The sequence below is a fragment of the Plectropomus leopardus genome, chromosome 18 (assembly GCF_026936395.1).
Source record: "Plectropomus leopardus strain MGB_pleo_1.0 chromosome 18, ASM2693639v1, whole genome shotgun sequence".
NCBI lineage: Eukaryota > Metazoa > Chordata > Actinopteri > Perciformes > Serranidae > Plectropomus > Plectropomus leopardus.
In genome coordinates, this window is record NC_142193.1 from 4,897,997 (window position 1) to 4,970,085 (window position 72,089).

At 36.8% G+C, this 72,089-nt stretch overlaps 2 protein-coding genes across 4 annotated transcripts; one reads left to right on the forward strand and one right to left on the reverse strand.

Moving 5' to 3' along the window:
• Nucleotides 1-2,315: 2,315 nt before the first annotated feature.
• Nucleotides 2,316-17,411, reverse strand: LOC121956335 (uncharacterized). Its single transcript, XM_042504482.2, has 9 exons — nucleotides 17,009-17,411; nucleotides 15,189-15,317; nucleotides 12,219-12,301; nucleotides 11,985-12,144; nucleotides 11,769-11,915; nucleotides 11,540-11,671; nucleotides 10,735-10,958; nucleotides 4,571-10,014; nucleotides 2,316-3,751 (listed from the first exon to the last, which is right to left on the reverse strand). Exons 1-9 carry the CDS (start codon nucleotides 17,213-17,215, stop codon nucleotides 3,660-3,662), a joined length of 6,618 nt encoding a protein of 2,205 aa, XP_042360416.2. The 5' UTR covers nucleotides 17,216-17,411; the 3' UTR covers nucleotides 2,316-3,659.
• Nucleotides 17,412-19,149: 1,738 nt separating this feature from the next.
• LOC121956347 (MBT domain-containing protein 1-like) lies at nucleotides 19,150-47,744 on the forward strand. 3 transcript variants are annotated; one of them, XM_042504509.2, is made up of 18 exons: nucleotides 19,150-19,298; nucleotides 21,873-22,131; nucleotides 23,026-23,159; nucleotides 24,459-24,570; nucleotides 24,953-25,032; nucleotides 26,501-26,618; nucleotides 27,808-27,942; nucleotides 28,753-28,841; nucleotides 30,100-30,198; nucleotides 30,277-30,412; nucleotides 31,298-31,353; nucleotides 33,074-33,178; nucleotides 33,263-33,410; nucleotides 34,489-34,571; nucleotides 35,440-35,677; nucleotides 37,531-37,602; nucleotides 37,716-37,892; nucleotides 38,954-47,744. In XM_042504509.2, the coding sequence occupies exons 1-18, from the start codon at nucleotides 19,278-19,280 to the stop codon at nucleotides 39,058-39,060; spliced, it is 2,169 nt and encodes a 722-aa protein (XP_042360443.1). In that variant the 5' UTR covers nucleotides 19,150-19,277; the 3' UTR covers nucleotides 39,061-47,744. The 3 variants fall into 3 exon arrangements, with proteins under 3 accessions (XP_042360443.1, XP_042360444.1, XP_087947484.1); XM_042504510.2 differs by lacking the exon at nucleotides 27,808-27,942; XM_088091358.1 differs by lacking the exons at nucleotides 37,531-37,602; nucleotides 37,716-37,892; nucleotides 38,954-47,744 and adding an exon at nucleotides 35,950-36,519.
• The last annotated feature ends 24,345 nt before the right edge of the window (nucleotides 47,745-72,089 follow it).

A 72,089-nucleotide genomic window follows, 5' to 3' on the forward strand; every position in this document is an offset into this window, starting at 1 on the left:
GCGCTGGTTTCTGGTGTAAAAGTGAGATTTTTAATGAATTCAGTAACAGCTACTTTATCCATTTTTATAGTCTTGTGAAGATTTTTTTCAAAAGCTACTGAAAAAAATGAACTATACATAAGTATCCTATTTATATATTTACTTTACAAAAGTATTATTATATATATATTAAGCATTCTTTGTTGTGTTTGTCTATGTAATTTCCTTTTTTTTAAACTTTGCCTTTTTTTCTTTTCTTTTTTTTTTTGCTTGTTTTTTGTGTTTCCCATTTGTCAGGCAATTTACTTGCAGTTTTTACAGATTTCTTGCTAATTTCTGTGATTTCTTCTTTCTTTCTTTCTTTTTTTGTTTATTTATTTCTTTCTTTATTTATTTATTTATTTTAAATACCAAAGCAGCAGAATAAGAAAATTAAAGCAGATTGTGCAGGTGAGATACAGAAAACCCCTAGAGGCTTTTAAAAGAATCTCACCTCAAAATTGATTACAAAAACAAATACAGAATCCTGCAATATCAAGAAATAAGAACAAGTAGCCACAGGATCAATAAAGTACAATTAGAATGCCTGAATGGAATAGCAAAATATCATAAAATAAATGAAAAAAATAGCACTGAGGGTGCATGGACCTGTGTGCTATTGCATATGTGTGTGAGTGTGTATGTTTATGCATGAGCATGAATGAGCATGTGTGCAGGCAAAATGCAAAAGCACATTTATGATAAATCATCACTCAACAAAAGCTGCTCATTGCCTTCTTTCCATTTAAAAAAAATAAAAGAAACTTTCATGCAGAATGTTACCTGTCTGTGGTCTCTTCAGGTGTTTCTGTCAGCAGAACTGTGTGATTCTGCTGCCCCCCAGTGGTCAGTGTTAAGTGTTAAAAGTGACCCTGACTGTCACTGTGATGTGTACTGCCCCCTACAGACCATCTATAGACGTTACACATGTCAGGGAAGGCATGTTATTTACTGTATAGCTTTTATTCACAACAGAAGTTATCTAATGACAGTTTTCATGCAGAGAAGGTAAGGACCACGCTCTTGATATACGTATATACATATTTATTTTTTTGTTTGTTTGTTTGTCTGTTTGCTTTGTTTTGTTTTTAATCAAGATTCAGGAGAAAATATTCTCCGCAATTCTCCTGTAAACCAGTTGTGGAAAGTAACTAATAACATTTATACAAGTGCTATGTTTCTATTTTCTGCAACCCACTACTTCATTTCATAGGAAAATAATGCACCTTTACTCCACTACATTTCTATTCTCTTGCTTTTAATCAATTTTACCTTCTATTTTTTATTGCATATTATGGTTGTTATTTTTTCTAAGCTTCTTTTATGATTTTTATACATGTTTACTTTTTTTAACTTTTGTTGTTTAATATTTCTTTTATATTTATATTTCTTTCATTAGTTTTTCGCCTCTGGTCTGTCTTATTTCCATAGTAATGCTATCCATAAGTTGATTAATGATTTTCCTTTTTTTATTTTTTATTTCATATTAATAATTCTAATTATTATTCTAAATAAATTATTATATATATATATTGGTAGGTTTTAAGTCTTAGCACTAACGTGCACTTTCAGCTGCATGGTATGTATGAAAAGTGCTATACAAATAAAGATTATTATAATTATTAGATTCAGATTATAAAAACAAAACAGAATCAACTAATAATAATGACATATTATTATAGCATGAGCTACCCAGCAGTATATAAAGGAATTATAATGAGCTCTACCTTTACTAGCAGCAACATTTAAGTGATAGACACATTAAGTCATTATTAATTAATTATGTAATCCAATTATATATTTTGTGAAAATGAATTATGAATGTTTTTACTATTGGTTCTTTCTGCATATTTTTTATATATTTATTTTTTGTAAATCTTATTTAATACTGAGAAACCTGAACAATTTGACGTCAATTCTTTAAAAAACATGGGAAGAAGGTAATGAGCAACAACAAAAGAAAAGACTTCAAAGTTTACAAGAAATTTGTAAAAAAAAAAAAAAATAATAATAAATAAAAAAAAAAAGAAAAGAAAAAGAATTTCCAGAAAACTTGTAAAATAAATAAATTTGAATATAATATTAAATAATATGGGGGAAAAAACGTTTTTTTTAAAGGAACCTAATTAAAATAAAATGTATTTTGCTCATTATAAATATATATTTTTTTAATAACTCAGCTGTACTTTTACCTTAATCACAATACTATAATTTTAATTAAATATTTTTTTCTAAGATGAATGTGGGTTTATTTTAAGAATTTCTCAATAAGTGTTGCAAAAAAAACCCAATAAAACTGACATTTTTCTTTTTATTGCTTCATCAGATGAAACACTGATGGATCACAGACGTGTTCAACAGTCGACACAGGTGAACAGAATCATCAGCAATCAAGAAGTGACCTCAGACAGGTGAGCAGAGGATGACATGTTCACTTCTGGAATATGCAGACTGAATAAAAAGCTGCAAAAACATTAACACTTGAATATAATTTTGTTTCTCCTGAAATGTATTGTTTTACACAAGACCCAACACAAAAAGTCATCCCTGGGGCGTTCTATTGAGAGACCCCCCAGAGGCAGAAATTACATATTGTGCACTGAAGTAGCGTTCAAGACGTGAGTGAAACGTTCACTACTGCATTTAACCCTTTCAGACACCTGTCACAAGTATTTAAACCTTTAAACCCTGGGCAAATTGATTCGATTTCTTTTTAAAAAATATGAGGAAAAAAGGGCAATGGGCAACTTGGTGATACATGGTTCACTTATTCCAAGAAATTAGTAGATTTAGAAAATTATTTTTAAAAAATGGTGAGAAAAAAAACAAAATTGTTATCATTATTATTAGTAGTAGTAGTACATCATTTACACATTACATATAACATTTAACAAGAGGCAAAAAGGACATGCGATATTTATTATCTCTATTTTCAGATTCAAGTGTACAAATTAGATCTGCTGTTTAAAACAAGGACCGTAAATAACAGATTTCAAACATTAAAAATCCAACCTCAAATCACAAAAAAACCTGTATGACCAAAAACATAAACTGTGAAGTGGAGCTTCAGGTTTTTAAAATAAAACCTTAATATAACCAACTCCAAGTATGGTAATTTGTCTAAGTATGGTAATTTTTTGTCCAGTTGGGGCCTCTTAGCATGTTATCTCTACATTCACTCACTCACATGGTTCCCTTTCATGACTGATTGAGGCCCAAAAACAATATTTCACCAATAACAATGATAACAATGTATTAAGTAGATGAACTAGCTCAACCTAAAGCAAAGCAAAAATACATTGATGTAATAACAATATAATGATATATAACATGAGTGAGTAAGAGTGAATTTTTCTGCAATTTTTTTTTTTTAATTTTAGCTGATAATTTATGTACTATAACTCAAGAAGGATTCTGAATGTAGAACATATAGTTGTTTGTTTGTATTTTAACATTGTTGTACTGGTAATTTTACTTAAGTAAATGATCTTCAGTACCTTTCACACCTTTTCCTTTTGAGGAAAGTTTGGCATTTAACTACTTTTTTATTGTACTTGTGAATGTGTGCAGGTGTGTTGAGAGAGATGTGAATGTGGCAGCCTTAATGCGTGATGTCACTCCAATTCTTCCCAGTTCTCCAATTAGAGACGCATGATGTCATCAAGGCTGTCAGGTTCGGCACTTGTGACCCCGACACCTGTCGTCAGCCATCGCTGAACGAGAGGAGAGGCAGCTGCAAGAGAGGTATAATACCTAAAATATATGTACTGGAATTCAGCAATATTTATTTGCTAATCGTTTAAAGCAGCTAGGTGTGAAATTCTGCAAACTTTATCTTACTACTTTTTTGTTCTTACGGCCACTAGAGAACACTGTCACATAAACAGTAATGGTAAGGCATTTTTAAAAAAAATAACTGATACTGTCATTTTCCTGGTCTGGACATTTTCTTTGGGCTTAATTTCCTGAAATTTGGCACCAACATCCACTTGGACTAAAATTTGCATTAAGATTTTTTCATCAAAACTACTTTTTTGGTCATTATTTAATGTAGCAGAAAGGAAGGCATTTGGTCAGGTAATGAACTGGTGACACCACTCTTGGGTCCCCACCTTGAATCTGTGCTGATTGTGTAGATTTTCTTTGTTGCCAGGTTGAAGGAGCTAATAATGCATCCATTTTTAGACATTTGTTGCTATACCACAAACACGCTCAGTAGTTCAATGAGAGCAAGAACAACACTTTGTGAATAAAGTAAAACAATATTCTTGCACAAAATTTTGGCATGGCTGAGTTACCATAGTTTCCCGTGGCAGAAAACAAAACAAAACATTAATGCAACATCCATATAATTTGCGCTACCAGAATAGCACAGCTCTGTTCAATGGCATTTATGTGTTATATGTACCAAAGTAACATTATGGTGTAAGTGGTGCTGTTTCCTCAGGTGTTGATTAGTAAGAGGTCATTTTTAGCCAAATTAAAGCCTGAACTCTGAACTCTGAACAAAAGCTGGGTCTGACCAGATAAGTAAAACACCCTTTGTTCTCACCTGCACTCTGTTGTTGTTGTTGTTGTTGTTGTTGTTGTTGTTGTTGTTGTTGTTGGGACCGCTGAGCTTGTCTTTGTCGGTCCTGGCTTCTTTCCCTCCCCGCTGCAGAGATTGACAGTGCCGCCATCTTACAAACACTGATTCTCTCCTTGTTGCCTCCAGCTCCGCTGCCAGTGCTCCTGATTGGCCGGTCGCTGCTGCTGATGAACCTTCCCCCTGTGCTGTTGCTCCTCCCTGATCCAGAGGAGCTGCTGATCCTTCCACTAATTCTGTCACTGCTACCTGCATTGCTAAGTTTAGACCCGTTCCCAGGGCTACTAATGTGACCCCCACCAACTGTTGAACTGGTCAGCCATCCAGCACTTCCCAAACTCATTCTTCCCCCAGGACTCGGGGCTCTATGGTTGCTGGTCGTCCCCCCTCCACCTGATCGCCCTGCATTACCCATAGTGCTCCTACGTCCGCTAGCTGAGCTGTATACGGGCTTCCATTCACCACTTCCAGTGCTGGCCAATCTCCCAGAGCTGCTAGTCCTGTGGCTCCCAGATGAGCTGCTGAACTTGCTGCTACTACTTGAGCTACTTAACCTTCCAACACTACCTACACTGCTACTGCGCCTAACAACACCACCTGAGCTGAGCCTGCCACCACTACCAGCACTACAGAGTCTTGGTCTACTATCGGTGTAGCTACTTGGTGGACTGATGACTTGGCCAAAATCAGTGCTGACACTGTTCTTGCCTGTGTTATTAGCACTACTCAAACGTCCAGTACTACCACCATAAACTCTCCATTCTCCACTATCTCCGCTGCCAAACCTACATGTTCTTAGTACTACTGGTGGGCTTGTTGCTAGTTGCATGGCCACCGATGGGCTTTCTTCTCTGTCCGCATTTGGTAAGATTTTGTTGCCAACCACACTGCTTATACATCCAGTACTCCCACCATAGACTCTCCACTCTCCACTTCTGCTGCTGAATCTCCTTGTTTCTGGAGGGATTGTTGGCAGGTCCATGGCCATTGAATGGTTTTCACTGCTCTCTGTGTTGGGTAAAATATCACTGCCAGACAGACTGCTAGTACGTTTAAAACTGTTGCTGTAAACCATCCAATCTCCACTTCCTTTTCTACCAAAACCCCTTGTGTCTGGTGGGCTTGTTGCGGGAAGCACTGACATGATTTCTTCACTCCCTGTTCTGAGCAAGCTGCTCTTTCGTCCAAGACTGCCTCCATAAACCATCCACCCTTCACTCCCTTTACTGCCAAATCTCCCTGTTTCTTGTGTGCATGTTGCAGGTTTCATGGCCACTGATGGGCCTTCTTCTTTACCTTCAATGGTTGGGCTAGGGCCGCCATCCTGGCCTCTTTTACATCCAAGCCTGCTGCCATATACCATCCACTCCCTAATTCTTCTACTGCTGAATCTCCCTGTTTCTGGTTGGTTTGCTGAAGGTAGCGTAGTTCCTGACAGGCTCCCCTCACTTCCTGTTCTGGATAAGGTCGTACTTGTACGTCCCAGACTGCCGCCATAAACTAGCCAGTCTCCACTGCCATGCCTGAATCTTCCCTGTACCTCTGCTGTAGTGGTAGGTTTTGCATTACCACCAGCTGTACCTGATGAATTGGTAGGCATGCTACCAAAACTAGCTGCCAGATCACTTGCCATACCACTGCCTCCTAAATTGCTAGCCACACCACTAATTGTAGATCCTCCATTGGCAGGGATACTTCCAAAGCTAGATGACTTTACAAACAGTCTTTCACTTTTAGTTGGCTTTTGACTGACAATCAGCCAGTCACTGTTTTTCTGCCCCTCTGCTACACTATCCATACTGGACATCTCTTTCTGGTCTTCTGAGCCAAATCTACTTGTTGGACTGCCACCTGTATTCTGTACATCCTTGTTATCTGCAATGACACTTGTATCTTTGTACCTGTCATTGGGGCTCCTCGCCTGTCTTACACTTTTCCAATACAGGCCGCCAAAACCAGGCTGTTCCTCTTTGTCTGCTATGATACTACAACCAATTAGACCTCCGAAATTCGAGCCTCCAAGATTGCTGTTCATCTGAAGGCTGTTCCCTCGACTAGTTGGTACAGAACTGATGTTCATAGCATTAGTACCTCCACTTCCTTCATTACCTTCAAATGATCCAAAACATAAACTGCCCCAATCTCTAAGTGAAGTGCTGACTGTTCTTTTTCTATCCTCTTTTGGCAAAGCTTGATCTCTGCTAAATGGCAGGGACTGCTCTTCCTCTTTTGTTGTGAGAATATATTTCTCAACTGGTCTCACACGTGCATGTGCCTCCGTTAGATTTAGACCTAGATCCTCATCTTCCTCTTCACCATTTGGACTCAGACATCCTTTAGCCTCAACCAGACTCAAACATGTGTCTGAGTCGTTTGGGCTGAGAAACACTCCTGGGTCATTTGGACTCAGAAGACAATCACTTCTAACATGCTCTTCTGGATGAACTGGGCAAAATACTTGATCTGTCATGGTCATCAACACCTCTGTCTCAACTGGGCTCAGACATGCTCCTGGACTCAAGCATGCAAATGTCTTTGTTGGGCTTGCAAATACATCAGTTTCCCTTGGACTAAGAATCTCTTCATGGTCTGAGGAACTCAAGGCCACACCAGAATCTGTAAGACTTACAGATTTTTCCGACTTTGTGGTACTTAATAATGCTTCTTGACCTGCTATATTAATCATCTCATTGTCTGTTTCAGAAGGGTCCACTTTTACTTTGTTGCTACTATTGAAACTGTTGATAGCCTCCCCTTTGGTAATTTCTACTTCCACTTTCTCAAAAATCTCTGTACTTGCAGTTTTACTCTCACGTTTGTCATTGCTCTCTGGAATCTGGAGTGAAGCAGTTGTAATACCTGACCCTGTATCTGCATCCTCCGTGACTTTGTTTTTTTCTCTATTGGATGCCTTGGACAATGTATATTCTGCTTCCTCTTCTCCCTTATTTTCTTCTCTTTCTGTGTTTTTGTCATTGATTGGGGTCAACTCAGTAGAGACCTTACCCTGAACCTCCTCAGACTTATGAATGTCGGATCCAAAGACAGTAGATACTGTATCAGCAACTTCCTCTACATCCCTGACAGCTTCTGCTGGAGTCTCCAAACGCAAAGACACAGTCTGTGCAGGATCCTGGTCCTTAACTTGCATAGAGCCCTCAGTGCAATTCATTTGATTTGGGATCACGGATTCTATCTCTTTCCTTACCTCTGGTACTGTTTGTTTGCTGGGAACAGTTGTGGTGGTAAGTGTTACAGACTGTGGTCTTTGCTTTACCTCTGGTTCTGTACAAAGAAGGGTTTTCGTGGTCTCAGTTTCATTATTTGTCCCTGTTTTAGTAGCCTGTAAACCATCTTCTGCAGTAGTTTGTTTTGAAGTAAAAGGTTTTGTCTTGTCCTGAACAACAGCACTTGTCGCAAGTTGTGTGTCAGAAACTATTGTAGTGATTCCTTGTGCAATATTACTCTCTGATTTAGAGATATTGACAAGAGCTCCCACACCAGAGACTTTGTCCTGAGCCTCTTCAGACCTAAGAACATGGGCTGTGGGGTTGACAGATGGTGCAACTGCCACCTCCACTGATTCCCAGACAGCTTCTTCTGGAGTTTCCAAACTCAAAGACACAACCTGTGCAGGGTCCTGATCCTTAACCTGGACAGAGCCCTCAGTGCAGTCCATTTCAGCTGAGATCACAGTTTCTGTCACTTTCTTTACTTCTGCAGCAGCAGTTTCTTTGGTGGGATCAGTTGTGGTCAAAGGTGTCACACATTGTGGTCCTTGCTTAAGTTCTGGTCCTGAACAAAAACTTGTTTTGGTGTACTCTCTTTGAATGTGGGCTTGTTCTGAACTAAAAATTTCTGTTTTTTCCTGAAGATCAGCACTCCTAGCAGGTTGTGTATCGGAGACTATTGTAGTGATTTCTTGTGCAGTATCAAAATCCACTTTTGAAGATTTGACAACAGCGCCTTCACCAGTGACCTTATCCTTAACCTTCTCAGACCCAGGACTGTGTGATTCAGAGACAACAGATGGTGTAATAGCAACTTCCTCTGCATCCTTGACAGCTTCTGCTGGAGTCTCCATACTCCAAGACACAACCTGTGCAGGATCCTGGTTCTTAGCATGGATGGGGCCTTTGGTGTAGTCCATTTGAGCTGAGATTACAGTTTCTGTCTCTTTATTTATCTCTGCAGCAGTTTCCTTGCTGGGATCAGTTGTGGTCAATTGTTTTGCAAAATGTGGTCCTTGCTTTAGTTCTGGTTCTGCATTAAGAATGGTTTCGGTGGTGTCTCTTTGAATGTGGGTCCCTGTTTTATTAGCCTGCAAACCAGCATCTGCAGTGGTTTGTTCTGAAGTAAAAAAATCTTTTTTTTCCTGAAGAGCAGCACTCCTAGCAGGTTGTGTGTCAGAGACTATTGTGGTGATTTCTTTTGAAGTATCAAAATCCACTTTTGAAGATTTGACAACAGCGCCTTCACCTGTGACCTTATCCTTAATCTTCTCAGACCCAGGACTGTGTGATCCAGAGACAACGGATGCTGTAATAACAACTTCCTCTGCATTCCTGATAGCTTCTGCTGGAGTCTCCATACTCCAAGACACAACCTGTGCAGGATCCTGGTACTTAGCATGGATGGGGCCCTCGGTGTAGTCTATTTGAGCTGAGATCACAGTTTCTGTCTTTTTCTTTATCTCTGCAGAAATTTCCTTGCTGAGATCAGTTGTGGTCAATTGTTTTGCAAAATGTGGTCCTTGCTTGAGTTCTGATTCTGCACCAAGAGTGGTTTCGGTGGTGTCTCTTTGAATGTGGGTCACTGTTTTATTAGCCTGCAAAACAGCTTCTGCGGTAACTTGTCTGGATATAAAGGTTCCTGTTTGTTCCTGAAGAGCAGCACTCCTTGTAGATTTTGTTTCAGGAACCAGCATATTGTTTACTTCTGCAGTATTTATCTGTGCTTTAGAAGCCTTAACAACAGCTCCTTTTTCTAAGCTTTGGCTAATCTGAGTACCAACAACCGGTGACTTCTGCAGATCACAGTCTTTGGTGTGAACTTTATCTTCCACAGGGCAGCTCTTGCTGTTGATGGTCACATCGATGCTCTGGTTTTCAGACTTGTGGAATGAGCCCCTCAGATTTGAAGTATTAATAGATCTGACTGGTGAGTTCTTTGGATGTTTGTTGTGAACCCTGATTGACTTGGATGTCTTTGTTTCTGAGAGGGGGGTAAGTACAGGTGTTTGTCTGACAGTGCAGCCTCTGGATACAGTCTGAGCCCCCATCATCTGAGTATTTCCTCCCTGACTACTAACTTTTTTGTTCACTGTGATGTTTCTCCTGATGGCAGAGGGGCTAGTTGTAACACAGAAAGATTTGAAATTGGCCATAGAGTTTGAGTGAAGACTTGAGACTCTGTGAACAAACAGACATATACATGCAAGGACAGCATTGAAATTATTTAAAGCACAAAATAAGGGAATAAAGTAGTACCAAAAATGGGAAATCTTGGTAACTGTTTACTTTATGGGTTACTGTTCTTTGGGGTAAATTTTCCTGGAAGAACAAGGTGCCAAGTAAAGGAAAACAGAGACTGGCAGTGCTTAAGATAGTAGGTATCAAATAATTTATAATAATTTAGAGTTATTTTGTTTTTCAAAAGAATTTATCTGAACTTTAACCCCATAGAAATATTTGTGACCTTACTTTTCACTTTTCTTTGCTGAATTGCACTCATAAAAGTCAACCAAACAGAATGACAGATTTTACATTTTTGCTGGTTCAGGATAGGTTAATCTACCATTTAGTGAAAAGTGCACTAGCTTAACATTTCCTTCATTTTCCGATAATTTTATTCTCATTCAATGAAGTTTCCAGTTACCAAAAACTGCCACTCTGAGTTTTTAAAAGTCCACCTTAAAACCATTCTTTGAACCTTCAAAACTATGAATTTAGCAAACCGGCAAAAGTGCAAGCACATAGACATTTAAATAGAATTTATACCAATCTATATAATATCAGTGTTGGAATTATAGTACAAATCGTAAAATACAAAAAAAAGAAGAAAAAACATGGTAGTTTTGTAACATGATTAAAATTAAATTAAATTAAATTTCCATTGTTTTCATCTCATACCCCTGTTGGCTCAGTTCATCCAGCAGCCTCCTGTAGTCCTCTATCTCAGTCTCCATTCTGCTCTTGGTGTCCAGCAGGGTCTGATGGTCTGCAGCCTGTTGAGCTGTGGCCTGTAGCACTGAGTCCAGGTCTCTGCACAGAAAGTCTGCTTTCTGCTGTAGGACTACCAGCTGCTGGACAAAGGACTCAGTATGCTCCAGACCCGAGGCCTCTAACACCATGTTCTGCACAGACAAACAGGTACAGTGCTACATGTGGATTGTGCTCTTTCTTTTGCAGCTTTAAAGGGAAAATTCATAACCTTTCATGTGGATGTCCAGTGTTGATGGTAAATGTAGTCAATTAAGGCAATAAATCCCTCAGTGTAAATTCCGAAGTGTTTCGTAACGCGACCAAGAAAGCTAAATACTCCTGCAGCTCTCTTGTCTAATTTTTATTTAACACACAAAGTATCAGCATTCTCTATACATAAACCAACACATGATGAGTTGAGTTTGAAAAGAAGAAGAAAAAGAAGAAATATTGTATAACTGTATAAACTGTTGATATCAAGAATTTATATACCACTAGTGAGGAAAGATATCTTTCATTAGAATTTCAACTTGACAAAATTACGTCATGTATAATGTTGACTTAGAATTGTAACTAAATAAAAAGGTAATTTCACTTATCTGGAATACAAGTATAACTGGTGGAATTTAGATTCATACTAGTAATAACTATATTTTAGATATCATTGTTGGGGGAGGGGTTTATTGAATGATTAATTCTCCCTGTTTTCAGTTTAAATCTAGTTTTGTCTTACCAGACCCTGCAGTTGTATTAGTTCTTCTTCCAGATTTGCTGCTGTTCTTTTCATTTCCTCCAGCTCGGTCTGGACATCCTCGGACTCTGCTGGGGTGTCAAAAGTCACTTCTGGAAAACTCAACATGGACACCTAAACACAATACATTACATTAAAAATCTACTAAAACGGGAACTGTGGTTACGGAACAACATTTCAAAATAAGAGTGTGCTGTAGATGTTTGTGAACCTCTGTGTTCTGGTTCTGGTTCTTCTCCTGCAGCATCAAACTCATCTGTCTCAGGTCTTTCAGCTGCTGAACGAGGTCTGATGACTCAACAGCCTGCATCTCCACGGCAACATCCCCTAACATTTTGGCCCGCAGACCCTGCATGTCCTGGACAGGTAGACAGGAAACATGACATAGACGTTTTTTTGAACAAGCCATATGAGTTTATTGTTCTACCTGTTTGTGCTGTATCTGCAGCTCCATCAGTTGTTGTCTTTGATCGTTCAGCAGAGTCTGGAGCTCTGGCAGCGTGTGGACCTTCAGCACCTCCTCCAGAAGCCTCAAGTCACTAAGCTCCACCTCCACACAACCACGACGCTCACGCTCCTTTTCACACCTGTTCACACAGCAGAGGATGGTGGAAGATCTCTACATGTGCTGTGTACGCATGTTGAAGGTGTGTGGATCTACCTGGCGTTGAAGTCAAAGACGGTGAGCTCTGCATTGAGAAGCTGCAGTTTCACCTGAGCCTGGGCCGAGAGACACTTACTGATCTAAAAGTGAGAGAGAGAGAAAGAGAGAGATGAGATTTGACTTTACTTTCAGCAAAGCTTTTTTAGTAGTAACAGTTCCGGCACAACTCGTTGGAAGTTATGCTATCATTAGTATAACTTAGTATCATTAGTAGTATTTGTAGTAGTGGGGTACCAGAAGTGTGTTGTTGACTTGAACTCAAGACGGATTTGAGTGTTGAATCATATTTAGAGGTAGACTTTGACACCAGAGCCCCACTTTGAATTTGGCCTTTTAGCTTAGAATGACTTCATTTGTTCTTCAAGCCGTAAAAAAATGTGTGCAGCTAATCAACTTTTTTGTTTACCTACAACAGACTTGAAAATTTAAATGGCATTCTGTTTGGTAAAGGGCACCGAACAACTTGATTAGGGATCATAGTTGAGTTGGGACTTGCTAATCTCCACTAGGAACATATTGTTCTTGGCTAAGATCTTGGTGGTTTGATTGGTGTTGAACAAGACTCTGAGCTTGTTGGTCTTGACGTGGGACTTGATTTGGGACTTGGTTGGACTTGTCTTGAGGCATGTTGGCATTGTCTCCGGACTTGTCGTCTTGACTTAGGAAGTGTTGATCTTAACATTGGATGTTTTTTTTTTTTATAACTTGGGACTTGTTGGTTTTTGGGAAATGTGCTATATAAATAAACTTTGCATGCATGCTTGCTTGCTTGACACAGGTCTTGACTCGGGATGTGTTGCACTTGTCTTGGAATGTGACCTGAAACTTGTTGTCCTTGTCTTGGGACTCGTTAGGCTTAACTTGGGACCTGAATCTGGCTTATTGGTCTTAATTTGGGACATGTCTCTGCATTACTTTGGGACTTCTTGGTCTTGGATTAGAACCTGACTTAAGACCTGTTGATCATGTCTTTGGACTTTTTCTTCTTGATGTAGTTTTTGGAGTTCTTGGTCTTAGCTCAGGATCTGACTTCAGATTTGTTGACTGTGACTTGGGAGTTACGGTTCTTGACTTACATCTTGTGACTAGTTTAATTTGATCTGGGACTTGATAGCCGTGACAAGACACTCGGTTGTAACTTGATATCGTCCTCTGGTAGCAGAAACTTTAGAACCAACAGTCGCAGTAGAAACACAGTAACTAGACATGTACAGTACGTGTTGTTTTAGAGAGATCTACGCTGAACAGAACTATAGAAGTGCACTCAGTGAATATTTGCAGGGGTGGCTAAAAATGAAAAACCCTTTGTTGTGTCTATATCCCTACTAATGTGATATGACAGTAGTGAAAATGGCTTGAGCTGGTGGACAAATTTGAGTTGCTGAATGTGAGCTATCATGTTAATCAGGAGGTTACTATTATTATTTAAATGTCAAGTCAGTCTCAGGTTTTTGGAAGACACCATCCTCAGAGACAGACTTCGAGCTAACCACAACTCTTTTGTCTGATCAGAAATAATTGTGTATTATTAAATTGAGAAGCTGTGTTTATAGGATATGTTGAAGTTCATGTTTAATCTCTGACATTTGAGTTGGTGCCATTTTATAGTCAGACTTGTCTCAACCAGTCTGACCTTTAAATAGAGGTTCATCTTCCCTGACGAGTCAGAACCAGCCTGAGATGCAGCATCTCAGTTTGACATCATGTGTTTTCCTGTAGAGCTGCCTCTTGGCTTTTTTATGGCCTACATTTGGCCTTTATATGGCCCGTGTGTGGTCCAGGATGGCCTTTATCTCATCTTTATTTGGCCTATATCTGGCTTTTATTTGGCCTTTATGTAAACTTTGATAAGCCTTTATGCAGCAGTCTTTATTTCCCCCTTATTTTGGGCTTTATCTAGACTTTATGTGGCTTTTATCTGGTCTTTAATTTGCCATCATCTAGACTTCATTCAACCTTTATTTGGACTTTGTTTGGCCTTTATCTGGACTTTGTTCGGCCTTCATTTGGTTTTTATTTGGCCATCATCTGGACTTTATTTGGCTTTTATCGGGTATATATTTGGCCTTTATCTGGACTTTATTTGGCTTTATCTGGACTTTATTTGGCCTTTATCTGGACTTTGTTTGGCCTTTATTTGGTTTTTACTTGGCCATTATCTCAACCTTAGTTGGCCTTTATGTGGTCTTTATTTAGCCGTCATCCAGTCTTTATTTGGTCTGTATCTGAACTTTGCTCTGCCTTTTTGTGGTCTTTATTTCACCATAATCTGGTTTTTATTTGGTCTTTATTCCACCATAATCTGGTTTTATTTGGTCTTTATTCAGCCTTTATCTGGCCCTGGTTTGGTCTTTCCTTCGCCCTGGTTAGGCCCCCGTTTTGGCCTCAGGACAAAAGGATCTCACTGTGTGTCTTGTTTTCTTTTTGAGGTTGTCGTTCATTGTTGATTAGTATGATATCACCAGTGTGGTTTAATTCTGACTGCAGATCTCCTGTTGAACTGTAAAAATGTTCACCAGTGAAACAAGTTAAACCAAGAATCAGCATTAATAAAGCCGTATTTTTCTCTCGTCATCCCTCAGTTGATTTCTGTATTGACATTTAATTCAATAATTAAAATTTTTTTTGGGTCAGATTATAAAGTAGAACCACACAAAACACCTCTCTCTGTATTTTATATACTTTTTTTAGTCGCAAATATTTTTGTTTTATCATAAACAAAATTGTATTGTTCTAAGTATTATTCTTTTCCATTCAGTCTGATTTAAGTTATTTTATGATGTATTTATTGTACTTGTTTTATCGTATTTCATATATTTGATCATATATATTCAATTTGTTTTTTGTTGTTGTTTTAGGTTTTTATAAAAGTTGATTTAATTAGATTAGATTTAATTTATTGACTGTAATTTCAACTTGATTAAATTACCAGTGGTTTCCCTGTGATTACCGTGTTGGTGAGCTCACCTGGTTGTGAAGCAGGGATGCTGTCCTCAGGTATCCCTTCAGCTGTCTCAGCTCTCTGGGTGACTTCTTGTCCAGCTCCCTCTGGATCTGATGCTCCAGCCTTTGATTGGTCTCCTCGAGACTCCGGACCTGCATCCACCAATCAGAGGTAACAAGCAATTGTGGATAAATTATCAGATGTGATGACCTGATTGAACCTCATATCATTGTGGTGATAAACTTTATATTGTAGAACTATCCAGAAGAGTTTTAAAATTTCTTGAAAATGATTTTTTAATTTATGACTGCTTCATTTTTGTTGGTTTTTTAAATTTTCAAAGGTCTAAACAAGTTAAAAGAAATAAAAGGACATGCAACAACATAATCAAAATGCAAAAATTTGAAAAAAAAAGTTTGAAAAAACATTTTCCTCAGGAAATCAGCGACTGCTGAAACTCAGCTCAAGTGAACTAAAAAAACTGTTGGACCTTAAACTATTTTTTAAATATAACTAGTGCCACATTGCACAGGACTTGCCAAGTTAAGTTTGACTTCAAAAGAATAAAAATCTGGTGTCAAAATACTGAATCCATTTTAAATGTTGATTATAAATCGTTGCTTAAACCCCCAAATGCATCCCCAAAACAAAGGACATGGCGCCAGTAGCAGTGAAATGGACTGCGATGTAATCACTTGGGGCAATAATGCAGTGTCAACCTATGTCCACTAAAAGTGCTTGTTTTTGACACTGACAGGGTCATGTTAGTATTGTTAGTGTGTGACAATATCATGGAAGGTATCCCTAAAGAAATAGACCTTTTCGTTAAAGACAAAGATTCTTTTTGTTAAACCAGAAACAGCCCCAAACTAGTATCGTATTATTTACTCAGTCCATCTTCTTTTCCAGCTTAAGACACGCATGCATCTAAACACATTAATATGAATGACCTCATTAATCACCCACTGCAGAGTTAAATAACTGGTTTATATATTCATAACAGTTGGGATACCATCATGCCTGATCATTTTCTTTGTTTGTTGTTGTTTTTTGTTTGTTTGTCTTGTCCTGTCTGGTTTTGTCTAAATTTCGTTCTCAACCGACCCCTTGCCTATCTTTCAATACTGATACTGAAAAAAAACAAAACAATGCAAAAAAACAAGGAAAAGAACGTGGAAAAAAACATGCCACCTGTTTCACTCTGTGAATCTCACTTTAATTTTGGAATTGCTAAACAAAACAACAACAACAAAACAAAAATGCAGTTAGTCATGGCAAAACTCCATTAACAAATTCTGTATTTTTACATTTTCCTACTCTCTACAACATCTGTTCTTCATTTATGAATCTCAGTTTTGTTGGTGTTTCTTTGCTGCTTTGGGCTCAATCAGGGAGATGAAAAATGGGGATTTGTGTGTGTTTCCACCTCATGCATCAAAGAATAGACAGTTAATGCAAATAACAACAAGAAAAATAATTCTAAAATGCTGCACTTGTTTCAGTCCATGCAAAACTCCACTAAGAAATCTGCTATGTTCATGTACTTTTGCTCTCAAAACAAAAATCAATCATCACTTATAAATCTCAGTTTAGTTTTTGCATTTCTGTGCTGCTGCTGAATCAATCTGGGGGAAAGTTTATTTTGTGTTCCCACCTGATACATGAAAAAATAGACAGTTAATCCAAGCAACAATCAAGAATCATAAAATGCTACATTCGTTTCAGTCCATGCAAAACTTAATTAAAAAATCTGCTGTGTTCATGTACTCTTGGTGTTTCTGTCCTGCTGCTGAATCAGTCAGGGGAAAGTTTATTTTGTGTTTCAACCTCGCGTGTCTCCTACCTGCTGCAGGTATGCGGCCAGCCTCCTGTCGAGCTGCTGCAGGCTGTTTTTCTGTCTGGACAAACAGAAGCTCCGGCCGTTGTCTGGAGCTGCAGCTGAAACATTCGGCGCTGTTCTGTATTGTACCAAAACTCCAGGTCCATGATGAACACGGTAACCCAAACCTCTGGCCGCTCTATTTGCACGCAGAACCTGCCACGGTGTCATCTCACCTCTCACTTATCTTTACTTTTTTACGTATGTTTGACACATTTGGACTCATCTGTCCTCCCTAACATGCCCTGCTCCTCTAAACTGGAGCTGCACTGCTGGATCTCTTCCCTCAGCAGCTGTCTAAACTCCCTGCTGTGGATGGAAAGCCCTCAGGTGGCACAGAGAGTGCTCCTATCACAGGTGTGTCAGGACTCAGTGGAGCTCAGGTTTAATCTGCATTAACCTTTAAGTCGTGATATTAAGAACAGGTTTCGGCAGGACAGCAGCCCTACCCTTTTCGAGTGTTTTAGTAAAAAGCTCACTGCTCACGTGAATCAAAAAAGGCAGTCAGGTTTTTACTTGCTCTGCAGATGTTCTGGATCTTTGTGTTCTGTAACCTTAGGGCCAAACAACTACTGTTTGTAATATATTATATTTTATATGCAGGTTTGATACTGCCAATGAATCATTGCCTATAAAAAAAAGTGTACTTTTAGAGTAGAAAAGTTTCGTATTTTTACTTTATGCATGAGAGAATAAAAAGATGCAAATGGAAAGAAAAAGGAATCACACAATTCTCCTATATTCTGTCGCTTATCAACCCTTTAACCCTTTGAAATTTGAGCATATGTCTAGAAAACTATTTTCATAATTATGATTAGATGTTTCAAATAATGTTGCAGGAGAAAAAAAAACTTTAAATAAAATTTCGGCCCTTTTCAGGTCATTTCTTGTATTTTATTTTATTTTTTTACCCTTTTTTATTTTTATTTTTACTTTTTTTTATTTTAGCTTATTTTTAAGTAATCTTTCTGTAACTTTTTATTATTGTCTTGCTAATTTTTGGGACATGTCTTATTAAGTTAATGTCTTCTTTCCATGTTTTTGCAAAAAATCACCAATTTCTCAGGTCTCAGAGGGCTAAAACCTGAACTAATTGGCTTGATTTCCTTCAAAAATAAAGTAAGAAGGCAATGAGCAACTTATGAAGAAATGAGCCAGAAATAAGCAAGAAATTAGTAAAAAGTACAAGACAATTACCTGAAAAACCTAACAAACAAACATGCAAACAACAAAACATGGGAAAGTTTAAAAACAAAACAAAATAACAAACAAAAAAGCAAGGAAATTACCTAAAAAAAATTTTTAAAAATTACAATAATTCTGTCAAATAATGTAATGTTTAGCTTAATGTGATAACTCCAAATATATTTCTCTTGTAGTTGTAGTCATTTTCTAGATTAAAAAATAAATCTTGGAATTTGTGAAACATTTCTTGACAAGTTGCCATGTTTCTGAAAGCAATCAAACCGATTTTCTCACGGTTCACAGGTTAAAAAACTCTTATCTCATGAAAAGTGATGACCACTCAGGTTTCAAAAGGGATAAAGTACAGAAGCAAAAAAAAAAAACTACCAGGCCAGATAAAAAAGATCACTATCATTATCACTATCATAACATGAAATTTTTCTTGTTAATACAAGAATCTCAAAAATCTTGCTATAACAATACAATTATCTTGTTACAACATAAAAAAAACTACATGTAATAATGTGTTCCTGTATCAGGTGGTCAATTTAATCATTTTATTTTTGACATTTCTTCACACATTAAAGTAAATTTATTGTAGGTTTCCTCCTTAAAACAGTGCATGTTTTGCAGTATAACAAAAAGGCCCTTTTAGTTACAAACCATATAATTTTTAATGTAGTTTTTATCATAGGTAAGAAAAGTCCCTTTGAGTAGAGGTCTAATAAAAAGGCAGAGTATGAGTTGTACAGAACTTGAGCAAATGCACTTTCCTTTGATTTCCTTTTCTTTTAATTTTTAAATTTTGGTCCAGACAGTATTGAGCGTCAGGGTGTGTCCAGCAGGGGTCGCTGGCGGGCACGCCGTGCAACCTGAACCTCACACACGAAGCAGAGACATCAGCCAATGAGAGCTCAGCACCCGTGGTCCGCGGCGCATGCGCAGTACAAGTATGATAATTTTGTTGATATGTCTACCTTTGGGTTTTAATGATTATTTCTGCGGGTTTTAGTGTTTCAGTGAGAGTGTCATCCCGCGGCCGGGCCTGATGGAAAATCCCAGAGACCTGGTGAGTTCTGAGGCTTGTCTGTCCGGCAGGAACCCGCATTGTCTTTATTTGTTGTGGTTGTGACAGCGGCATTAAAGGCTGCTTCATAGCGACCGCTAACAGAGTCATGGCCAAATTCCTTTGCGAAATCCTCTGCTTTAAAGTTCTTTTACTTTTCGACAAAAATGTGTGCCTTATCAAAATGACATTTTCCATTTGTATGTAGGAGCTCATTATGAACTCTCATTCGGCAAATAAATGCTGTGCAAAGTTTTTCTTAATTTGGTAAAAATATAGCGTTTTATGATTGTTTCGCCTGCTGTCCTCCTTATGTCCTGCCAATGAACTCTACTGAAGAATTCTGCGATATTAGACTTCCTCTCCTGTTGGCAAACGCAGATATTTCACTGACCAGCACTTAAAATCATTTAATGAATCGGAAGAGACATCCTGTTATTCGGCATGTATGTCCTCAACGAAGCAGCTTCTAATTTAGTAAAATGTCACAGTTAATATCGCGTCGCTGTTTTTCCTTTGCATTCCTATTTATGTTTCCCACAGTACAAAGTGGTAAGCTATGATTGGCAAATAGGATTAACGGGGGTATATGTCAATAACAGACTGTTGTGCATATACATTTATTGTATGCCGAATTTAAGGATGGCTTTAACCAAGTCCTAAACAGCTCCGGGTTATCTTGTTTGAGCTACATCCCGGTGTTAACAATGCAATCAACAAATTCTGGAGGTCATTTGTGTTTCATCTTGTCTAGTATAGCTAGTTGTATCTCTCTCTGCACTGGCAGTAAGCAGCTCTCTCCCTCTCTCTGTGCACCGCACTGCAGTGGCGCTGGCAGCTCCAAACTCACTGATGTGAACCACTGAATGCAACAGCTGTCAGGGCCACACTGGAAGTGTGTGTGTGTGTGTGTGTGTGTGTGTGTGTGTGTGTGTGTGTGTGTGTGTGTTTGCAGCAAGTAGTTATCTCCATGGATATGTTCAGAAAACTGGATACAACGACTTACACTATATTATGTTGATTCTCTGACCTCCCTGTCTGGTTTTGATGACTGAGCCTCCTTGTTAGTTTCCCCTTTAAAAGAATAAAAAATAATGAATTAATCTATTGATTGATTAATTCATTAAAAAATTCTTCTTCTTCTTCTTCTTATTATTATTATTATGTGTTTGTCTTTCTTGTCATTTGTTTTATTTGTTATGTTCATCTGATCATTTACTCATTATTTTCTTTGATTATTGGTGATTTTGGTGTCACTGCTAACCCATAAGTCTTGATGTAAGTCATGATTGCTGCTGTTTGGGTGATCTCCGTAATTGCCTTTATTTCTCTTGCAGCCTCTGTGGGGGGCGGGAGGACAAGGGGAGAAAACATTGTGAGAAAAGTGGAAGAATTCTTGGTTGCTCTGTGATGTATACCATTTGCATTGTTCTTTCAATAAACAAACAAACAAGTAAATAAATAAAGTTAATTGCTCAGTGGCACATAATGCCAAAAAAAGTTTGACCTCCAGGGTATAAAAATTACCCAAATCTTCTCATCTTGAGGCCCACTGAGCAAGTGCACTGACCTCTGGAGAGAGACTTACTTTCCATTTAGCCTGCAATAACTTGAATGAGAATAAAATGATTTAAATGTGTCGCCCTTGCAGACTTTAGAAATTATTGTTGGGCAAAAATGCCACAATAAAAACAAAATAATAATAGAAATAATGATAATAATTAATAGTAATCCCCAGTTCCAGATTAGCTCCTTTTTAAAAATTTTTTTGGGCATTATAAACTGATTAGGCTTTATTTTGGTTCAAGACTAGGCCTTTGAAGACATTGGACACTTTTTTTATTCTTTGGATGCCAATTTTAACTTTTCTAATAAAAAAAAGCAGGGCTACAACTAACATTTGTTTTCTACAGATGCACAATATTGGATTTTATGCCGATGTTCTATATGCTGATATGTAACGACTCATTTTGTCAATAACGTATACCAATTTCAGTATATCCATTATTGTAAAGACTTTATTCCCTGAATCCTTTGACTTAATATATCTGCATGCCTGTACCCCAGTTCATCTTTATTTTTACATATATTTTCATTTACTTATTTTATTATCTGTTTATCTTTCTGCTTAATTTTTGTCATATATATTCTTCACACATACGTATGTATCTTTCAGATATATTTTGTTTTGATAATGTGTACTTTCGTACCATATACCTGATGTTTCATACATAAATATTAAAAAAACAAAAACAAATCCAATATTACGATGCATCCCTATTGTTTTCATCACTGATTCATCATTGTTATTTTCTCAATAAATCATTTGGTACATAAAATGTACAAAAATATGGAGAAACATGCTTCACATTTTATTCCTAAACGACATCTTTAATATCCTATAGTCAAAGTAGAGTATAAATAAATTCAAGTATACCCCAGTATCCATGTAATATAAGTAACTTGACATTGTACTCAGGTGCAGAACTTGAGAAAATATATTTACTACTTTCCATCAATGTGTGTATGAGTAGAAGGGTTAGAAAACATCTCTGACTCTACCTCCTTCATCCTCAGGTGGAGCGTCTGTCCAGGAAGCGCCATGACTCCTTCGGGATGCTGGACGGCTTGGAGGAGGACCGGAGCAGCTGCAGCACCGAGTCCAGCGGGGGGAGCGCAGCCTCCAGCCCAGAGGACAGTGACGAGGAGGAGCTTGGAGGAGGAGGAGGAGAAGGAGGAGGGGTGACTCAACTCAACCCCTCCTCCTCTTCCTCCCTGACGCTCATCAAGACCAACGGACAGGTGTACACCTACCCCGACGGAAAGTCAGGCATGGGTCAGTCTGATATATCTTCTCTCTCTGTGCTGTTCAGTAAGTGTTAAAACCCTGTTCCACTGGGTGTCCTGCTGCCATAAATACTCACTAGAGCATCAAATGTGGTTTAATCTGCCGCTAAAAAGTAGTCCCCAGCATATGCATAACAACCTGTTTGTTTGATAAAAACTACAGTGGCAATCTGTTTTAGGAAATTTAGGAGCCTTTTTAAAATTTGAAACTACATGGTTGTGTTTTTAAAGATTTCCGTTTTCAGTAGGAGCCAATGAGCTAGGAACTACGAGCCAAGGACAGGAAGTCAGACAGTATGGAGAGACAGCTAACTTGTTGTTTCGTGAGTCTGAACATGAGATTTGTTGACTAAGGAAAAAAAGACGGATGAAAGAGGAGCAGTCTGAAGTGTGGTAGCAAATCTTTTCCTCCCCCTGATTGTTTATTTGGATCTCCATTAGTTGTTATTAAAAAGAGGTTTAGCATGAAACCTTAATCAAATACGCATATATATGATTGAATGACCCAATATTTGGAGTATAAGTACAAGGGAACTCGGCTTTAATATGTCATTTATATAAGTATGATCCAGCTTGTAGTGTGCCATGTCTCTGAGCCAATCACAGCAAGAATCTACAGCTTCGATTGACTAATCTGACAGTCACATTTTTTTCAAGACTAAAGTTTCCTCTAGTCAGACACCAACATAATACAGTACATTGTTGGTCTTTTCACAGGATTTTTAAGATTTTAAAAAATGTCCAAGCTTTTTATACGAATTGTCTTCTGAGTAAAATCTTCCGCTTTTCAGTCTGTGATGCTGAAGGAAATGCTCAGACCTCGGGGTCCGTATTATGTGTTTTGTACATAAAAATGACTCAGTTTGTACTGTTTGTTTTTCAGCAACCTGTGAGATGTGTGGTATGGTGGGCGTCAGGGATGCTTTCTACAGTAAAACCAAACGTTTCTGCAGTGTATCCTGCTCCAGAAGTTACTCCTCCAACTCCAAGAAGGCCAGCATCCTCGCCAGACTGCAGGTGTGTTTCCAGCATTTTTCACCTTTGTTCTGCGCCTTCAGACAGTGCAACCTGCTGTGCACCATTAATACTGATGCTTAAATAACTGACATACTAAATGTTTCAGCAAATTGAGAAGAACAAAGCACTGAGTTTAGAACACAACTTTGGGAGCAGAAAGAAGGGAATTAAGATATTCCTTATTTCCAGCCCAGAAGCCCCCACCAGTCCTCTCCTACAACACTATATATGAATGAAGGCAAAATAAAGGCACAGCTTATTTCTGATACATAACCTTAAGCTAGTTTTATTGATTTGGCTGTATATAACAGGATAATAGTGTCACAAGCATAACGAGATAAACTGTAGTACATAGAGTATATATTGCAGTATTCAGTAGTCTAAAATAGTAGAAAAATATGTGTTAAGATAAACACTGCAATACATATAATACATATTTCAGTTTTCAGTAGTATAAAATAGTCTCATTTGCATAAAGATCACTGTCTTTCACTTTTGATATTATACAAAGAAAACAACAAAATACAAACAAAAAACCCTAGAAAGTACTTTGGTTGTCTTTAAAATGATATATTTGATAAGCTCCCAAGATTTCTCCAAATAACTAGCATATCCAAATGCTTCATATGTGAATAGCCAACTTGATCATACATATTTACAAAATCTAGTGATGGCAAGATGAGGTTTCCTGAAGCACTGAAGCTTTCCATCCAATTGCTTCAGTCATGGGCCAGAGCTTCACAGTGCTTCATTTGTTCTACTGTGCCATCAAGTGGACAATAAATGTAAAACAGAGTGATTATAATGACACCATGGCTTTGATGCATGAGGCTATGAATTGAATTGTGCTTAAATGATAATGCCAATAAACCAGTAATATATTCATTAATAAGCTCAAATAGATTTCAAACAAATGCGCAATAAAGTCCCATGTCAATAAAATGTGAGGGAACCATTTCCCTGAATCAATCACATGGTACAGCCGGCTCCCGAGGCTTCGAACGTCACCACATACGTCATCGATACAAGCCTCGATACGCGTTTCACAAAAATCTTCATGAATTACTCGACACAAGCTTCGAAGCCTCGACACGGAAGGACACATCACTAACAAAATCAGTACTATGACTTTTGTTATAGTTTAGAAATTAGATTGCCTACTTCTACACACTTTTTTGTCAAGGAAGTAGTTTCTTAACCACCTGTAGACACTATGACTAAAAACTGTGGAAACTGTGTTTTGTTTTTCTTGGTCTAAAAGGGAAGTTTAACTTCTGTATGTCTCTCTGTGTCTCAAAGGGGAAGCCTCCCACAAAGAAGGCCAAGGTTCTGCAGAAACAGCCTCTGATGACAAAACTAGCTGCCTACGCTCAGCACCAAGCCAACCAGCAGAGCAGTGTCAAAAAGAGTGGTGAGTCCTCTGAATGGACAGCTACTATGAAGAACTGAACTCGCCCTTTGTGGCTTTTTAAAATATGATAAAAAAAGATAAGAGAAACCTTAATTGATCCAAAGAAGGGAATGTAGTTGTTGCAGCAGCACAAAGGACAGCAAGTAGTACGAACAAAGAAAATTTACTGCTTACAGTGTTTCCCACAAAGTCTTTGTGCTGCAGTAGCTGACAGCGCCCTATCTAGAGCCTTTTTTGCATGAACTACCAAAGTTTGTCTACACCCTTGGTACACAGTAAAAGTTTTATTTGATTATTATAATCCACAACATCACATCTTAATGCCCATAAATCGTACAAAAAAAGTTAGCTGTCAGTGTGTTTGCATGTGTGTTTGCTGCAGTATCTGTGGAGGTGTTTGACTGGGGTCGTTACCTTGGAGATGGAGATGTGGCAGGAGCACCGGTCAGCTGCTTCAAACATGTGGGTGCAACACACACACACACACACACAGACACACACACACACACACACCCTTCTATACACACTGCTACATGTTTGTTTTTATTTAATGTTTGTTATTTTTTATATTCAGTTTCAACTTTATTCAACCCACACATATCAACAGACACACTCAGCAGAGAGGATGAAAGAAAAACACTGTTAATCTCAAATCTTGAAAGAATCAAAGGCTTTAAGCCTAGAAAACTATTTGTAAAATTCCCCATAAATACATTTATATGTATTTATATCTGTGGATATCTTCCATATCTAGTGGTGGAAGAAGTACCAATCTAGTAAATAGTAAATATATGTTAAAGTCCTACTTTTAAGATTTGACTCGAGCACAAAAGTCACAGAGTATTCTTAAAGTATAAATGTAAAAGTTTGGCAGAATGGTTCCTTTATTATCATATATATCATACAATTAGATTCTTCTTTCTAATGCATAAACACAAGTTGCCAGTTTTTTTAATGCTGTTCTCACGCTCCTCCCAAAAAATCGTTTTTACAAAATGTATTTGAAAAAAAAAAAAACAACAAATACAAATAGTAGTTAGAATTCAAAACATATAAAAGTGCAGTTTAAGTATTGGAATAAAAGAAAAATCTAAAAAAAAAATAGGCTACAAAGTAAAGTAATTAGTAGACTGGTGAACTGTAGTAATAAAATGAAACATTTGTAATATAGACAGGAAAACATAAATATAGCTGTAAAGTGCAGTGTGTGCAGGTATAAACAGGTGGTATAAAGACATAAGCTATATAACACATAAGCAGCATTCAAATCTTACAGCTGTTAGAGGCAGAGGACAGCTCTTATATACACTGTTGGATAGTTTAATTTGGAGTAATACATCATATTTTATAAATTGATCATATGCTTTGTTTAAAAAACTTTAACCTGTAAAGTCACAAAAGCTGCCAGATAAAAATAGTAAGTTAAAAAGTACAATAATACCCTCTGAAATTGAAGTGTTAAGTCCTTGAAAACTGAACTTTAGTAAATGTACTTAGTCACTTTCAACGGCTTGGAATATTTATGAGAAAAACTGTTGAAGGAATAACACGGCAAACAGCAGAGGGTATAAATCAGAATACTTTATTGATCCCAAGGGCAAAATTGTCTCCTAATAACATTTTAGTTTTATAAGCAGGCAGAGCTGCCATGTCCTGAAGGCAGCAATTAAAAAAACAGGTTCAGACATAACATGCTTATTGATTTCCACGCGAGTTTTGGGTCACAATAAGAACACTTCATGACCTTTCTGTCAGTCTCCAAAAAATCCTTGGAACAGATCCTAACAACTGTGTTTAAGCTGTTTCTGTCGACATTTTATGGCAAATGCTTCTTTGTAAATGATCAAATAACATCTGTCTCTGAGGTCAATCAGTGATTTATTTGTTCTCATTATCAGTGTTGTTTTATATAAATTTAATATTTCTGTAGGTCCCGATGGGAAAGTCGTGGGGTGACATCAGTGAAGGCGTCCGGGTCGAAGTCCCAAACACTGACAGCGGTTTGCCAATGAAAGTTTACTGGATCGCTGGCATCATCAAACTGGCTGGTACGCATGAATGTTTTCTATATTTAGTTCATATATTAAATCTTTTTCATATATTTTACCCTGAATTTCCAAAAAACAGAGATAACATCACCATTGTTTTACCTGACCGATGATAACCATGGTTACCTCTTTACTTTGGCTCCCATTGCAGTTGAGAGTTAGTTTTGAGGTTTTACTAAGATTCAAAGCGCTCCACAGTCACACTTCTTAACTGCGATAGCCGTGGCCAGAGACATTATGTTTCCTTTGTCCGTCCATCCCATTCTCATGAACGGATATGTGAAGAACGCCTTGAGGGAATTTCTTCAGATATGGCACAAACGTCCACTCGGACACAATGGTGAACTGATAAGATTTTGGTGGCCACAAGTCAAAGGTCAAGGTCACTGTGACCTTGCGTCCATATCGTTCTTGTGAACGTGATGTCTCAAGAACACTTTGAGGGAATTTCTTTAAATTTGGCACAAACCTTCACTTTGGGCCAAGGTCGCTGTGACCTCACACAAACGTGTTTTTGGCCGTAACCAAGAATTCGTACTCTTATCATGACGAAACTTCACATAAATGTCTAATAGTATATAATGATGAAGTGGTGACATTTTATGTCCAAAAGGTCAAAGGTCAACTTCACTATAAGTGGGTTTCCATTAGAGATTTGCACAAAACTTGAAAACATTTCAAGAAGCATGGTGATGGACGTTCAAAACATTAGCAGCTTTATTTCTATTGCAGCCACCTCACCAGCTGTCATTATTTCCAATCCAAGGCAGTGGGGGCATGTTATGCAAGCAATAATGAACAGGCAAGCATCTTACATGTGGGAGTGGCCATGTAAGAGAGATTTCTTGGAGGTGATAGTCCACAATTTCACAGAGGAATTGTTGATGCAAAACAAGCACAAAGCCATAGCATCATGTGACCTATAAAATCCAAAGAGGTGTTTCCATTGCAGTTTTGCGAAATGTGGCTTTTTTGAATCGCCTGAAATACCACCTCACGGAAGCATAAAAACTTTTTTGCGATAAACGGGAGTTTTTCCATAATCGACACGTTTCCATTAGGCGTATTTATATTACCATCTTCAATTTGCACAATTTGAGGATTTACGGAAATCCGACTTGTGACATCATCTTTAACAAATCCATTCCGATAGATGAGTGACAGTGAAGATGATGATGTCTGTGTGCAGGTTTTAAGGCCTTGATGCGCTACGAGGGTTTTGACAGCGACTCCACCAGAGATTTCTGGTTGAACTTGTGTGTGCCGGACATTCACCCGGTCGGCTGGTGTGCTGCTGGAGGAAAACCTCTGGTCCCCCCAAAGAGTAAGAGAGAAAGATGGGGTTGGGGGGTTAACTTTTTATGTTCTTTCTGTTGGAGTAGATATAATAATCTGTGCAACATTTTAAAGCAAAAAGAGAACAAATCTGTTGGGAACATCAGCAGTGATGCACACTTACTAACTTCATTGGAAAGTACGTTTTCTATACTTGCTTCACAATAAAAGCCTCAGAGTAATTTACCTTTAAAAAGCTTTTATTTTTTTTATTAACATTTTTTTGGCCCCAAATTGAACTTTAACCTTCTCACTGGTTAATGCTGAATTCCCGTACAAACACTAACTAAATCACATAGTTGACAGTGGAATCAACAAAACTACTTGGAATGTGATGTTTTCTGAATACTGGATTCAATTTAAACTTATCCTTGTGCTAAAGTTCATGCTAAACTTTATGCTAACAAAGTAAAGTTTTATCACTTAACGAAAACAGGTCACACCTCACAGGCTAGTTGCTATGTAGAGATTAGTTGTTACTAAATATTTACATCCCCTAACTGCAAGTTGAACTGTTGTGTAGCTTATGTCTGTAGAGTCAAAAAGTAATAGGAGTATAGTCGGCACATCTGATCTGAAACTCGAAGACTTCTCTTTGAAAATGACGTCAGTCTTGAATATTTTCAATTATATTTTACTAAAATTACACATCAAATAATGAAATAGTATACAAATAACATTTTGCCCTTATTATGAACTTTGAATACTGCTAATTATGAAACATACAGATTTCTCTTTAATGCAGTCGGAAAGAAAAACTACATTTACTAAATATTTCTCTGTTGATGTGTGTACTCAGCCATCCTGCATAGGTGTACCAACTGGAAGACGTTCCTCATCAAAAGACTAACGGGATCCAAAACGCTACCGCCAGACTTCCCCTCCAAGGTCATAAACACACACACACACACACACACACACACACACACACACACTACATGTGAGAATAATTCTATACCTGTGTGTCATTGACATAATCCATCTGACACTGTCTGAAACAGACGTCCCCTGGCAGCTGCAGGAGGTGGTTTGCATGATCTTGTTTAAATATTTTTAAAATAAGAGCTATAACAGCCAGAACATTCATTCTTTTTGCACCAAATGTGAGTCTTCTGTGCCATAATGTCAGTACTATGTTTCCTCACATTACATGTTGTACAAATGTACTATTTCACCGTAATTATGCCAGTATTTCCCTGTAATGGGCACAGGAGATCGCTGTTACCATAATCCTGTGTGTATATATATATATATATATATATATATATATATATATATATATATATATATATATATATAGAGAGAGAGAGAGAGATAGAGAGAGAGATTTAAAATAAAATACACAATAGCCAGAGCACTGATTCTTTTTTACATCAGGAAGCTAAGGCGTCTGTCTTTCATGTCATTCATTTCATCATCACTTAATTACTTTATGTTGTCTTATCTTATGTTTTGTAAAAACATTGTTTTTTGCTGTAATTACAGTGGAATTTTTCCTGCAGACAGCAGGGGGAGGTTGTTGTTTGCGTAATCTTTAAATATCAATGTAAATATCTCCTTGCTGTTGGAAGCTGGGTCTTCTGTCTTATGTTTTATTGTGTTGTATTGTGTTGTCATGAAAATGTCATTATGTTACCTGAAGTGCAAAAATCACAGGGCGGCACCAGAGGAATGAATGATCAATCCGTCACAACGCCTTTGCACTCTGCTCATAAAAACAAGTATATCTCGTAAACTAAATAGGTCTATGATTCAAATAAATTGTGGAGTGTTAAGGAAAACTTACAAAACCTTTTTGATCAGTGTGGGGTTTTCTTTGTTGTTGTTTTTATTTTGCAAAATCTGATGAAAAAAGTTGTTTGTTGTTTTTTGTGTGTTTTCTTGTTAATGACAGTTTCGATACTTTTATTAGTTATTATGGCTTACTGACTCACACAAGGCTTTAACTTAAGTTGTACAGATTTTAGGGATTTGAGGCATTTGAGGATACATACAAGAAATGACATTACATCTACATACCAATGTAGTCACTGGCGGACTGATTCTGTTGCAGTTCAAACCTTCATCTAAATCTAATTTAAACTTTAAAACCAAGTCTGAACCCTCAAAGTATCCTCACTTTTTAAAAAAAGCTTTTTTTCTCCAGGTCCAAGAGAGTATGCAGGTTCCCTTTAAGAAGCAGATGAGGGTGGAGGTGGTGGATAAAACTCACCTGTGTCGGACTCGGGTGGCTTTGGTTGAACAGGTGGGACTCACACAAAGCCGCTATATGATGCTTAAAGAGTTTAAAAGGCTTCTGTAGAAACGATGTGTGTTGTGGCAGGTGATCGGCGGTCGCCTCCGCCTGGTATACGAGGAGTGTGACGACGGTTCTGATGACTTCTGGTGTCACATGTACAGTCCTCTGATCCACAGCATCGGCTGGTCTCGATCCATCGGACACCGATTCAAACGATCCGGTGCGTTTAACATTTAATGAGCTCCAACAAATCGTCTCTGTTCGGTGGCGCTCTGCCCTTTTTAGACATCATCAGACTGCATTAAGGATAAACACTGAGTTTATACATTATTAAAAAATACTACATTTACACAACATTTATCCGTCTAAATGTTTGAAAAATTTGTCAGAAGCTCCAGGACAAGTGAGTAAATGTTGTTTTGTCTATTGTTGGCTGAAGTTGTATAGTAGTAGTATAGTTTTTATAGATTTAACCCTTTATTATCTGGATCAACATCAGTTTTCTCCGTTCATGCGGCTTTCACAAATATTAAAACCTCTGAGAAAACTGCTTTGATTTCTTTCAAAAACATGAAAAACATAATGAGCGACTTCACAAGAAATGTCCAACAAACTGCAAAAAATTAATAAAAGGTGACAAAAAAGAAATGATCTGAAAATGATTTAATATCGAAAAATTAGGGAAAACTATATTTACGTCACAAAAAACGACTCACAAATATGGTAAAACACTATTAAAAAGGTACATGAAAATTACATACAAATAAGCAAAAACAGGAAAAGCAACCAACAAACAAACCAAAAAAGAAAATAACCCCAAGAAGGAGCTAAAAATGTAATATTTATTATATATTTTTGAAATTATGATGCAGAAAAAGTTTTTTGGCACTTCTTTGTTTTTGTTGTGTTTGTTACTTTTCTTTTGCACATCGCCCTCTTCCCATGTTTGTAAAAAATATCCAAGCCGATTTGCTCAGGTATCAAAGGGTTAATGGTACTCAGCTCTGAGCACGTTGTGTGTCACTGATGGAGCTTTGACGTCCTCAGACTGCATTTAGAAAACTTTAAGCAGCTTGATGGTGAAGATGAATCTGTGTGTTTCCAGATGTGTCAAAGAAGCTCAGCGTGCAGACGGACGCTCCAGGACAGCTGTTCGCCAAGGTGAGACCAACAGCATCACCACCTGTCACTGTGTCTGTCCTCCTGTCTGTAAGTCTGACGCTCATAATGCCTCCTTGATGGTGTAAGGTTGTCTGTCTGTCTGTCCACCGTCATCGTTCATCCATCCCATTCCTGTGAATCAAGAACACCTTCAAATTTCTTCAAATTCGCACAAAAGTTAAACCTCTGCCACCTGGTGGAGATCTTAATACACTACAAACTGACCTATGATTCTGTCTTAACCCACTGCTATGAATTGTAGCTCATGAAAAACAAATAATGATCAACTGTTTTTCTGTCGATATAGCTGTGGCAATCAATATCGGTACCAAAAAAAAAGAAAACTTGATTGAGGCATACTTAGAAAAAAGGCCTACAAAATGTAAACATATTACAAAAAAATTATATTGACAAACTCAGTATCGTCAGTCTATCTCAGTGTCACTTTTCCTTACCTTGCTTAGCTTGAAGAAACTATCCCATTGAATGGCCACTGTTACTTTGATTTGACAATTTGATCAAACCACCAGAAGATCATCAGTTTAATATTAAAATGTAAGCCTCTGAGACCTGAGCAAATTGGCTTGATGTCTTTCAGAAACAGAGGTAAAAGGCCCAAAATGAGCAAAAACAAGTTTTAAAAAAAGAGAGATTACTTGAAAATTCGATTAAAAAAAAGGAAAAAAAATGACCAAATTAAAAAAATGCTTAAAAATAGAAATATTTCTGTAAATAATCTTAAATATTTAGTTATGGTATAATAATATAGTATAATAATGTTTTTTCTTTAAACATAATTTTCCAAATCAACTAATATCTTGCAGTTTGCGGAACAGTTCCTGGCAAGTTACTCATTTCTTTTTTTCCCCTTGTTTTCATAAGAAAGCAAACCAATGTGCTCAGATTTCAAAGATTTGAATACTTGTGAAGGCATCTGAACGTGGCACACATGAAAAGTGATGTCGATCCAGGTTTCAAGGGGTTAATAATAAACAAGGCACACAGCCTAGGCTTTATGAAAGTTACATCTGCAAAGTAATATGCACTTTTTAAAGACAGAGAGAGAGGCAGCTGTATTTGAGTTAAAGTAGGGCATTTTTTAAAATTATTTTTTTGAATCCAAAAAAAAAAATTAAAAATCAAGAAAATCATTAAAATGCAGAATTTTGTGTCTGATGCTCGGTTGAGCCCCACTGTTTGTAGCTTGTTGTTGCCACAGGAGAGCAGTAAAATACCTGAACTTTATTTCACACACACACACACACACACACACACACACACACACACTCCACTTGCGCTCACCTGTACTTTCTGGGTAGTGCTGATGTTTGACCTTATTATTGGTCCTGATTCCACTCCAGTTTCATCTTTTGTTTGATTGAATGAATGAATGAATGTCGTTATTTCGAACCAAAAAAATTTTAAATGTATATATAAAAACAAAAAAAAGCATAAGTACAGTGACCGAAAAGGAGTAGGTAGAAGTCAAAGTTATATCCCTACCCCTTTCTCACATTTTCTTTTTTACATATATATTATGTAAACTTATTCCCAAATTTACTTACAACTGGTGCACACACGCACAATCATCCCTAGTTTACCTGCCACCAAAGTGAATAAATAAATACCTATCTGAGGGTTATTTACGATCCAAATACTTACAATCCAGCCCAGGCTCCAGATCAGAGGTGTGATCAGTGTATGATGTGTACCTGTGCAGGTGAAGGAGGTGGATCAGAGCGGTTCCTGGTTTGAAGACGGGATGAAGCTGGAAGCCATCGACCCCTTGAACCTGTCTGCCATCTGCGTGGCCACGGTCAGGAAGGTGAGGAGCAGCTAAAGGCCGACATGAACTCGATGTTCAGGTTCATCTTCAGTGGATAAACCACCTGTCACCTGTCCTCATCAGGTGCTGGCAGACGGGTATCTGATGATCGGGATTGACGGTTCGGAGGCGGCCGACGGTTCAGACTGGTTCTGTTATCACTCCACCTCTCCCTCCATCTTCCCCGCCGGCTTCTGTGAGATCAACGACATCGAGCTGACGCCCCCCAGAGGTAAAGCTGCCTCCCTACAGCTGTACCACAATGAATGAAATCGCTGTCAGACACATTTATTACATAGTGCCAGAGAAATCAGAATACAAATTACGTAAATTATCCATCTTTCTTGAGTGAAATTAACACATATTAATCAGAATTAAACCCTAGGGGCTGTTTGGCACATTTTACGTGCTTTTCATTCTTTATTTTTTGATAATTTTGGCTGTGATCATTCATATGACATAAACTTTGGCAAGACTGTGTATTTTTGTTTAATCTTGGATTCCAGTTCAGCTCTTACAATAAGTCTAAAATACACTATGGAAACAAAATAGTTATATTTAGACTGTTAAGGGGGGGTCATCTAAAAAGATAGTGGCATCATGATAAAAACAGGCATTTATGCATAATATTTTTTTATAGCTTGATTTTGATTTTGATTTCTGTATAAACATCAATGTTGCTGCTAATCACTGACATAGCCTAGGCTTTGATAATAATAAGAAAAATTATCTACTAAGCATGTAGTATAATGAAAATAATTCATTTTTCCTGTTTTTTGTTTTTTTCATCTAAAAACATAGTGGTATCATGACAAATAACTTTGCATTTGAAGGGTTAAAATTCTGACAAATAACAAATATTGGTGATGGTGATTAAAAAATTAAATCAATGAAAGTAGAAAATAAAATTAAAGTTGTTTTTTGTTTTGTTTTATAAGCTTGATTCTAAAAAGCGCGTTTTGTGCACAGAGTGATATGATTGTATGTAATTTTAAAGCGGGCCCTAAGGGTTGAACAGCCATTCTGCTTTTTGCTCACAAATCACAGATATCAATCAGCCTGTGACACTGCAGATGAAAAGATAAACACAATGAAACAGAAAAAAAATAAAATCAGAAAATAAACTTGTTTTAGATGCAATAGTCCTTAATTTTTGCTTTGACCAAATCTTCCATCCATTTTTCTTCAAAAATTTCAACGAAAACTTACCTTTAAAAAAATTGCAGCAATCTGATAATAAGTAAAAACATGTATTTAAGGTCTTATTTTTTTAAGTTGAATATGTCCTCTCTTGTTTTTGTGTTTTTCAGGTTATACCAATCTCCCCTTCAGATGGTTCGAGTATCTAAAAGAGAGCAAGTCTGTAGCAGCTCCTGTCAGCCTCTTCAACAAGGTAATCTGTAGCTGCATCGATATTGATTATCAAATAAGTGTTGAAGTCAGTTATCAAGTAAAAACACCAAATATTTGATGGCTCCCGCTCTTCAAATATGAGGATTTTCTTCTTCTCTGTGTCTCACTTGACAGCAAATTAGGCCAACATCATAATTTTTTTTTTGCGTTGGCTTTTGGGCAGACAACAAAAATAATGATGAACATGTCAGTTTGGGCTCTTTTGATTGGAGGATTGATTGCAGTCAAACAAAAACAAAAAACAACTTACAAGAGAAGAGATGTGAAAGTTTTTGCGGTATGGTCCCAAGATGTTAAAATTCAGGCACAAAACCTGTAAAATCCATCGATAGGATCTGATCGATAGGATTAAACACACAATCCACTGAGCAGCATTCATTTACTCGTATTTCTTTGAAGTCCACTTTGAATTTCTGTATTTTTTGTATTACACTGTTATTTTTTAAATGCTAAAAAACTATACCATTTACTATTTTTCACTTTCAATATTCAGTTTCAGCATTTCTAGTTCTGACAGTTATTCTTTCCATTTCTAAAATTCAATTTTGTGTTAACTTCTACAGAAAGGTTGTTTTAACCATCTCTAACTGATTTTTTTAAAATAGTTTTTTTTTTATTATTATCTTAACCAAAAAAAACAAAATCTCAAGAAATAATGGTGCCACGAGATCACATATTTTTTTGTTCTTTTTGCATTAATTTATTAACCTAAACTGGAAAATATTTTAGAAATGAAAACACACTCATGTGACGCGACGCGACACAACGTGACACGACACGACACGACGTGACGAATGAAGAAACATTGTCTCTGCTTTGTTGATAAACCCTGAGCTGTCTTCTGTCAGGACGTCCCTAATCACGGTTTCCGCCCCGGTATGAAGCTGGAGGCTGTGGACCTCATGGAGCCCAGGCTAGTTTGCGTCGCCACAGTGACACGCATCGTCCACCGGTTGCTACGGATACATTTTGACGGTTGGGAGGACGAGTACGATCAGTGGGTGGACTGTGAGTCACCTGACCTGTACCCGGTCGGCTGGTGTCAGCTGACTGGATATCAGCTGCAGCCTCCTGCTGTTAACGCAGGTAACACACACACGCATACTATCACACACAAGTGTTAAGCTTGCTAAGTTTGGGTCGTTTTTTTTTGTTTCTTTTTTTTACAGTGGGTCATTTTTAATAAGTTTGTCGTGCTGTTTGTTAAATCTTGATTTTTTTTTTTGATAACTAAAGCTGTGAGATAAATATAGCAGGGTAAAATGTATAATAATCCCCTCTGAGATTTGGTGGAGTAGTGTCATGAAACGGAAATATCAAATTACAAATACCTCACATTTAGGTTCTACGATTTATAGGTCATCTGCACAAGGCTCTCAACATGGAGGCAATGCTGCTCACAGCACAAAAAGTGGTAACAAGGCCAGAAGTGCTGACAGAGTTAACAGTGTCAAGGTCTGAGTAGTTATTTATTTATTCATTTATATTGATTTTAATTACTTCTTTCATTTTTTCCCTTTCTTTTCTAACTGATTACAGAAAGATTTATGAATAAAACCATGTAAATGTGGCATGTGTGCAGTTTATATCCTCATTGCCCCTAAAACACTTATCACCCCAATCTCTCTCTCTCACTGTCTCACACACACACACACACACACACACACACACACACACACACACACACACACACACATTTTCTCTCACACACACACAAATCCATATGCATATATGTTTTTGTGATATCTGTTATTTTGACCCATCAGGTAAAGCCTGTTCTGTTTTGTATTGTTTAGTTTTGCTGTCTATAGCTTCACTGTATGTCACACTTGACTGTTTATGCGCTGTTGCATTTGTTTTCACTTGTTCTGTTATCATCACGTTTCACAATAAAAAAAAAACATTAAAAACATAATTAATTTTTTTTTTTTTTTAAGAGTGTCAGGGACTTAGTCCATATTTTTCATTTGAAACTGTTGCACGTTTAAAAGTGAATGCAACCTCACATTGTGTTAATCACGTTTCAAGACTGACTCGAATACTTTTTGTACGTTATAAAAATTTTTGGAACAGGCTAGATTTTCTACATTTGTTCCATAGACTGTATTAATAATTGATGTAGCCAACGTGACGTCACACAGTAATATTGCATGTTAAGGCTTTGAAGCCTCAATTGCAGCATTTTGGCTGTCGATATCTGTGTTTTTCTTTTTGGAGCCAAAGGTGAACATGTTTGGACAAGAGGTAAGAGCTGTGGAGGAGTGAGAGGTAGATCTGACTGACGGACTGTAGCAACGCCTTGCAGACAGCCTGTCAGTCAAGTGGCCACGCCTTTATATATGCATAACTTTACACCTTAACCCTTTGAAACATGGACTCATCACTTCTCTTGTTCTGCTTTCAGATGCCTTTAACATATATTTTAACCTTTGAATCTTGAGAAAGAAATATTTTTGAGATCAGTAAAAAAAATTGAAAGTTATTTTTTAAAAACACTAGGGAAAATGTATAGGGAAACGACAAAAAACTAGAGAAAAAATCAGTATTCTACAGTTATCAAACTTACATATTTAAAATTCTGTTCCAAATTTGTCATAATTTTTAAGCACTTTTTTCAAGTCTTATTTGCCTTGTTTTTTGTGCTTTGTTTTGCTTGTTGTTGTTGTTGTTGTTTTTTTTTACTAATTTCTTGCTCATTTGTGGATAATTTCTTTCATTGCTCATTGCCTTTTTAAAAAAAAAAATAAATCAAGCCAATTTCCTAAGGGTTCAAAGGATTTATAAACTGTGAACTGGTGAGTGAAAACAAAATTCACGCCCTGTAGCGTATCATGAAAGTTGAAATTAGCTGTAGGGAACAACATTGTTTTTGTACCACACTGTAATCATGTTTATTGCCGCTGCACAGTTGGACATTGATGCTGTTTTGGATTTTTCAGGCTCCAGAGAACTACAGTCAGCAGCATCCAAACAGAGGAAAAAGTCTCAGCAGTACAAGGGACAAAAGAAAAGTCAGTATTTTAACCTCAAATGACACAGATTCTTTTTTTCAATTATTATTTTTTGAAGTCCACATCAAATGTTTTTCCAACAATTTCTCTGACTTTGCTGTCTTTATTTTAAGAGAGGAAGTTGCCTATTGCAAAGCGACCTGTCAGTCTCTCCGGCGGCATGGTAACAGGCATCCCTAGGAGCCTATCAGGAGACGAGAACGAGACGCCATCACCCCCTACTCCTGCCTCAGCAGCCCAGCCCCCCTCTGCTGACCCAGAGAGCAGCCCGAACACTGAGGGGGGAGCAGGTACACACACACTCAAAAACAAGTAGTGTAAAGATGCTTTTTAACAATGCTAAGATGGGTGTTAGGATACATGATACTATTCAATGACTAGACATGAATATAGTGACATTTTTGCCAAAACAGTAAAGAGAAAAACTGTGCAGTGAAAGCAGCATGATGCACTGAATCACACATTCATAACATTCAGCGAAAGGTTTCTTTTCACTGTATGCGAAATAGATACCTGGACACTGAACAGTAGAGGTAAGGATTCATCAGTATTTTTGCAAGTAAATCAGAGATAAATTAACATATTAGGTCAACACAACAATTAAATGGCAAATTGCCATTGTATTTGGTTTGACAGCATATTTTGCAAACAGCAAGCATTTTATGAACATCATGTCGGTTTTTTACAAAAGCCAAGATCTGTCCAGCTCTCCGACGACCCGGTGCTTCCCTGCCCTGATCCGCCGTTATCTGAAAACGATGTTGCTGAGTGCTGACGCATTACGCATGTTCAGGATGATGGAGAACGGGAGAATGAACCAGAGTAACATTTACAAATATTTAACATAACAAGTGCTAAAAAATACATCCACATTACATTTGATGTGCTATAAATACAAGGCACACATTCTTAGTATCGACACAATCGAAAAAATTTTTGAGATTGATACAATTCACACTAGAAGGACGGCTTGCAATTTACCTATCGATGTAGTTTGAATAAAAAGTCATGCATGTATCGTTACACCCAGAATAACAAAACACACACACTCACTGTTCAGGGTTTCCCTCACTTTCATTTATTTGTGTTATGGTTCAGTTGTTTTAATATTTTTTAAAAACTTTAAGCTTGTTAGATTTTGCTCAGTATTTTGCTGAACATAAGAAGGAGGAGGACGTGTCCCAAATATTACTGTGTCACCAAATTAAGTTTCAAACTGTTTAAATTTTAAATATGTAGTTTCAAATGTTTTGAGGACCCGAAAACCAGTGGACATCCACGTAATGCCATCATCAGCAGCCTGATCTCTGTGGAGATAGCTCCTAAATCTCCTATTTTTTGCCTCCAACAGGTTCACGGATTAAAGAAGAGAACGTGGAAGGAAGTGAATTATCTTCTGAAAGGACTGAAACAGAAACAAACGGATCTTCTGCAGGATTCAGGATCCAGGACCAGTAGGCCTCATCCTTCCCTCTCTGCCTCTCTCTTTTTCTCCATCCATCTGTCTCTTGAGTTATCAGCTACAATCCTCATCAAACTCATCTACTGTGATTTTTTTTTATAGAAATCTTTTTGGACACACTTTAAACATGCTACCTGTTGATAGCCACATGACTCCGTTTATTTCGGTCAAACACTCCTTTTTTTTTCCTGTGTGAACGCCACACATTCGGCTTTTTGTTGTCTGTGCCTGATGACCGTCCTCCATTTTTTCACCCTCAGTCTTTGTCTTTGTGCAGAAAGTTGCTCAGCAAAGGTCGTCAACACGTATTTACGATATTTATAACAGCACTGAAAGCTTGATAATGTAGTCTGGGGCATTGTCTCCATTTAGCATCGTAAGGGCTTGTCCTTGGTACAGTTTCTCTAAATTTTGGGCTTAAGTAACCATTTAATAACGAGCAGTTGGTGGAGCCAACTCCAGTATTTTTATTTGACCCGCTACATTTTAACTGACAACTTTAAGATCAATAGATTTATCCCCGCCCCACAAGATTTTTTCTTCTTTCTTCCTCCTTTTTTCTTTGCCCCAAATCCCACTCGCCATCTCCCTTTCTTGGCTTTCTCAACAACAAAAAATACCCTTTTTACAGTGTTGATTTCAAAGCCATGTGAAAGAAAATGGTTCTATCGCTGTGTCACTACACACTCTAAAGGTGTGTGTTCAGACCAAATGCGGGCAGCCTGATAGCAGACTGAATGAGTGACGGATAGACTGCTTTAGGTCGCGTGCTGAGCAGTGAGGGGGAGTTTTTCCTTAGTCGATGTGAGGGGTCTAAGGGATGTCATCTGCTATAAAGCCCTCTGACGCAAACTGTGATTTGTGATAATGGGCTTTATTAATAGAATTGACTTGACTTGAACTTACAAATATTCACCTATAACAGCTGTGCTAACAGCTGTGCTAACAGCTGTGCTAACTAAACTGGAGAGGGCAGCTAACGCTAAGGTTAGCGCTTACTTGGTTTGTAGTTAAGCACATCCTATAGTTCAAATCAAGTGAAAGCTATTTTGATTTTGGGTCTGTTCGCATTTGGTCTGAACGCACCTTTAGACTCTTAACAACTGAGCAACAAAGGCAAAAAAAAACCAGAATACAGAAACAAATAGAGATAAATAGAGAAAGTAGGACCGGTACATCCAGGACAGTAGCGTTACTCATCTTTGTTCCTCTGAGATTTAAAAAAAAACAAAAAAAAAAACAACCAATCAACAGGGGAAAGAAAATACTTTTTTTATGATGATTTTTCAACGGCAACATCTTTGTTGTTTGTACTTGCTCGTGTGTCGTGTTCGAGGCTCAGAACTCGACATTATTATGATATTGGATGCTGTGTAATGTCATGTTGAGATTAGCAGTCATTAAGAACTTTGTATGTGTGTGTGTGATAACGTCTGTGAGTACTGTGGCTTAGATTCAGGATTGAGGTTTTGTGGGGACGCCAGGAAAAGAGAAACCAGCCAACACGGGCCGCAGCAGGTACCGGTTTTGTTTTTTGAACCACTGCTAAAAAGTCTGCGTCATGACGGAGTCCTGTTCAGCGGGCCGGATTATCTGTTAGCTGCAGCATGATGTCGTGTGTATACGGTCGTGTGTTCAGCATCAGTTTGGTGGAAAGTTTAAAACCAGCCAAAAGTGAGTGAAGTTTTGCTGAAGGTGTTTTATCAGAATTCTTCTCTACGTAAACATCCTCATCGTTAGAAAAAATGCATTGTGTTCCAAAAATCAGTTCAGAGGGCTCCGTCACAGTAACTGCAATAAATAAGTGTCCAAATGATTGCAATAAGAGATTAATGTTGGTCTGAGTATCGTTTCAGATTTTCAATACTGGTGCAAGTTTGATACTTGAGTTTCAGAACTGTTGCCGTTTTATTTGATGCCACTTATTGCCTTTTTCCCACATTTACAGAAAAAAAAGAACTTTTCAGATGCATTTGTACAGATTGCATTAACTCAATTACCAAAAAAATTAACAAAATTGACACCTTATGTCATAATTGCGAGATATAAATACGTTCTCATATTACAAATTTAATTTTTCAGATGTGTTTGTACATATTGCATTCACTAAATTGCAGCCAAACATGCAGCCATCTGACCATATGCAATAATCCATCAACAGCACCATTAAAACATATTCCATATAGCTTTAGTTTTGTGGTAAAACTCGATATGTCAGAAGAAGTTGGGAGCTGGATTTGTGTACAGGCGTCCTCTCAGACAGGTTGCCTCAGCTGTTCTCCTCGAGGATTTTTAGCCAACAGTTTTTTGAGTCACCACCAAGCCGACTTGGATGCATTTCTAAAATATAAATTTGTATCCATAAAGCATCCAGCGTTGGTTTCACAGCTCCTGCAGGAAGAGAGCAACTTCCAGCTTGTCAGATATGGCTTTTCACTCCAACCCCAAAATGCTGAAATGCCTTCGCAGTGTTGACATGCTAATATTTCTGCCATCCTCATTTTTAAGAAACATTAATATTTCCTAATGTCTCATACCGAGAAGGAAGTATAAGCAGATTAATTGTGCTAGCGCCATTATTAAGTGTCTTGTCTTGTGTTTAGCAACGATTGCGAGATCCTGATCTCGTATTTAGGAGATTTTTTATTATAATTACGTGATCAGAATCTTGTAGTTACGAGATCCTGGCTAAATGCTTACACTACAAGTAGCAATCCCATTTGTGGTTACTTCATTGATGGCACTATCGCGCCATTATTCATTGTTTTATCTTGAGTTTTACAACGACCGCGAGATCCTTAATCCTTATCCTTTCTTATTTCATAACTATGAGAGCTTATCTCATTATTAAGATAAGGTGTCTTTTTTTAAATTCAGTAAATGCAATCAGTGCAAACATGTCTGAAAAGTCCAATTTTTAATATGAGATCTTTTCTCATATCTCGTAATTATGAGATAAGGTGTCGATGTTTTTTTTTATGTGATTCAGTGAATGCAATCCATACAAATGCATCTGAAAAGTTCATTTTTTTCTGTAAATGTGGGAAAAGAGGCAATAAGAATCTCGTAAATAAGGGATCCTAATCTCATAATTATTAACAAATATGTTGTTTTAAATAAAAACAGGTGATCTATTATATCTCAGCACAGGTCTTATGTGTGGTATCAACAGCAGTGTCCTTTTGGGATCAGTCAGAAACTCAGGTATCGTCTGGTGTTGAAGAATTTCAGGCACGATACTCAACATTGTTGGATACTTAATAAGAAATAAGACCCAAATCAGTTCATAGTGAAGATTTTAGTTGTTTTGTATGAGCTGCAAGAGATTAGGGAGTCAGACTCTTAATTTTAAGGCTCGCAGTTAAAATCCCTGTTTTGGTTTTTGAAATGTCCAAAAGAACTTTGTACCAGGATGTTCTCAGCTGTCACCAGCGTGTTCACAACGGGCCGCTCAGTGGTTACATGTGTGGAACTGTAAATACTTGAAGCAGGGTGTCAATGAAAAGATGAAAAAACAGAGTTAGACGTCCCTCGATAAACAACAAAAACACTCCTTAAACTTGTTCAACAAGTTAATTGTAGTTTAACAGCTAAGAGTAATTATATGTCTTCATTCACTAACTATTGATACCTCACAAAAAGTTTATTAAATAATGATTAAAATAATCTTAAGAATTTAAAAGTTGGAAAACAAAATGATAAAATATGGTACAATAGAGATTATTTAAAAAAAAAAAAAAGTTTGTTGTAAAGATGATCACATTCTGAAATAAACTGTTGGTAAACATTTAAAAAAAATGTGTAATAAATTTAATTGAGGTTCAGAAAGAATAGAAATAAATGTTTCAGATTTAACACTAAAAACAATATTATTATACAAACAAATATTTAAATTAGAGTCATTTATCAGTGAAGGTAAATATTATTAAAATGTCGAACGCAAGTAGAGATTTTTCCCGTTATGAAGAACGTTCTATCAGTTGCAAGGAAAATGCTGCCTCAGTGTGTGAAGGCCAGAATGAAGAAAAATTATGTTTAAAACTTGCATTAAATAGTCCTGTTAGTGCGGACGTGGCTGAAGAAAGATTTCGGGAAACCTGACGTGTCAGATTACATTTGTGGGTGCTGACAGTAACGACTCTGCTCGCGTCAGCATCTTGATTTCAGCTTTTTCTGTCTGTGATGTTCAGTGTCGTTTTTGTCTTCGCTTGTGTACGTATCTGAAAATGTTTGTCGAGACAATGAGATGCCAGTAATGTCATTTTTAAAAAGCAGCGATTGAGTTTTATTAACCATTTTTGAATGTGTGTCAGTTTATGTGCATTTGATTTTAAGCCCAGCTGTCCCTCCTCATTTCAGCTCTCTGGACACTCTGAATATTGACCATAATCATAACCTCACTGATATCATCCCTGATGGGATCAATATGCAGTCCAAGGGCCAAGTGAGGCCTTGAGGGCCCCTTGTGATAATTAATATTTTGTAATTTGTTGGCTAGTTAGCACAGATAAACAGCTACTTCAGGCCGCAGCAGCGACAGTGAAAGCCAGAATCTTATCTAATAAGTAATGTTCATTTGGTCAATGAAATTGTTGCACATTGGCAAAATATATAACGATATTCGCAAGGACAAATGTGCGCAAGGACAAAAAATCTTATTAACCCTTTAAAACCTGGATCAGTATTACTTTTCTCGTGCACATACATTTGTATTTAAATGTACAAAAAATGATTTGTTTTCTTTTGAAAACATGGGGGGAAAGGCAGTGAGCAATTTACAATTTGTTTCACAAATTGTAAGAAATTAGTAGATTTGGAAAACATTTTTTAAAAAAAGCCCAAAAAGTAATTACATGTATAGTTAGAAAATTATCATACAGTTATTTTATAGGATTATTATTACTTAAGCACTTTTTTCAAGTCATTTTTTGTTTATTTATTTATTCATTAATGTTTTCCCTCTAATTTTTGGGTGATTTTCTTGTACTTTTTTAAAAAACTGCTAATTTTTCTTTTTACTTACTACCTTTTTACCACCTTTTTAAATTTGCTCAGGTTTCAAAGGGTTAAAATCTGGTAACCATGCTCTTCGCCATCCAAATATACATCTTCAGAAGTTGATTAAGCTTTTTGACAATTTGCACTCACATTTTCAATCCTTTTATTTAAAAAAAATGTGGAAAAAATAATTAACAGTCCTGAAAATTAGACAAGGAGCAGCAACATTGAGAAACCATAAAAACATGCAGATCAACAAGAAAAGAAAAATAAGTAAGAAAACATTCAGAGCTTCACGGTGAAATTTAAAATGCAGCAAAAAAGGAGACAAACATGTAATTAGCTTGTATTACCTAAGATTAATAATAAACAAGCCAAATGCTAAACTAAAATGTGATTAAAGCTAACAATCTCTGGAATATCAGGTGCAAAAATTAACACTGCTAATTATCTAAACTGATATGTTTGTATTTAATTATATGTAAACTATGGAGCCTATTTCTGCCAAGAAAGGAAAAAAGATAAACAAATTTAGACATGACAAACATAAAAGTGCTTACTAAAAGTCATTTTTACTTAAATCTTTAATATCACAATTTTAACTAAACCCACAAACTTATTGTATTAAGTAACTTAAGAATTAGATTTTCTGTCTCACAATTTCAACTTAAAACTGAATATTCTGAGTAATTAATTTATTTTAGTTCAGTAACTTATATTAGTTAGTAAGTTATTTTATAACTTAATTTGTACTAGCTTAAAAAAATGACTTATCTTATACTTTTTGTAAAGCAGCTAAAAATTTAGACTCATAATGATATCTTCTAATTTTGACTTAATATCTCATAAATTTGATTTAACATTTCATAATTTGACTTTTTCCTTAAGACTTGCTATCCCATAGTGCTGAATAAGTAGCATATAAGTAGACTTATGTATAATTTTGACTTTTTTAAAATTATTTTACTTGATGTCACATTATTTTGACCTATCCCATATTTTTATAATCTCATACTTTGATCCTTCTCATTAATTTTACTTACCTCATAAGACTTAATATTTTATTGCATTCATTTAGTACAGTATCAGTTGATTTATTTTTTAAATCTTGACTTGATATCACATCATTTTGACTTATCTCATACTTTTAAGTATCTTATTATTTTCACATACGTTTGACTTTTCTCATTAATGTTACTCACCTCATAAGACTTAATATTTCATTGCATTAAATTAGAACAGTATTGTTTTAACTGAAAGTCTCATAATTCTGACCTTTTTTATTATTTTGATTTAATATCACATTCATTTGTCCTTTCCATACTTTTAAATGATATCTCAATATTTTGACATATTTGTGATTTATTATCTCATACTAATGTCATTTCTCATTAGTTTGACTTACCTTATAAGACATAATATTACAATAATATTAATACAATAATATTAGTATTGATAGCATTTGACTGAATGTCTCCTAATTTTGACTCATTTTATAATTTTGACTTAAATTATGACTTATCTCATGAGACCTGCTGTCCCATAGTTTTGAATTGTTATCATACAATGTTGACTTAATATCTCATAATTTTTACTTAGAAACATTTAAAAGTCATAATTTTTCACTTGATATCTCATATTTCTTTTAATTTCAGGCATGTTTTTGGTTTCCCCATGTCGAAGTTTTAAGCTACTTTATTTCACAGTGGGCTTCCATACTGATGTAATGTAGGTGCCTGTTTTCCTGGAGGGACAGGCACGATGACAACGCACAAATCAAGTGTTACAGGGCTGGCTGTGTTAAGTGTGTGTGTGTGTGTTTTAAACTCAAAACTGTGTGCGTGCATCAATCTGAGCGTGTCGTGCACTAATCGAGTGCTGTTTTCTTAAATTTCACACTCAAGTTACTGCGTGTCGTCTGTTGTCTTTTTGTAACGTTCACCTGTCTTATTCGTATATTGGTGCTAGCTATTGATACACATTTGATAAAGTTTTTATGGAACGATTTTTCGACAGACTGCCTGTCAACCGGTGAAGAAGATGTATTTTGAGCACTTGCGAAAGATTTTGTATACGGAGAAAATGATTGACATGTGTTTAAAGGTGACAGTATCTCAGTTTAAGGATTGGTGTGATTTAAATCCTTGAATTTTGCCGTCTCCCGTGTCAGTTTGTGATGTTATGTGTATACGTCAGTAATGGGAGGGATGTTTTGATGGTTTTTATAGGTGGGTTTTAAAGTGACTTACTAAAGTGGCAGTGTTTTCATATACTGTGGGTTTTGGACCCTAAAGACAAAAACAGTCTTGCAATGAGTCTAAAAAAAACCAAGATCAGCTGTGGTTGCTTTTCAGTTTTTAATCAGAATTTCATATGAATTCCAAGGTTTGTTTGCATTTATCAAATAGTTAAATGATGATCATAACTGTTTATCATTATGGAGATGTTGTATTCAGTGTAGTCATCGTCAAAACTTCAAAGTTTTAATATTTGAGATCTTTGATTGGGTATAAATTTTGGACTTTGGTTGGAGATAATTAAATCTACATCAGAAATTGATTAACTTCTTGAGATGAAAGGACTATAATCAGGTAAAAAAAATGGATAAATTGCAACTGAACCAAGACTAAGACCAAAACTGGATCAGCAAAATTCCAAGACTAGTACAAAAACAAGTAAACCATTTTGGACATAATTAAGCCAAAGTCATGGGTTATCTTGACATAAGAGGCGTGGGACATATTTCGGTTTTAAAATCGGATTGTGTCCAGGTCTTTGGACTTAAGTCGGAGTCTTGAGACAGAATCCGGTTTTACCGTTGTACAGAGTTTGGACCCAATCGCAAAAAGATGTGGAAAATGGATGCAGTCCTGATGTGCATAAAATCAATTTTCAAACAAAGGGATCCATGATTTTGGACATTAAAACTCAAAAAGTTAAAAGATAATGAAATCATGATCACACAGACTTTTACCTGACGTCATGGCATAACTCATGAACTTCACAGAACTATCAGCAGCCACGGTTTCTCTCTGGTTTTCATGGAGACTTACTAAGTATGAACATTATCTGATTTTCATCTGTCTGTGGTACAGCAATCATTTGAAAATGGTCAAATATTCCAGCTTTTGTCGTGTTTTCTTGCTGTTCCAGACATTTCTGATCTGTAAATGTAGACTTAAACCTTCTTCACAGGAAGCCTTCAAAAACCTGCAAGACAGAGCCAACAAAAAACAAAAAAAGACTCTTTGCATTAGGCTGAAACAAGTTAGCTCAGCAAGTTGTATTTATTTATACTTTAAATACATGGATAAAAAAAAAAGTTGATATTTTACTCTTTTTGTGTCCCACACTGATATTCTGTTTATGGAAACCTGCCAATACTGTAAATGTCCATTTGGTCCACATGTTCGTGCTGTGAACACGATGTTTACTGAGCTCATCAAAACATACTTTTTTTTTGTTTCATTTTTTATTAAATCTATATATAGATAGACATCTATATACTGTAAGTGTATGACAAAAGAATTGTAGTTATGTACTGATGTTAACTTACATGAAGCTTTTTTTAATACATTGTGCAATTTTTGGCAGCATGATTGTGAAGAAATGATTACATTTAGATGACTTACTTTACATTTTTATGCAATAAAGTTATGAGAAAATAAAGATTTTTTTTTAAGTTCTTGCTTTACTTCTAGCATTATTTTTGTGTGTTTTATTTCAGTACAAAGTTTCAGCAGCTTAAGTGTCTTCTCCATAGTCAGATTGTCCTTGTGATAATACTAATACCTGATGTGATTCATCTATTGACACAACCCCAGTGCATTGTGGTAAACTCAATCACTATATTCACATGATGTTAGAAAAAGTCAAATTATTGTTAGTCTGACCAAAACTTTACTTTTAAAATAAATGTAAACATGTTAGTCAGACTGAAATCGGGCTGAATTGAATTTCTCAAAATCGGACTAAACACACCCAGATTATGTGACTGGAAGTCGTTCTATTCTGTCATGTTAACACCGCAGACATTAATATGAACAAAGTATGTGTGAGTGCTCAGAGTCGCCTCGCCGGCCTCTCTCTGCAAAACAGGTTAGACATTTTTTAAAAATGTAAGCACTGAGGAGGGACTCATGTTTTTGATTTTGGCTCAGGTGAGGGAAATACAACTTGCAAGGGTAGTATTTTATGTACTCTGATAAATAAAGTACAGTCCCACAACACTGACACAGAAGCTAAGCGATGTTCTGCTGTGCACGGGGCTGCAGCAAAACATATGTTTTTTTACAAAAATATTTTATTCACCTTTAAAAAATCAATATCATTTTAATTGTACACTATATTTTCTCATTTTTAACTTCCACAACAGGTGATGGAGCAGCTGTTCATCAGCGGAGTAAAATAACTTTTTTTTTTCAGTGGAGTCTGGTGTTTTTGTCAGAATGGCTTCAGATACCCCGTTAACTGTATAAAAAGATATTTGACACGTCTCCACTTAACCCTGCTGTACAAAAATAAAGGTAAAATGTCCCAGATACAGTTGCTGCCATCTTGCACTGATGACATCGTTTGGAGCCAGAGTCTGGCTGTAGCGATCTCTGAAAATCCGTTTCCCGCCATCCATTGATCCCGAGTACACCGATTGGGTCACACAGCTGTCAATAATTATGTCAAACCCCCAATTTTGTTTTTTTTTTTGGGTGGGGGGGGCTTTGTGACTGATACTGAGCCTGGCCACCTGGCGGCGAATGAGGTGTTTATGCTTTGCGTTTTGTTTTGCTGTCATGTCATCCATCTCTATTTTACAGTTCTTGGGTTAGCCCTGCAAAAGTGCATCTGAACAAATCCTTTTTAGAATGATTATTAAATTAAAATCTTAGCTTTAAGTAAAACCTGTTAAACATTTTTGACACAGTGAGATATTTTTCTTCAGCTCTCAGAAAAACTTAAGATAGTTTTAAGAACTTTGTTGGTTGAAGTGACATTCCTTGTCAGTGCAAACACTGCATTGAGACATTAACATTATCTTATCCAGTTTTGTTTGGGTTTTTAGCAATTTAAAAGTAGACACTGTACAAAATTAATGTTTAATGTTTTTTTTTAAAAGGCTTTTTAAAAATGTTCATGTTGTTTAAAAAGCTGTTTTAACCTAACAGAAGGAAACAGATGTCCTGATGCTGAAGGGGAACAGCCAATTACAAATGGAGGTAAGTGTAAATAACATCGGTAAAGTCACATTTTCAAAAAATTAACTGGACAATTCAACTAAACTTTTTCTTCTTAGTCTCTGCTCCATGTATCCAGGCCTCTAAAAGCAGAGTGTCAGCAGGCAAATGTGTTTACCTCTTGGACCTCTGGACACCACTCATCAGATCTGGGGTCAGCAAAATCACCTGATTTTTGGGATGATCGGGTAGGATGCTTATGTCCTTTTTTTTTGTTTGAAGTAAAATAAAAGAAAGCTCACATTACGGTTATCTAGCCAGAAACATGCATTTTCGTTCTCCAGAGTTGGATGTGATACACAAACTTGGATGTTGACATCTTAGAATAATCAGATTGTACGATGGATTTATCCTCTCTTTTAGGGTTCATTCTTGTCTTTGTTAATATACCACATACACTGTCCTAATGCCCAAAACACCAAAACTGGATAATTACACTGCTGAAAATAGTACCTGGCATCTGTAAATTTTTTTGCATTGTTATTTCATTTAAAAAACTGTCATACTTTAATTTGTCATAAAAAAAATGTCATTGCACAGTATTTCATGAAATTCACACTAAAATGGTTCAAAAAATGTTTTACTATAAAAAGGCAAGTATACTATGTCAAAAAAAGACATCATAAAAAAGTCTAAGTGAAAAAGTAAAAAAAAAAGAACAATAAAAATGTCATACTTTAGTATGTTATTCAAAAATGGACGAAACATCACACTATGGTGTGTCGTTTCAAAAATTGACAGAATATAACCCATTCATGCTACTTTCTGTGATTTTCAGCTGTTTTTCAGACATGCTATATTATGTTTTTTGACGTTATGCTAAGTGGTTTTTTCTTTCACATTTTATTACGATTGTAGCGTAAAATTGAACTGCATCAACCCTCTATGATTGACAAGATCACTTTAAGAAGATTGTTTTGATTTGTGAGGTGGTAAGGCAAAATATGTGTATAAATTGTTTAAATATTAATTAGTTTGCCATGTTAATTCACCTTAACTTCCTAAACCTATACATATATGTATGTGAGTGAGAGAGAGCGTGTGCGTGTGTGTGTGTGTGTGTGTGTGTGTGTGTGTGTGTGTGTGTGTGTGTGTGTGTGTGTGTGACCGTGTCCTTCTATTTCCAGTCTTGATGCTGAGCTAACCAGCTGTATTCTTATATTCAACAGACATAAATAGTGATGTTGTAATTTCACCCTGCCAGACAGCAAATACATTACCTGTAGTTTACATTTTAAACCAAATACTGAACTTCAGGGACACGGCTTTTTTATTCAGTAGTTTTATTATGAATGAACAGGATTAGTCTGTAAAAGGACAGAGGAGATGAGCCGGGGAGAAAAACTGTTTCCACTGTCGTCGGTCTAAAACTTTCCACCATTTATTGTCTTCACTCCCACTGTGTGAACACAGTCTGTATTTACATTTAAAAATCCAGACACGTCTCTCTGTCTAAAAGATGAGGGTAAAAATAAGGACGTGTTAATTTATAGTGGGAGGGGGGGAATGTTACAAGTTGTTTGGGAAAATTCAGGGGCTTTTCGTCACACAGTAATGCTCGTCTTCCTCGCTCTTGAATCCAATTGTTACTGACCGGGTTCAGTTAGCAGAGGGGTGGAAGGACATCTGCTGGGTGGGGTGAGCCTGAACCTGAACAGCTGAAAGACACAACACACAGAAAATGTTTCTTAAAATAAGATTTATCTACAGTTTTTTATTGAGACTGTTATTGACAAACAACTTAAATTACACAAGGAAACTTTGGCAGCAAGTTGCAGATTGTTGTATGTATGCACTTCAGTCGATACCACTTAAAAAAGCCATGGTGTAGCATGTCAAAAAATGTGAAAGTGTCTTACTGTAGTATGTCGTCCAAAATCATACCAAAAAGTCAAAACACTAATGGCCATACTATAGTATGGCATTTTTGGTTGTTTTTTGACATGCTATATAATGGTGTTTTGGGCCGTTTTTGCATCATTCTATGCTATGACGTCTCTCTGCATGCTATTTTATGGCCTTTTCAGCTGCTTTTTAGACACGTCATATTTTGACATTTTTCGCCATTGTTAAAGGAACTGGCGTTGACATTGTTTTTTCCTGTATCTGAAGCTTATGGCAGTCAATTTATCTCAACAGAGTGACTGGGGAAGGTGAAGTCATCTGGGATTTGCCACGTCATCAGGGACTCCCTTTCCGTGTTGCGGGGGGTTGGTTCCTCCTCGCCATGCCTTCCTGCCGCCAGCTGTCCCTCCTTCCTCCCTCTCGTTGGGTGCCAGCTGCAATTGTGAGTTGGCCCTGACTATATATGTCTTGAGTGTGTTGGCGAGTGGGCAGCTGTTCTTTAATGTGAACAGCCCGCCTCTGTGCTTCTGGTTTGTTCGATGCTAGTTTACTTTTGGTTGTTAAACTCAACATTTGATCATGTTTGTAACTCGTGTGTAAGGGGGCTGGTCTCTAAATTAGTTTTTGGTTTGTCTTTGTCTTGTAAAAACATACTGTCATCGCGCCACACCTTAGGTAATTATTTGCCTGTTACATTAGGCCTTATGGGTGGCTGCACTGGTTGTATTTTTGTACAGGTTTGTATAGTGTAGTCAAGATATTCAACATTTGTAAGCTAATTGTATTAGGCCTGTGGGGTTGGTTTGGTCAGGCATAAGATTTGTTTTAAATGTTTCTTTTATTTGCTGCCACCCGCCGCACTCTCCCTTTGTTTCTGTGTTACCCACTTGTTTTGCTGTCATTCATTCAGTCGTTCATTCGCTGAACAATAAACGGCATTTCCGCCTGTTCTAACACATCGGCGCTGGGTTGCTTCCCTTTGTCCCTAGACTTTTAACTTAGGATTGTAACAGCCCTACTAAAGTACGGTATTTTCAGACGTTTTTCGACGAGCTAAATATGGTGTTTTGGGCCATTTTATGCTATGATGCATCTAGACATGCTATCTGAAGTGTTTTTCAGCTATTTTTTGGACACGTCATATTTTGAGATTTTTTTGTAATTTTAACAACATGATAAATTATGGTGTTTTAAGATGTTTTTGCAACATTCTATGCGGTGATTAGTCTCAGTTTAATAATTTATGTGATTTTCAGCTGTTTTTTGAATATGTCATAGTTTGTAATTTTTCGCCATATCATAGTATGGCATTTTGGTTGTTTTTTCAACATGCTAAATTATGCAGTTTTGGGAAATTTTGCAACATCCTGTGCTATGACGTGTCTCAGCATGCTATTTAAAATGGACATGGTATATTGTGGTGTTTTAGAACATTTTCACAAGTTTTTATGCTATGATGTGTCTCAGCAAGCTATTTTATGTGGTTTTCAGTTGGTTTTTGGATATTTTTCGCATTTTTTTGCCATGCTAAAATATGGTGATTTGGGCCATTTTTGCAACATTCTATGCTATGATACATCTCTGCATGCTATTGTGTGTGGTTTTCAGCTGGTTTTTGAATGTGTCATAGTTTGTAATTTTTTGCCATACTATAGCATACTATGGCATTTTTGGTCGTTTTTTTCAAAATACTAAATTATGTTGTTTTAGGCCAATTTTGCAACCTTTTCTGCTATGATGTGTATTAGTATTCTATTTTATGTGATTTTAAGCTGGTTTTTGGACATGTCATATTTTGACATTTTTGCCATACCATAGTATGGCATTTACTTATACATTTACATTTATTTTCGGTCCTTTTTGCAACATCCTATGCAATGGCGAGGCTGGGCATGCTATTTTATGAGGTTTAATATGGTTTTCAGTGGTTTTTTTTACCAAGGATGTCCAAAAATGGACTAAAAATATGTCTTAAGCTGTTTCTGGGACATGTCTTTTTTTGATGTTTTAGCCATACTATGGTATTGCCTTTTGGTCATTTTTTTTTTTGACAATCCATATTACAGTGTTTTTGGCGGTTTTTGCAACATTTTATACTATGGTGTCTTGGCAGGCTATTTTATTCTGTTTTCAGCTGTTGGACATTTTTCATTTTTTGACATTTTTGCCATAATATAGTATTGCTTTTTGGGTCATTTTGTCAACATGCCATATTATAGTGTTTTTAGTTTTGCACCATTTTATGCCTTGGCATGTCTTCATGGGCTATTTTATGTGGTTTTCAGCAGTTTTAAGCTGTTTTTGGGACATGTCATTTTTTGACATTTTTCGCCATACTATAGTATTGCCCTCTGGGTAATTTCTTTGACATGTGATATTATGGTGTTTTTGGTGGTTTTTGCCATGGTGTGTCTTGATGTACTATTTAATATGGTTTTCAGCAGTTTGAAGCTATTTTTGGACATGTCATTTTCTGACATTTTTGCCGTACTATAGTATTGCCTTTTTTGGTCATTTTTCAACATGTCATATGATTGTGTTTTTGGATGTTTTTGCAGCATTTTATGCCTTGGCATGTCTCGGCGCGCTATTTATGGTGGTTTTCAGCTGTTTCACACAGTTTTTGGGACATTTTTTTGATTATTATTTTTCGCTATACTATAGTATTGCTTTTTGCCCACTACTTTATGTGGCTTTCAGCTGTTTTTACCTTTATTTGAGACATGTCATTTTTTTACTTTTTTGCCTTACTGCCTTTCTGGTCATTTTTTTTGACATGTCGAATTATGGTGTTTTCGTCCATTTATGCAACATTCTATGCCACGGTGTGTCTCAGCATGCTATTTTATGCAGTTTCCAGCTGTTTTAAGCTGTTTTTGGGGATGTCATTTTTTGACATATAGCCATACTATAGTATTGCCATTTTTTCGACGTGTATATAATATCTATATTGTGTATAATTTTTTGGCCCTTTTAATGCCATATTCTATGCCATAGCGTGTCTGGGCACACCATTTTATGTCGTTTCCAGCAGTTTTCATTTGTTTTTGGAAAATGTCATTTTTTGACATTTTGAAAGATTATAAGCCATGGCGTGTCTCACAACGCTATTTTATGTGGTTTTCAGCTGTTGAGGTGTTTTTCGGACATTACATTTTTTGACTTTTTCTCTATACTATTGTATTGCCTTTTGTGTCATTTTTAGACATGTCATATTATGCTGTTTTTGGCCCTTATATGAAACATTCTATGCCATGTCACATGTCTCAGCATGATATATTAGGTGGTTTTCAGCTGTTTTGAGCTATTTTTTGGACTTTTTTTTTTTTTTCATCATACTATAGCCTTGCCTTTTGGGTCATTTTTCGACATGTCGTATTATAGTAGTTTTGGCCCTCATGTGCTATATTATATGCCATGGCGTTTCTCGGCACACTATTTTATTTGGTTGCCAGGTGTTTTAATCTGTTTTTGGGACATGTCATTTATTGACATTTTTACCATACTATAGCATTGCCTTTTTGGTCATTTTTTCAATGTGTTATTTTATGCGGTTTTGCGTCGTTTTTGCAACATTATATGCCATGGCGTGTCTCTCCACGCTATTTAATGTAGTTTTCAGCTTTTTTGAGATGTTTTTCCGACATTACATTTTTGACATTTTTCGCCATACTATTGCCTTGCTTATTGGCTCATTTTTTGACATGCCGTATTATGGTAGTTTTGGCCCTTTTATGCAACATTCTATGCCATGGCGTGTCTCGGCACACTATTTTATGTGTTTTCCAGGTGTTTTAAGCTGTTTTTGGGACATGTCATTTATTGACATTTTTGCCATACTATAGCAATGCCTTTTGGTCATTTTTTCGACATGTCATTTTATGGTGTTTTGGGTTGTTTTTGCTACATTCTATGCCATGGCTTGTCTTGACATGCTATTTTATGTGGTTTACAGCAGTTTTAAAATCATTTTGGGACATGACATTTTTGACATTTTTGCCATACTATAGCATTGCCTTTTTCGTCATTTTTTCAATATGTCATATTATGGTGTTTTGGGTCGTTTTTGCAACATTCTATTATGACGTATTATGGTAGTTTTGACCCTCATGTGCTACATTCTATGCCATGGTGTCTCTCGGCACACTATTTCATGTGGTTTCCACTTATTTTAAACTGTTTTTGGGACATATCATTTATTGACATTTTCGCCATACTATAGCATTGCCTTTTTAGTCATTTTTTCGACATGTCATTTTATGGTGTTTGGGGTCGTTTTTGCAACATTATATGCCATGGCGTGTCTCATCACGCGATTTAATGTAGTTTTCAGCTATTTTGAGCTGTTTTTGGGACATGACAATTTTTGACATTTTTCGCCATACTATAGCCTTGCCTTTTGGCTCAGTTTTTGACACGTCGTATTATGCTAGTTTTGGCCCTTTTATGCAACATTCTATGCCATGGCGTTTCTCAGCACGCTATTTTAATGTGATTTCCAGGTGTTTTTAGCTGTTTTTGGGACATGACATTTTTGACATTTTTCGCCATACTATAGCCTTGCCTTTTGACTCATTTTTCGACATGTCATATTATGGTGTTTTGGGTTGTTTTTGCAACATTATATGCCATGGCGTGTCTCACCACGCTATTTAATGTAGTTTTCAGCTATTTTGAGCTGTTTTTGGGACATGTCATTTATTGACATTTTTGCCATACTATAGCATTGCCTTTTTTGGTCATTTTTCGACATGTCATATTATGGTAGTTTTGGCCCTCGTGCTACATTCTATGCCATGGCGTGTCTCACCACGCGGTTTAATGTAATTTTCAGCTATTTTGAACTGTTTTTGGGACATGACATTTTTGACATTTTTCGCCATACTATAGCCTTGCCTTTTGGCACATTTTTTGACATGTCATTTTATGGTGTTTTGGGTTGTTTTTGCAACATTCTATGCCATGACGTGTCTCGGCACGCTATTTTATGTGTTTTCCAGGTGTTTTAAGCTGTTTTTAGGACATGACATTTTTGACATTTTTCGCCATACTATAGCCTTGCCTTTTGGCTCATTTTTCGACATGTCATATTATGTAATTTTTGGCCTTTTTATGCAACGTTCAATGCCATGGCGTTTCTCGGCACGCTATTTTATTTGGTTTCCAGGTGTTTTAAGCTTTTTTTGGGACATGTCATTTATTGACATTTTTCCCCATACTATAGCCTTGCCTTTTGGCTCATTTTTCGACATGTCATTTTATGGTGTTTTGAGTTGTTTTTGCTACATTCTATGCCATGGCTTGTCTTGACATGCTATTTCATGTGGTTTACAGCAGTTTTAAAATGATTTTGGGACATGACATTTGTTGACATTTTTGCCATACTATAGCATTGCCTTTTTTGTCATTTTTTCAATATGTCATATTATGGTGTTTTGGGTCGTTTTTGCAACATTCTATGCCATGACGTTTCTCACCACATTATTAAATGTAGTTTTCAGCTATTTTGAGCTGTTTTGGGGACATGACATTTTTGACATTTTTCGCCACACTATAGCCTTGCCTTTTGGCTCATTTTTCGACATGTCATATTATGTAATTTTTGGCCTTTTTATGCAACGTTCAATGCCATGGCGTTTCTCGGCAAGCTATTTTGTGTGTTTTCCAGGTGTTTTAAGCTGTTTTTTGGGACATGTCATTTATTGACAGTTTTGCCATACTATAGCATTACCTTTTCAGTCATTTTTTCGACATGTCATTTTATGGTATTTTTGGGTCGTTTCTGCAACATTATATGCCATGGCGTTTCTCACCACATTATTAAATGTAGTTTTCAGCTATTTTGAGCTGTTTTTGGGACATGACATTTTTGACATTTTTCGCCATACTATAGCCTTGCCTTTTGGCTCATTTTTCAACATATCATATTTTGTAATTTTTGGCCCTTTTATGCAACATTCTATGCCATGGCGTTTCTCGGCACGCTATTTTATGTGTTTTCCAGGTGTTTTAAGCTGTTTTTGGGACATGACATTTTTGACATTTTTGTCATACTATAGCCTTGCCTTTTTGGTCATTTTTTCGACATGTCATTTTATGGTGTTTTGGCCCTCGTGCTACATTCTATGCCATGGCGTGTCTCACCACGCGGTTTAATGTAATTTTCAGCTATTTTGAACTGTTTTTTGGACATGACATTTTTGACATTTTTCGCCATACTATAGCCTTGCCTTCTGGCACATTTTTTGACATGTCATTTTATGGTGTTTTGGGTTGTTTTTGCAACATTCTATGCCATGACGTGTCTCGGCACGCTATTTTGTGTTTTCCAGGTGTTTTAAGCTGTTTTTGGGACATGACATTTTTGACATTTTTCGCCATACTATAGCCTTGCCTTTTGGCTCATTTTTCGACATGTCATATTATGTCATTTTTGGCCTTTTTATGCAACGTTCAATGCCATGGCGTTTCTCGGCAAGCTATTTTATGTGTTTTCCAGGTGTTTTAAGCTGTTTTTGGGACATGTCATTTATTGACATTTTTGCCATTCTATAGCATTGCCTTTTCAGTCATTTTTTCGACATGTCATTTTATGGTGTTTGGGGTTGTTTTTGCAACATTATATGCCATGGCGTGTCTCACCACGCTATTTAATGTAGTTTTCAGCTATTTTGAGCTGTTTTTGGGACATGACATTTTTGACATTTTTCGCCATACTATAGCCTTGCCTTTTGGCTTATTTTTCGACATGTCATATTATGGTAGTTTTGGCCCTTTTATGCAACATTCTATGCCATGGCGTTTCTCAGCACGCTATTTTATGTGTTTTCCAGGTGTTTTAAGCTGTTTTTGGGACATGACATTTTTGACATTTTTGGCCATACTATAGCCTTGCCTTTTGACCCATTTTTCGACATGTCATATTATGTAATTTTTGGCCTTTTTATGCAACATTCAATGCCATGGCGTCTCTTGGCATGCTATGTTATGTGGTTTCCAGGTGTTTTAAGCTTTTTTTGGGACATGTCATTTATTGACATTTTTGCCATACTATAGCATTGCCTTTTCAGTCATTTTTTCGACATGTCATTTTATGGTGTTTTGGGTCGTTTTTGCAACATTCTATGCCATGACGTTTCTCACCACATTATTAAATGTAGTTTTCAGCTATTTTGAGCTGTTTTTGGGACATGACAATTTTTGACATTTTTCGCCATACTATAGCCTTGCCTTTTGGCTCAGTTTTTGACACGTCGTATTATGCTAGTTTTGGCCCTTTTATGCAACATTCTATGCCATGGCGTTTCTCAGCACGCTATTTTAATGTGATTTCCAGGTGTTTTTAGCTGTTTTTGGGACATGACATTTTTGACATTTTTCGCCATACTATAGCATTACCTTTTCAGTCATTTTTTCGACATGTCATTTTATGGTGTTTTGGGTTGTTTTTGCAACATTATATGCCATGGCGTGTCTCACCACGCTATTTAATGTAGTTTTCAGCTATTTTGAGCTGTTTTTGGGACATGACAATTTTTGACATTTTTCGCCATACTATAGCCTTGCCTTTTGACCCATTTTTCGACATGTCATATTATGTAATTTTTGGCCTTTTTATGCAACATTCAATGCCATGGCGTCTCTTGGCATGCTATTTTATGTGGTTTCCAGGTGTTTTAAGCTTTTTTTGGGACATGTCATTTATTGACATTTTTGCCATACTATAGCATTGCCTTTTCAGTCATTTTTTCGACATGTCATTTTATGGTGTTTGGGGTTGTTTTTGCAACATTATATGCCATGGCGTTTCTCAGCACGCTATTTAATGTAGTTTTCAGCTATTTTGAGCTGTTTTTGGGACATGTCATTTATTGACATTTTTCGCCATACTATAGCCTTGCCTTTTGGCTCATTTTTTGACACGTCATATTATGTAATTTTTGGCCTTTTTATGCAAGGTTTAATGCCATGGCGTTTCTCGGCGCGCTGTTTTATTTGGTTTCCAGGTGTTTTAAGCTTTTTTTGGGACATGTCATCTATTGACATTTTTTCGCCATACTATAGCCTTGCCTTTTGGCTTATTTTTCGACATGTCATATTATGGTAGTTTTGGCCCTTTTATGCAACATTCTATGCCATGGCGTTTCTCGGCACGCTATTTTATGTGTTTTTCAGGTGTTTTAAGCTGTTTTTGGGACATGACATTTTTGACATTTTTGGCCATACTATAGCCTTGCCTTTTGGCTCAGTTTTGACACGTCGTATTATGCTAGTTTTGGCCCTTTTATGCAACGTTCAATGCCATGGCGTTTCTCGACGCGCTATTTTATGTGTTTTCCAGGTGTTTTAAGCTGTTTTTGGGACATGACATTTTTGACATTTTTCGCCATACTATAGCCTTACCTTTTGGCTCATTTTTCGACATGTCATTTTATGGTGTTTTGGGTTGTTTTTGCTACATTCTATGCCATGGCTTGTCTTGACATGCTATTTCATGTGGTTTACAGCAGTTTTAAAATGATTTTGGGACATGACATTTGTTGACATTTTTGCCATACTATAGCATTGCCTTTTTTGTCATTTTTTCAATATGTCATATTATGGTGTTTTTGGTCGTTTTTGCAACATTCTATGCCATGACGTTTCTCACCACATTATTAAATGTAGTTTTCAGCTATTTTGAGCTGTTTTTGGGACATGACAATTTTTGACATTTTTCACCATACTATAGCCTTGCCTTTTGGCTCAGTTTTTGACACGTCGTATTATGCTAGTTTTGGCCCTTTTATGCAACATTCTATGCCATGGCGTTTCTCAGCACGCTATTTTAATGTGATTTCCAGGTGTTTTTAGCTGTTTTTGGGACATGACATTTTTGACATTTTTCGCCATACTATAGCATTACCTTTTCAGTCATTTTTTCGACATGTCATTTTATGGTGTTTTGGGTTGTTTTTGCAACATTATATGCCATGGCGTGTCTCACCACGCTATTTAATGTAGTTTTCAGCTATTTTGAGCTGTTTTTGGGATATGACAATTTTTGACATTTTTCGCCATACTATAGCCTTGCCTTTGACCCATTTTTCGACATGTCATATTATGTAATTTTTGGCCTTTTTATGCAACATTCAATGCCATGGCGTCTCTTGGCATGCTATGTTATGTGGTTTCCAGGTGTTTTAAGCTTTTTTTGGGACATGTCATTTATTGACAGTTTTGCCATACTATAGCATTGCCTTTTCAGTCATTTTTTCGACATGTCATTTTATGGTGTTTGGGGTTGTTTTTGCAACATTATATGCCATGGCGTTTCTCAGCACGCTATTTAATGTAGTTTTCAGCTATTTTGAGCTGTTTTTGGGACATGTCATTTATTGACATTTTTCGCCATACTATAGCCTTGCCTTTTGGCTCATTTTTTGACACGTCATATTATGTAATTTTTGGCCTTTTTATGCAACGTTTAATGCCATGGCGTTTCTCGGCGCGCTGTTTTATTTGGTTTCCAGGTGTTTTAAGCTTTTTTTGGGACATGTCATCTATTGACATTTTTTCGCCATACTATAGCCTTGCCTTTTGGCTTATTTTTCGACATGTCATATTATGGTAGTTTTGGCCCTTTTATGCAACATTCTATGCCATGGCGTTTCTCGGCACGCTATTTTATGTGTTTTTCAGGTGTTTTAAGCTGTTTTTGGGACATGACATTTTTGACATTTTTGGCCATACTATAGCCTTGCCTTTTGGCTCATTTTTTGACATGTCATATTATGTAATTTTTGGCCTTTTTATACAACGTTCAATGCCATGGCGTTTTTCGGCAAGCTATTTTATGTGTTTTCCAGGTGTTTTAAGCTGTTTTTGGGACATGTCATTTATTGACAGTTTCCCCATACTATAGCATTGCCTTTTTAGTCATTTTTTCGACATGTCATTTTATGGTGTTTGGGGTCGTTTTTGCAACATTATATGCCATGGCGTGTCTCATCACGCGATTTAATGTAGTTTTCAGCTATTTTGAGCTGTTTTTGGGACATGACAATTTTTGACATTTTTCACCATGCTATAGCCTTGCCTTTTGGCTCAGTTTTTGACACGTCGTATTATGCTAGTTTTGGCCCTTTTATGCAACATTCTATGCCATGGCGTTTCTCAGCACGCTATTTTAATGTGATTTCCAGGTGTTTTTAGCTGTTTTTGGGACATGACATTTTTGACATTTTTCGCCATACTATAGCCTTGCCTTTTGACCCATTTTTCGACATGTCATTTTATGGTGTTTTGGGTTGTTTTTGCAACATTATATGCCATGGCGTGTCTCACCACGCTATTTAATGTAATTTTCAGCTATTTTGAGCTGTTTTTGGGACATGACATTTTTGACATTTTTCATCATACTATAGCATTGCCTTTTGGCTTATTTTTCGACACGTCATATTATGTAATTTTTGGCCTTTTTATGCAACGTTCAATGCCATGGCGTTTCTCGGCGCGCTATTTTATTTGGTTTCCAGGTGTTTTAAGCTTTTTTTGGGACATGTCATCTATTGACATTTTTTCACCATACTATAGCCTTGCCTTTTGGCTTATTTTTCGACATGTCGTATTATGGTAGTTTTGGCCCTTTTATGCAACATTCTATGCCATGGCGTTTCTCAGCACGCTATTTTATGTGTTTTCCAGGTGTTTTAAGCTGTTTTTGGGACATGACATTTTTGACATTTTTCGCCATACTATAGCCTTGCCTTTTGGCTCATTTTTCGACATGTCATATTATGTCATTTTTGGCCTTTTTATGCAACGTTCAATGCCATGGCGTTTCTCGGCAAGCTATTTTATGTGTTTTCCAGGTGTTTTAAGCTGTTTTTGGGACATGTCATTTATTGACAGTTTTGCCATACTATAGCATTGCCTTTTTAGTCATTTTTTCGACATGTCATTTTATGGTGTTTGGGGTCGTTTTTATGCAACATTATATGCCATGGCGTGTCTCATCACGCGATTTAATGTAGTTTTCAGCTATTTTGAGCTGTTTTTGGGACATGACATTTTTGACATTTTTCGCCATACTATAGCATTGCCTTTTGGCTCAGTTTTCGATATGTCATATTATGGTAGTTTTGGCCCTTTTATGCAACATTCTATGCCATGACGTGTCTCGGCACGCTATTTTATGTGTTTTCCAGGTGTTTTAAGCTGTTTTTGGGACATGACATTTTTGACATTTTTCGCCATACTATAGCCTTGCCTTTTGGCTCATTTTTCGACATGTCATTTTATGGTGTTTTGGGTTGTTTTTGCAACATTCTATGCCATGGCGTGTCTCACCACGCTATTTAATGTAGTTTTCAGCTATTTTGAGCTGTTTTTGGGACATGACATTTTTGACATTTTTCGCCATACTATAGCCTTGCCTTTTGGCTCAGTTTTCGATATGTCATATTATGGTAGTTTTGGCCCTTTTATGCAACATTCTATGCCATGACGTGTCTCGGCACGCTATTTTATGTGTTTTCCAGGTGTTTTAAGCTGTTTTTGGGACATGACATTTTTGACATTTTTCGCCATACTATAGCCTTGCCTTTTGGCTCATTTTTCGACATGTCATATTATGTAATTTTTGGCCTTTTTATGCAACATTCAATGCCATGGCGTTTCTCGGCACGCTATTTTATTTGGTTTCCAGGTGTTTTAAGCTGTTTTTGGGACATGTCATTTATTGACATTTTTGCCATACTATAGCCTTGCCTTTTTTGGTCATTTTTCGACATGTCGTTTTATGGTATTTTTGGGTCGTTTTTGCAACATTATATGCCATGGCGTTTCTCACCACATTATTAAATGTAGTTTTCAGCTATTTTGAGTTGTTTTGGGGACATGACATTTTTGACATTTTGGCCATACTATAGCCTTGCCTTTTGGTTCATTTTTCGACATATCATATTTTGTAATTTTGGCCTTTTATGCAACATTCTATGCCATGGCGTTTCTCGGCACGCTATTTTTTGTGTTTTCCAGGTGTTTTAAGCTGTTTTGGGACATGACATTTTTGACATTTTTGTCATACTATAGCATTGCCTTTTTGGTCATTTTTTCGACATGTCATTTTATAGTGTTTTGGCCCTCGTGCTACATTCTATGCCATGGCGTGTCTCACCACGCGGTTTAATGTAATTTTCAGCTATTTTGAACTGTTTTTGGGACATGACATTTTTGACATTTTTCGCCATACTATAGCCTTGCCTTTTGGCACATTTTTTGACATGTCATTTTATGGTGTTTTGGGTTGTTTTTGCAACGTTCAATGCCATGGCGTTTCTCGGCACGCTATTTTATTTGGTTTCCAGATGTTTTAAGCTGTTTTTGGGACATGTCATTTATTGACATTTTTCCCCATACTATAGCCTTACCTTTTGGCTCATTTTTCGACATGTCATTTTATGGTGTTTTGGGTTGTTTTTGCAACATTATATGCCATGGCGTGTCTCACCACGCTATTTAATGTAGTTTTTAGCTATTTTGAGCTGTTTTTGGGACATGACATTTTTGACATTTTTCGCCATACTATAGCCTTGCCTTTTGGCTCATTTTTCGACACGTCATATTATGTAATTTTTGGCCTTTTTATGCAACGTTCAATGCCATGGCGTTTCTCGGCACGCTATTTTATTTGGTTTCCAGGTGTTTTAAGCTGTTTTTGGGACATGTCATCTATTGACATTTTATCGCCATACTATAGCCTTGCCTTTTGGCTTATTTTTCGACATGTCATATTATGTAATTTTTGGCCTTTTTATGCAACGTTCAATGCCATGGCGTTTCTCGGCAAGCTATTTTATGTGTTTTCCAGGTGTTTTAAGCTGTTTTTGGGACATGTCATTTATTGACAGTTTTGCCATACTATAGCATTGCCTTTTTAGTCATTTTTTCGACATGTCATTTTATGGTGTTTGGGGTCGTTTTTGCAACATTATATGCCATGGCGTGTCTCATCACGCGATTTAATGTAGTTTTCAGCTATTTTGAGCTGTTTTTGGGACATGACAATTTTGACATTTTTCGCCATACTATAGCCTTGCCTTTTGGCTCATTTTTCGACATGTCATATTATGTAATTTTTGGCCTTTTTATGCAACGTTCAATGCCATGGCGTTTCTCGGCGCGCTATTTTATTTGGTTTCCAGGTGTTTTAAGCTTTTTTTGGGACATGTCATCTATTGACATTTTTCGCCATACTATAGCCTTGCCTTTTGGCTTATTTTTCGACATGTCATATTATGGTAGTTTTGGCCCTTTTATGCAACATTCAATGCCATGGCGTCTCTTGGCATGCTATGTTATGTGGTTTCCAGGTGTTTTAAGCTGTTTTTGGGACATGACATTTTTGACATTTTTCACCATACTATAGCCTTGCCTTTTGGCTCATTTTTCGACATGTCATATTATGTAATTTTTGGCCTTTTTATACAACGTTCAATGCCATGGCGTTTTTCGGCAAGCTATTTTATGTGTTTTCCAGGTGTTTTAAGCTGTTTTTGGGACATGTCATTTATTGACAGTTTCCCCATACTATAGCATTGCCTTTTTAGTCATTTTTTCGACATGTCATTTTATGGTGTTTGGGGTCGTTTTTGCAACATTATATGCCATGGCGTGTCTCATCACGCGATTTAATGTAGTTTTCAGCTATTTTGAGCTGTTTTTGGGACATGACAATTTTTGACATTTTTCACCATACTATAGCCTTGCCTTTTGGCTCAGTTTTTGACACGTCGTATTATGCTAGTTTTGGCCCTTTTATGCAACATTCTATGCCATGGCGTTTCTCAGCACGCTATTTTAATGTGATTTCCAGGTGTTTTTAGCTGTTTTTGGGACATGACATTTTTGACATTTTTCGCCATACTATAGCCTTGCCTTTTGACCCATTTTTCGACATGTCATTTTATGGTGTTTTGGGTTGTTTTTGCAACATTATATGCCATGGCGTGTCTCACCACGCTATTTAATGTAATTTTCAGCTATTTTGAGCTGTTTTTGGGACATGACATTTTTGACATTTTTCATCATACTATAGCATTGCCTTTTGGCTTATTTTTCGACACGTCATATTATGTAATTTTTGGCCTTTTTATGCAACGTTCAATGCCATGGCGTTTCTCGGCGCGCTATTTTATTTGGTTTCCAGGTGTTTTAAGCTTTTTTTGGGACATGTCATCTATTGACATTTTTCACCATACTATAGCCTTGCCTTTTGGCTCAGTTTTTGACACGTCGTATAATGCTAGTTTTGGCCCTTTTATGCAACATTCTATGCCATGGCGTTTCTCGGCACGCTATTTTATGTGTTTTCCAGGTGTTTTAAGCTGTTTTTGGGACATGACATTTTTGACATTTTTCGCCATACTATAGCCTTGCCTTTTGGCTCATTTTTCGACATGTCATATTATGTCATTTTTGGCCTTTTTATGCAACGTTCAATGCCATGGCGTTTCTCGGCAAGCTATTTTATGTGTTTTCCAGGTGTTTTAAGCTGTTTTTGGGACATGTCATTTATTGACAGTTTTGCCATACTATAGCATTGCCTTTTTAGTCATTTTTTCGACATGTCATTTTATGGTGTTTGGGGTCGTTTTTATGCAACATTATATGCCATGGCGTGTCTCATCACGCGATTTAATGTAGTTTTCAGCTATTTTGAGCTGTTTTTGGGACATGACATTTTTGACATTTTTCGCCATACTATAGCATTGCCTTTTGGCTCAGTTTTCGATATGTCATATTATGGTAGTTTTGGCCCTTTTATGCAACATTCTATGCCATGGCGTGTCTCGCACGTTATTTTATGTGTTTTCCAGGTGTTTTAAGCTGTTTTTGGGACATGACATTTTTGACATTTTTCGCCATACTATAGCCTTGCCTTTTGGCTCATTTTTCGACATGTCATTTTATGGTGTTTTGGGTTGTTTTTGCAACATTATATGCCATGGCGTGTCTCACCACGCTATTTAATGTAGTTTTCAGCTATTTTGAGCTGTTTTTGGGACATGACATTTTTGACATTTTTCGCCATACTATAGCCTTGCCTTTTGGCTCAGTTTTCGATATGTCATATTATGGTAGTTTTGGCCCTTTTATGCAACATTCTATGCCATGACGTGTCTCGGCACGCTATTTTATGTGTTTTCCAGGTGTTTTAAGCTGTTTTTGGGACATGACATTTTTGACATTTTTCGCCATACTATAGCCTTGCCTTTTGGCTCATTTTTCGACATGTCATATTATGTAATTTTTGGCCTTTTTATGCAACATTCAATGCCATGGCGTTTCTCGGCACGCTATTTTATTTGGTTTCCAGGTGTTTTAAGCTGTTTTTGGGACATGTCATTTATTGACATTTTTGCCATACTATAGCATTGCCTTTTTTGGTCATTTTTCGACATGTCGTTTTATGGTATTTTTGGGTCGTTTTTGCAACATTATATGCCATGGCGTTTCTCACCACATTATTAAATGTAGTTTTCAGCTATTTTGAGCTGTTTTTGGGACATGACATTTTTGACATTTTTGGCCATACTATAGCCTTGCCTTTTGGTTCATTTTTCGACATATCATATTTTGTAATTTTTGGCCCTTTTATGCAACATTCTATGCCATGGCGTTTCTCGGCACGCTATTTTATGTGTTTTCCAGGTGTTTTAAGCTGTTTTGGGACATGACATTTTTGACATTTTTGTCATACTATAGCATTGCCTTTTTGGTCATTTTTTCGACATGTCATTTTATAGTGTTTTGGCCCTCGTGCTACATTCTATGCCATGGCGTGTCTCACCACGCGGTTTAATGTAATTTTCAGCTATTTTGAACTGTTTTTGGGACATGACATTTTTTGACATTTTTCGCCATACTATAGCCTTGCCTTTTGGCACATTTTTTGACATGTAATTTTATGGTGTTTTGGGTTGTTTTTGCAACGTTCAATGCCATGGCGTTTCTCGGCACGCTATTTTATTTGGTTTCCAGATGTTTTAAGCTGTTTTTGGGACATGTCATTTATTGACATTTTTCCCCATACTATAGCCTTACCTTTTGGCTCATCTTTCGACATGTCATTTTATGGTGTTTTGGGTTGTTTTTGCAACATTATATGCCATGGCGTGTCTCACCACGCTATTTAATGTAGTTTTCAGCTATTTTGAGCTGTTTTTGGGACATGACATTTTTGACATTTTTCGCCATACTATAGCCTTGCCTTTTGGCTCATTTTTCGACACGTCATATTATGTAATTTTTGGCCTTTTTATGCAACGTTTAATGCCATGGCGTTTCTCGGCGCGCTATTTTATTTGGTTTCCAGGTGTTTTAAGCTTTTTTGGGGACATGTCATCTATTGACATTTTTTCGCCATGCTATAGCCTTGCCTTTTGGCTTATTTTTCGACATGTCATATTATGTAATTTTTGGCCTTTTTATGCAACGTTCAATGCCATGGCGTTTCTCGGCAAGCTATTTTATGTGTTTTCCAGGTGTTTTAAGCTGTTTTTGGGACATGTCATTTATTGACAGTTTTGCCATACTATAGCATTGCCTTTTTAGTCATTTTTTCGACATGTCATTTTATGGTGTTTGGGGTCGTTTTTGCAACATTATATGCCATGGCGTGTCTCATCACGCGATTTAATGTAGTTTTCAGCTATTTTGAGCTGTTTTTGGGACATGACAATTTTGACATTTTTCGCCATACTATAGCCTTGCCTTTTGGCTCATTTTTCGACATGTCATATTATGTAATTTTTGGCCTTTTTATGCAACGTTCAATGCCATGGCGTTTCTCGGCGCGCTATTTTATTTGGTTTCCAGGTGTTTTAAGCTTTTTTTGGGACATGTCATCTATTGACATTTTTTCGCCATACTATAGCCTTGCCTTTTGGCTTATTTTTCGACATGTCATATTATGGTAGTTTTGGCCCTTTTATGCAACATTCTATGCCATGGCGTTTCTCGGCACGCTATTTTATGTGTTTTCCAGGTGTTTTAAGCTGTTTTTGGGACATGACATTTTTGACATTTTTCACCATACTATAGCCTTGCCTTTTGGCTCATTTTTCGACATGTCATATTATGTAATTTTTGGCCTTTTTATGCAACGTTCAATGCCATGGCGTTTCTCGGCAAGCTATTTTATGTGTTTTCCAGGTGTTTTAAGCTGTTTTTGGGACATGTCATTTATTGACATTTTTCGCCATACTATAGCATTACCTTTTCAGTCATTTTTTCGACATGTCATTTTATGTAGTTTTTGGCCTTTTTATGCAACGTTCAATGCCATGGCATTTCTCAGCACGCTATTTTATTTGGTTTCCAGGTGTTTTAAGCTTTTTTTGGGACATGTCATTTATTGACATTTTTCCCCATACTATAGCCTTGCCTTTTGGCTCATTTTTCGACATGTCATTTTATGGTGTTTTGGGTTGTTTTTGCTACATTCTATGCCATGGCTTGTCTTAACATGCTATTTCATGTGGTTTACAGCCGTTTTAAAATGATTTTGGGACATGAAATTTGTTGACATTTTTGCCATACTATAGCATTGCCTTTTTTGTCATTTTTTCAATATGTCATATTATGGTGTTTTGGGTCGTTTTTGCAACATTCTATGCCATGACGTTTCTCACCACATTATTAAATGTAGTTTTCAGCTATTTTGAGCTGTTTTGGGGACATGACATTTTTGACATTTTTGGCCATACTATAGCCTTGCCTTTTGGCTCATTTTTCGACATGTCATATTATGTAATTTTTGGCCTTTTTATGCAACATTCAATGCCATGGCGTTTCTCGGCAAGCTATTTTATGTATTTTCCAGGTGTTTTAAGCTGTTTTTGGGACATGTCATTTATTGACAGTTTTGCCATACTATAGCCTTGCCTTTTGGCTCAGTTTTTGACACGTCGTATTATGCTAGTTTTGGCCCTTTTATGCAACATTCTATGCCATGGCGTTTCTCAGCACGATATTTTAATTTGATTTCCAGGTGTTTTTAGCTGTTTTTGGGACATGACATTTTTGACATTTTTCGCCATACTATAGCCTTGCCTTTTGACCCATTTTTCGACATGTCATATTATGTAATTTTTGGCCTTTTTATGCAACGTTTAATGCCATGGCGTTTCTTGGCACGCTATTTTATGTGGTTTCCAGGTGTTTTAAGCTGTTTTTGGGACATGACATTTTTGACATTTTTGTCATACTATAGCATTGCCTTTTTGGTCATTTTTTCGACATGTCATTTTATAGTGTTTTGGCCCTCGTGCTACATTCTATGCCATGGCGTGTCTCACCACGCGGTTTAATGTAATTTTCAGCTATTTTGAACTGTTTTTGGGACATGACATTTTTGACATTTTTCGCCATACTATAGCCTTGCCTTTTGGCACATTTTTTGACATGTCATTTTATGGTGTTTTGGGTTGTTTTTGCAACGTTCAATGCCATGGCGTTTCTCGGCACGCTATTTTATTTGGTTTCCAGATGTTTTAAGCTGTTTTTGGGACATGTCATTTATTGACATTTTTCCCCATACTATAGCCTTACCTTTTGGCTCATCTTTCGACATGTCATTTTATGGTGTTTTGGGTTGTTTTTGCAACATTATATGCCATGGCGTGTCTCGGCACGCTATTTAATGTAGTTTTCAGCTATTTTGAGCTGTTTTTGGGACATGACATTTTTGACATTTTTTGCCATACTATAGCATTGCCTTTTGGCTCATTTTTCGACATGTCATATTATGTAATTTTTGGCCTTTTTATGCAACGTTCAATGCCATGGCGTTTCTCGGCACGCTATTTTATTTGGTTTCCAGGTGTTTTAAGCTGTTTTTGGGACATGTCATCTATTGACATTTTATCGCCATACTATAGCCTTGCCTTTTGGCTCATTTTTCGACATGTCATATTATGTAATTTTTGGCCTTTTTATGCAACGTCCAATGCCATGGCGTTTCTCGGCAAGCTATTTTATGTGTTTTCCAGGTGTTTTAAGCTGTTTTTGGGACATGTCATTTATTGACAGTTTTGCCATACTATAGCATTGCCTTTTTAGTCATTTTTTCGACATGTCATTTTATGGTGTTTGGGGTCGTTTTTGCAACATTCTATGCCATGGCGTTTCTCAGCACGCTATTTTAATGTGATTTCCAGGTGTTTTTAGCTGTTTTTGGGACATGACATTTTTGACATTTTTCGCCATACTATAGCCTTGCCTTTTGACTCATTTTTCGACATGTCATTTTATGGTGTTTTGGGTTGTTTTTGCAACATTATATGCCATGGCGTGTCTCACCACGCTATTTAATGTAGTTTTCAGCTATTTTGAGCTGTTTTTGGGACATGACATTTTTGACATTTTTCGCCATACTATAGCATTGCCTTTTGGCTCATTTTTCGACACGTCATATTTTGTAATTTTTGGCCTTTTTATGCAACGTTCAATGCCATGGCGTTTCTCGGCGCGCTATTTTATGTGTTTTCCAGGTGTTTTAAGCTGTTTTTGGGACATGACATTTTTGACATTTTTTTCATACTATAGCATTGCCTTTTTGGTCATTTTTTCGACATGTCGTTTTATGGTGTTTTGGCCCTCGTGCTACATTCTATGCCATGGCGTGTCTCACCACGCGGTTTAATGTAATTTTCAGCTATTTTGAACTGTTTTTGGGACATGACATTTTTGACATTTTTCGCCATACTATAGCCTTGCCTTTTGGCTCATTTTTCGACATGTCATTTTATGGTGTTTTGGGTCGTTTTTGCAACATTATATGCCATGGCGTTTCTCACCACATTATTAAATGTAGTTTTCAGCTATTTTGAGCTGTTTTTGGGACATGACATTTTTGACATTTTTCGCCATACTATAGCCTTACCTTTTGGCTCATTTTTCGACATGTCATATTATGTCATTTTTGGCCTTTTTATGCAATGTTCAATGCCATGGCGTTTCTCGGCAAGCTATTTTATGTGTTTTCCAGGTGTTTTAAGCTGTTTTTGGGACATGTCATTTATTGACAGTTTTGCCATACTATAGCATTACCTTTTCAGTCATTTTTTCGACATGTCGTTTTATGGTGTTTTGGGTTGTTTTTGCAACATTATATGCCATGGCATGTCTCACCACGCTATTTAATGTAGTTTTCAGCTATTTTGAGCTGTTTTTGGGACATGACATTTTTGACATTTTTCGCCATACTATAGCCTTGCCTTTTGGCTCATTTTTCGACATGTCATATTATGTAATTTTTGGCCTTTTTATGCAACGTTCAATGCCATGGCGTTTCTCGGCGCGCTATTTTATTTGGTTTCCAGGTGTTTTAAGCTTTTTTTGGGACATGTCATCTATTGACATTTTTTCGCCATACTATAGCCTTGCCTTTTGGCTTATTTTTCGACATGTCATATTATGGTAGTTTTGGCCCTTTTATGCAACATTCTATGCCATGGCGTTTCTCGGCACGCTATTTAATGTAGTTTTCAGCTATTTTGAGCTGTTTTTGGGACATGACATTTTTGACATTTTTCACCATACTATAGCATTGCCTTTTGGCTCATTTTTCGACACGTCATATTATGTAATTTTTGGCCTTTTTATGCAACGTTCAATGCCATGGCGTTGCTTTCGCCGCTATTTTATTTGGTTTCCAGGTGTTTTAAGCTTTTTTTGGGACATGTCATCTATTGACATTTTTTCGCCATACTATAGCCTTGCCTTTTGGCTTATTTTTCGACATGTCATATTATGGTAGTTTTGGCCCTTTTATGCAACATTCTATGCCATGGCGTTTCTCGGCACGCTATTTAATGTAGTTTTCAGCTATTTTGAGCTGTTTTTGGGACATGACATTTTTGACATTTTTCACCATACTATAGCATTGCCTTTTGGCTCATTTT

Excerpts from the sequence above, each read along its gene's own strand:
- LOC121956335 (XM_042504482.2), bottom strand. The coding sequence starts at position 17,215 with ATGACACCGTGGCAGGTTCTGCGTGCAAATAGAGCGGCCAGAGGTTTG. Across the intron at positions 15,318-17,008 it reads TGGCCGCATACCTGCAGCAG|GTCCGGAGTCTCGAGGAGAC; the intron begins GTAGGAGACACG and ends TGGTGGATGCAG. Across the intron at positions 11,672-11,768 it reads ACCAGAACCAGAACACAGAG|GTGTCCATGTTGAGTTTTCC; the intron begins GTTCACAAACAT and ends TATTGTGTTTAG.
- LOC121956347 (XM_042504509.2), top strand. The coding sequence starts at position 19,278 with ATGGAAAATCCCAGAGACCTG. Across the intron at positions 28,842-30,099 it reads CGCCAGACTTCCCCTCCAAG|GTCCAAGAGAGTATGCAGGT; the intron begins GTCATAAACACA and ends TTTTTTCTCCAG. Across the intron at positions 30,199-30,276 it reads GGGTGGCTTTGGTTGAACAG|GTGATCGGCGGTCGCCTCCG; the intron begins GTGGGACTCACA and ends GTGTTGTGGCAG.